The sequence below is a fragment of the Miscanthus floridulus genome, chromosome 9, assembly GCF_019320115.1.
Source record: "Miscanthus floridulus cultivar M001 chromosome 9, ASM1932011v1, whole genome shotgun sequence".
NCBI classification, from domain to species: Eukaryota; Viridiplantae; Streptophyta; class Magnoliopsida; order Poales; family Poaceae; genus Miscanthus; species Miscanthus floridulus.
Window position 1 is genome coordinate 1,168,159 of NC_089588.1, and position 72,089 is coordinate 1,240,247.

General features: G+C 44.3%; 1 protein-coding gene across 1 annotated transcript; it reads right to left on the reverse strand.

Annotated features, from left to right (window-relative positions):
- Nucleotides 1-32,592: 32,592 nt before the first annotated feature.
- On the reverse strand, nucleotides 32,593-54,264 carry LOC136484055 (MADS-box transcription factor 27-like). Its single transcript, XM_066481219.1, has 8 exons — nucleotides 54,083-54,264; nucleotides 52,287-52,362; nucleotides 38,757-38,818; nucleotides 37,946-38,045; nucleotides 37,838-37,879; nucleotides 37,670-37,753; nucleotides 37,314-37,397; nucleotides 32,593-32,991 (listed from the first exon to the last, which is right to left on the reverse strand). The coding sequence occupies exons 1-8, from the start codon at nucleotides 54,262-54,264 to the stop codon at nucleotides 32,593-32,595; spliced, it is 1,029 nt and encodes a 342-aa protein (XP_066337316.1).
- Nucleotides 54,265-72,089: the final 17,825 nt, after the last annotated feature.

Below are 72,089 nucleotides of genomic sequence, written 5' to 3' on the forward strand. Positions count from 1 at the left end.
GCCCGGCAGAGATGCTCTCGGCCTCTAGTTTCTGGGACATCACGTTTCCAAGCTCGGCCTGGAGGGAGCCGACCTTCTGCTGCGCGTCGTCGCGCTCTTGGTAGGCCTGGTCACGCTCTCAAAGGTCCTAGTTGTGCTCCTCGTGAGCCGCACCACACTCTAAGTGGAGCTTCTCCATAGTTTGGAGCAGCTAATCCCGCTCCTCGCGTAGCCGAGCGACCTCTGTGGCATCCTAGGTCGCCCTCTTCTCTAGGGCCACGAGCCTCTCCTTGGTCCCCAGCTTCAACTCCCTTTCCTTCTCAACCTCGGCCAGAAGGTCGAGGAACTTTTGGCGGGCCTTGGCGTCCGTCTAGAGCAGCTCATCTCGCTCCTTTTTGACCTTGGTGGCCTCCTCGTCGTCCCTCCATGATCTCACCGACATTACCTCGAACGCCCTCTCAGCCTCGTCAGCATGCCAACGGGCTTCGGCTACCCGCAACCGAAGACCGTCCTACTTCGTGGCAAGGGGAGTCAGCTCGGCCACCCTCTATTGGGCAGCGACAAGCTAAGCGGTCACTTCTCCATGCTGCCACACCTCCTCGACAAGGTGGTCCTAGGTTTCCCTCGTTCATGAAGGAATTGAGACTTCCCCTGGCTGCGAGCGATAAGGGACTGAAGGAAGACGATGGTAAGAATACAAAAAATATATGGAGAAAGGAAAAGGCAAGAAATAGGATCAAGCAAATACCCGACCAGAGGGAATGATGATGTCGTGCAAAGCGCCCCTGGTGTGGTCCAGGGCTTCGAGCACGGACGCAATTCCCATGTCAAGGCTCTCCCGCTCCATGCTCCCGGTGGCGTCGTTGAGGGTGAAGAGAGTAGACGCCGGATCCTACGGATTTGTACACCGGAGCAGGGGCTCACCCCACGCAGGCGAGTTAGCGCCCACCAACATCAGGGCCCGAGATGACTCCCCGCCAGCTCCAAGTGCCGCTGAGCCCTCTCGCCGCGATGTTCCCATCGGGATGCCCCCTCTGGCGATGAAAGAGGACAGCGGTACGGACGCCGACCCCTCTCCCAGCACCATGACCTTCGGGGACCCCTCGGCCATGTCCCCCTCCATCCAGCCCATGCCAAACTCCATCGCCTGGGCTGCCCATGAAGCTGGCCACTCCGGTGCCTCAGGCGCCACCACGATAGCCCCCGGCTATGGCCTGCCTACCATAGCCGCCGCCACCTCCACCTACGCCGGAGGGGTCATGGCCGGTTGTGCCACACCCGTCGCAGTTAGCGCCACAAGCACGGTCGGCAGCCCCTTCCGCCCGGTCGTCGGCAGCAGTATCACGGCCATCGCCTGCTGCTCCGCGACCTCTAGAGGCATCCCTTGAGCCCCCGCGTCTGCCCGTCCCACCAAGGGCATGGGCACCACCATGGGCAGCATCCGATTGGCCGACGACGCGGTCACACTGGCACTGCTCCCACCCGAAATGGGCGTGACACTAGCCGATGGTTGCCGCCTCAATTGGAGGGCGATGCTCTTCTTTGGTGCCAGCGCCAATGGATTGCGCTGACTGCCGACGCTTCAAGGGACAAAAAGCATAAGTCATGATGAAATCCATCCAAAATAGAGAAAAACAGGGGAACTGATAACTTACCTCAGTGCCATCGAGTAGGAGATACGTTTGGGGGGTGAACCCTCAGACCTCTACTCTGCCTCGTCGGGGCGGGGCCATTTCAAGCCCACCCCCTGCTCCTAGGTAGAGGGGTCGCTCCCCTTGACTCATGGGCACGGCAGCAGAGCCGCCCACCTCCGCCGGCATCTTGGGCCTAGCGGCAGAGCCGCTTGCCCCTGTTGACTCCTAAGGGAGGCCGACGGTACATCCCGCCTCCGCTGGCTCCCCGAACGTACCCTCCCCTCCATGGAACGGAAAGGGTCCTGACTCCTACAAGGACGAACCAATACCCGTCAGTGCTTCCTTGTTCTCTCGGATGTCCCACTTGACATCGTCGGTTACCTCGTTGTCATTGCCATCACCATCAACATCGTCACTATCGGTGTCCTCCCCCCATTCTTGCGCCTGCAGCTTCCGCTACACCTTCCTCTTCTTGTCCTCCTTCGCCTTCCTCAGCCGCTCACCCTCGGCACGACTCACCGCCCTCACAGACGAATCCCTCGGCAATAGAGCCGGGTGATCCATGAAGATGAGGTCCCTCGGCTGGTCCTACCCCTCTCAAAGTTAGTATCAAGAGGTCGAGAAATCAATTGAAAAGGAGGTATGAAGAGGGGCAGCTTACAAAGACGACGTAGCCTAGTTCCGGCCGCATCGGAAGATGCCCTGGCACCAGGAAGATGAAATCAAGGGGGAACCTGAGTCATCCCGCGAGGGCTCCATTGCATCCTTGATCCGTTGCATGATCTCGGAGTTGGGGAGCGCCCCCTCGGCGAGCGCCGTTCTGTCGAACGACACCTCGGGCGCCACCGTGTACAGTGGGACCATGCGCATCATCAATGGTGCCACCCTCCTTGCATGGTAGGTCCTAATGATGCCTGACCAATTCCAGCTGTTCTCCTTGAGGATGTGGATGGCGGCAATGTGGTCCTGGATCCTCTTCTTGTCCTTCTCCGGGACGCCCCACTTCCTCCATGACACCGGGGCCTCTTCGATCAGGCGCCCAGTGAACTCCGACAGAGGGGCTGCGGTGTCGTTCTTGAGGTAGAATCACTGCAAGTGCCACCCTTTGTTGGACGTTGATAGCCACATCGACGGGTACTCGCCGACCCGGTTGTTCCGGAGCTAGATGCTGGTGCACCCCATCGGCATGTGCAGCTCCTGCCTGCCGCTCTTCTCCCTCCTCTTCTGGAGGGTGATGGCGAAGAAGTGCCTCCACAGATCGAAGTGGGGCTGATCCCTAGGAATCCCTCGCACAGGGTGATGAACGCCGCCATGTGTTGGATCCCATTAGGGTTGAGATGCTGCAGCTCGATCTTGTAGTAGTGCAGCAGCCCTCGAAGAAATCTGTGGGCAGGGGTCATGAACCCATACTCATGGAAGTGGGCGAACGACACCACGTAGCCATCGAGCGATGACGATAGATCCTCCTTGTCGGGCAGCAGCCACTCCTCAGCCGAGGTCTGCGCGAGGAGAAGACCGCAACGGACGAGGCCCTCCATGCGCTGGAAGGTGATGTCAGAGCGGCACCACAGGTCCATTGAAGATTGGGGTGGGTGGATACGAGCTCGATAGTGGCAGGGACGCGGATGCAGGAAGCCTAAGCAATTGGCAGCGACAGTTGCAGATGCAGAGGCAAGAAGGCAAGGTATGGAATCCGGGGGGTGGACCCTTTGGTTTTATAGGGGCGACGGATGCGAGGAAACCAACTGTCCTCCTAGATCTCCGCGCCTGCCACGATCTGCCACAACATCTCGCCACAGGACGTGCACATGCAATCTCTGTCCATTCCCTTAGAAAACTCGCCGGACGTTTTGCTTCTCCGGATGGGCCATGACTCATCACAAGCACGAGGAATACGGATCTAAAAACACTTCCACGGCCCATCTGGGCCTAGGAGTTCGAAGCTTGGCCCATCAAACGGGTTGCACAACCGCTCCGGGCACCTTCAAGGTAAGGAAGTAGAAATGGATGGACCCACTAGCAACTGGCACCCAGGCGCACAAGCGCTGCGGGCATCCTGGCCCACGTTCGAGTCTCGACCGGATATGATCCATGGTTTTTCCTCAAAGAAAGGCAGAGAGCCCTCAGGACTGGTCAAACGGACCCGAGAACTATATGGATTAACCGCTGAGAATCTGGAGTCGGTCACCAGCTGACCCTAGCTCGTGAATTGGATACCGAGGCCCCAATCAAGAAAGACCTTTTCCAACCCACCAAATCTCATAGCCATACCCACGAAGGGTTCTATCTCAACGAAAGGGAACCACCGTCCCCATGTCACGCCGTGGGCGACAAAAGAAGTCCAAAGCCCTCAAAGTCCTCCTATTCGGAAAAGCCTCCGAAGGAGTATTCTACTCCTCCGAAGGCTCGGGGGCTACTGTCGGGGACCAATACTAGGGTACCTGAGGAGGAGGGGCTAATGGTCATCAAACGTTAATCCATCCAGGTAGTCAAGGGTGCGACTATAGATCCAACCGACCCCCAGGTACGTAGGCTCTGCCTCGCCCGGCCCCAAGGACGTGTGATCTGCCTCACCCGACCTCTGAGGGTTAGCTCCGCCTCGCCCGACACCGAGGCCACGGGCTCTGCCTCGCTCGACCCCTGAGGGCGAGCTCTGCCATGCCCGAACCCCCAGGGGCGGGATCCGCTTCGCCCGACACCGAGGTCGTGGGCTCTGCCTCGCCCAACCTCTGAAGGTGGACTTCGCCTCACCCGACACCGAGGCTGTGGGCTCTGCCTCGCCCGACCCCTGAGGGCGGGCTCCGTCTCGCCCGACCCCTGGGGGCAGGATTCGCTTCTCCCGACACTAAGGCCGCGGGCTCTGCCTCGCTCGACCTCTGAAGGCGGGCTCCACCTCGCCCGACACCGAGGCCGCAGGCTCCGCCTTGCCTGACATCTAGGGACTGGCTCCGCCTCGCCCAACACCAAGGCCGTGGGCTCCGCCTCACTCAACCTTTGGGGACTGGCTCTGCCTCACCCGACGGAGGCCCATACCGCCGCCAACCACTCCAGGTCTAGGCGTATGGGCCAGGATCAAAGCTCTGACGCCAGGGAAAATACTAGCACGCCTCGATGTAACCTGCGGCCCACGATGGGCCATGCCTGGGAGTTCACGTTAGGAACAACATCAGGTGTATCAGTGCTGTTCTGCCTAATCCCCGTACAAACACTGACGAACACATCAGTCCACCACGATGTCCGCTAGGACGGAGTGGAGCGCCATGACCGGCAGACGACGCCTACACGTGGCCCCAGTGATGGACAGGGCTGCGACGAGAAGCTGTCCCTGTTGACGTCTACAGGGCCGGAGGGACCCGCATGAAGGAAAAGAAGGGCTTGACGACCCGGAAGGGCTTCCTCTCCTCCTCGTTCTCCTCTCTTCCTCCGCTATAACCCCTGCTTCCCCTTGGCCTATAAAAGGGAAAGCAGGGCGTCCCATAAAGGGCATCGCACCAGAACTCATCGCAACACACCGCATCGAAACCACTAGCATCGGATCATCGGACGATCGACTCATCTGATCATCTGACCGACAAACCCATCGAACCTCCAACACATAGCCGAGTAGCGACCGAGCTCTCGGCACCCATTCGTTCTTTCCACCAGAGACTTGGGACCTATCCCTCTCTCGCCCATTTGTAGCCCCTACTACAAACTTTTAGTGCTAGTAACACGAGCAGCAGCAATGAACTAGACGTAGGGACATTCTACTCGAACCAATATAAACCTCGTGTCCTCTTAGCACACCATCCGAGCCAGACGCGCAATATTAAAAATTTACTCGTTGGTGTTTACTCGAAACACCGATAGACTCCTTATGGAATAGATGATCATTGATGGTTAATTGTTTATGCTATTCATTATTCATGTTTACCTTATCATGTGTTTATATGGACTTTGGATAAACTTGTTGTTACTCAATTGCTTAAAATTATGACTCAGTAAAAGTTAACTACAGTTAAACCAGTGTCTACTTTTTGAGCCTCATGAACCCCATGTTATAATTATTGAGTACAAGATGTACCTACGTTTGCTTTACTTTCAATAATTTTGGAAAAATCCTAGATGGGTAACAGAAGGTGAAGCTTGGTTAAGTTTCAGAGGAGTGCTAGGCATATGTTACCCCAGTCAACTGTCCCTGTGGCTCTGGAGGCTTCACTTAAAGATTAGAATGTGTATTTCTGCTACTATGATAAATATCTTTTCTCTATGTAATAATGTTCTTCGTTATATAATAAAGCATTATCTCTTGATACTATTGTAATTTGTCGCTATATGTGTGTGATTGTTTCGTGAACACATATGATTTTATATTTAATTTTGTCTTTAAAATTGGGTACGACAGCACTAGTGGTGGATTCATGGATCTGACTATCCGAGGCTAAACGCCGCCGCTCGTCACACAGGCCGACGGTGCCGTGCTAGTATAGGGTATGGTCACCGAGCAAGCCAGCGAGGAATTGGAAAGGAGGCAGTTAGGACGGCTGGACGGGCCGCTCGGGCAGACGCAAGAGAGAGGAATGCGTGAGAAGGGCAGTAGGCGTGCTTTAGCTGGCGGTGATAGATCTTCGCTGGTGGGCCAATGACTACTAGGGCCATTCCATGGTAAGATAGGATGGGCCATGGAAATTCATGAGGGGTTATAAGAGGGGATTTGGGCCACACCGAAATCCGCTCCTGGTTCGTTCTGACCACGTGTCCGGCGGATGCTCAAAAAACACCTATTAAAAAATTGGCATCTTGTTGTAAAGTTATGAAAAATTAGAAATTACTCAACAGGAATAAAAGAACAACTTGTTCATAAAAGATGTTTATGCAATGGGTAACCTGCAGACTCTATGCCGGAAGTGTGTATGAGTATGATGAATACACTTATGGATGTAAAACTTTACTAGATGAATCTTACACCTGCTGACTCAGATACTTCACAAGTTTCATCCATGCTTTGACAGGTATACCATTTTTTTACTGGACAATACATAATAGACTTTCCAACAATCATACTGAAATATTATGGTCAAATGTGTTCAAATGATACTGAGATGAGTACAATTCATGCAATTGTTTTCATGGTACTTGAACTTGAACATTTGTAGGACTGTTGATATGGCGCCTGTAGTAATGGTAAAGCCAAACTCCAGTTTCCAGCTTGTAAGTCTGCTCGTGATTCTCCCATTCAACGCAGTCAAAGCCGTCTGAAATTTCAGTGACTGGTCAACATATTATTTGATATGCACTGATATCAAACAAAAAAAAAAGGGTTGTCAGGTCAGCATGAAAACACACTTACCCCATTGTTGGTTACTCCAGTTTCTCTTTGGCTACGTGCTGTGCGGTAGGTTTAGCTCCAGACGAACTGAAGTTAAATCCTCATCTAGACCAGCAATGTTGTACTCAGTAGCAGAACTTTTATCTCCCTCATCCACTCCTTGTCTGTGTACCTAAGAAACAAAATTGGATTACATCTTGCAACAAATATTGAGAACTAATATGTGCATGGTGCTGTGGTAGGGGAGTTATTTTTGGACCTACAGGGTCACTCCTGCTACATAATAGCTGGGGTTTCATGGCCTTTTCTTAACCCTGTGGTTGAGATTTTTGTTAATGACATATCTTAGGGGAGAATTTACCCTGGTTCAAGTTTGTTTAAAAACTTTTAGAAGGATATTTCTATTTTGGGTTTTCCATAATACTTGTTATAATAAGATCCCACCTTTTTCTGCAAATTCATGTTCTCTTGGCGATTGATGTCAAAATGATGCTGTAGTTCCTCGTATTCTTGAAGCATAATGTTTTCCTGAAATTCAATTTGGGACTTGGGAGAGTCGACCATAATATTTTTAACAAAGTGGTTATGATGAAACTAGATAGATCAACTAACCTTCTTTTTCAACTCTTGAATTTGATTGATTACTAGGTTATCCTGGGAAGAGAGGTGTCAACTACATTCATCTGGTGCTTGATCTCCACATCGGGAAGCAGATATTACCTTCTTTTGCCGAATGTTATGGAGGCTCATTTCCAGCTGGTTCTCTAAATTTTTCAACTCTTCTACTTCCAGGCCAGAAAGATTTTGTCCCAGCAATTGCCTGCAGTATAGCTTATTGAGACATCGCATCATTCCAACTTTATTAAACACCAAAGTAAAATTTAAGTTTCTCTTAGATTTGGATTAGCGTGTTTCGACTTCCTGATGTATGTAACCTTCAGTATAAAAAAAATGGACAGTCAGCTTTTGGTTGCCTTTTATCTATGTTGATGCTCTCGTTTGTTATCATACAAAGCCATCTATTTCTCAAAGATAGATTTTCAACATTATCGTTGTGCAGTTGTGCACTATACGTCGGTCGTCCTTGTTTTCTATAAGGCAGGTCCTAGGATGTCTGACCCTAGAATTAGAAAAGGTTGACTCTATCTTGTCAGCATTTCTCGTGGGCAATGAATAGAATGAAGTATGGATAATGGAAGAAAGCATCTATCCGCTCAGAGTAAATTTTATAGCACTTATGGACTTAGGTTGGAATAATGCTTCACTGCTATATCCTTGTTTTTTTACTCCTATGAGGCGGATCTAGCACCGGGGCGGGGTGGGCTCGAGCCCCGCTACTGCTACTCGAAGCATGTTGTTGGGGAAAGGTAAATAGTACTTTCTTCTTCTTCTTCTTCACACTTATAATTAAAACCACATTGTCGAGTAGTGGATGCACACTGAAATATTCTTGTTAGTTCGAAAACACTGCACATCTGTATAATTCAAAGGGGAGGCGAGGTGGGGCTAGGGGGATGGGAAGGGGTCATACATATGACTTTCATGTAAGTTATGCAGTTGTTGCCTCAAGTTTCTTGCCTCAGCTTGCCAAAACTGCATGCAGTAACAGACAGCAAAGAAGCATACAGTTTATATCTTAGTTTGTAAAATAAACACCGAAAACGGAAATGTAATTGAAGAAATGTGTGTACTACTTTTGCAAAATTAACACTCCAACCGTAAAAGGCCATAATTAACCGAAAGGCAAAAAAATGAGAGCTGTTAATTGTATCGTGATTAGGGGTGTAAATGGTATGAATATTTCTAAAAAGAATATCCTGAAAGCATAAGTCTTGTGCCTATCAATCTAGGATGCTTATCTTAGGAGTAGTTGGTGCATATGTCAGCACCTTATCTTCTTATCTTACTTTAGCATCTACTTAGCATCTTTTTTTAGATAATGATCTACTTAGCATCTACTTTTAGATATGTTGTAATCCTTTCTTAAGTTGCAAGTTTACTACTCCTATATGTACCCCAATCCTGCCACGGTTTATGTGGCTAATGAAATAGAAAAATCTGCCCCAAACCTGTATCTTGTTCCAACAAATAGTATCTAGAGCCTTGTTCTTCTATGGGTTACTCTCCTTCTACCTGGCGATCGAGGTCCACCAGGACAGCTCCGGCATCTCTCTCCGCCAGATCGCCTACGCCAAGCACATCGTCAAGCTGGGCGGGCTCACTAACTGCAACCTAGCCCACACTTCCATGTAGGAGAGGCTGAAGTTGAGCCGCGACAACACGTCGGAGGAGGTTGACACCACGCAGTACCGGTGCATTGTGGGCAACCTTCGCTACCTCGTCCACATGCGGTCGGACTTGGCGTTCACCGCCGGCTACGTCAGTCGGTTCATGCAGCGACCTAAGACGGAGCATCAGCAGGCCGTCAAGAGGATCCTATGGTACATCGCGGGTACCTCCGACTAAGGCTTGCACTACTCGAGGTGTCTCGGCGCTGCGTACTTCATTGGCTATAGCAATAGCGACCATGCTGGCGACATCGACACGAGCAAGAGCACGAGCATAACTCTGTTCTTCCTTGGCAAGTGCTTGACAGCTGGCAGTCAGTCATGCAGCAGGTGGTGGCTCTATCCAGTTATGAGGCAGAGTACATCGCTGCCACTAGCAAGTCCGCTCTGGCCTTGGCAAAGAACCTCGTCTTCCATGAACTCAACAAGCACATCCAAGTCAAGTACCACTTCATCAGGTGCTACTTGGATTAGGGGAGTGTCCGAGCCAACAACATCAACACCTAGCATTAGCTTGCCAACTTCCTGACCAAGTCTCTTGGGCGGGTCAAGTTCTAGGAGCTTCGCGCCAGAATTGGGATGGCTCAAATTCCCTAGAAGGCGCCACACAAGACTTAGGGGGAGAATGAAAGCATAAGTCTTGTGCCTATCTATCTAGGATGCTTATCTTAGGAGTAGTTGGTGCATATGTCAGCACCTTATCTTATTATCTTGCTTTAGCATCTACTTAACATCTACTTCAGAATATGTTGTAATCCTTTCTTAAGTTGCAAGTTTGCTACTCCTATGTGTACCCTAATCCTGCCATGGTTTATGTGGCTAATGAAATAGAAAAATCTGCCCCAGACATGTGTCTTGTTCCAACATATCCAACCGAAGGGACTTAGATACTAAATGGATAATTTATATCTGAATCCACTCATTCAATACCCGTACTGTATCCTAACTTGTTGATTGATCAAAACTGTGAGGACAAAGACAACCAATAGAACACTCAGCTTAGGCCATACCTCAGTTTAGGCTATGACATCTCACTCTCTTATAGTGCAACCCTGCCGTTTGCAGCTCCTCATATCTTGTTCTTTTAGCAGTAGGGCTTAGAGTTTGGCTTGATGGCTCCTTAGTTTACTATTGGACTTAATATAGGACCTCCTCTTGTTCAGATTCCCCAGGACCATACATTGGACATTATACTTGTATCAATGTTCCCTCTCTTACCAAACAGCCTTTAGTTTGAACGTCTATCTTTAGGTTGTTTGACACCCTATAGCACTATCTCACCTGACTCAGATGATCTGTCAGTGACTCCTCCTTTAGGATTCCTCAACTGCTCCGATGGCTTGTGTTGCTACTTCATGTATCACTACCAAGGCCACCATTGTTCATGCTAAGCTTGTCCAGACTACATAGAAGCCTACAAACACTGAGTCTGTTTTTGTATCCACAATTCAAGAGTCCATTCAGCTAGAGCTTCTACATGCTTTTGGTAAAGAGTCTACTATTCCGAAGGATTTTGAGAAGTACATTCAGGAGACTCTAGTCTAAGCGAGAACACAAAAGATTCAAAAGATGATTATAAGGACATCTCATAATACATTGTGACTCCCCAGACTATAGATGCGCATCTTCTATCAACATTTGTCACTTAGTTTTTGGTCCTTTGATGTTAAAGAGGAGAGGTGAGAGATTTAGGGGAGTTTAGAGGGGTAGATAGGTCTTTAGCTCTTTGTTGGTTTCTCTTGGTTATATGTACTTCTTGCACATGTTGCTTGCCTAGCTAACCTATACTCTTGTGTGACTAGTTGTGCTTTATTGTTATACTATATATCATGTCAATGAGACTTGTTTTAGGGGTTCATTCTACATTTGTATTGTTGAGACAAGTGATTGTTGGAAAGCAAGGAGGCCCAAACCTTTAAATTATTATCATGTGTTGGACTTGTGTTGTCATGAATCACCAAAAAGAGGTAGATTTAACTCATCGAGGCCCAATTTTGGTTTTCAGTGATTGATGAATACAAGGGTATGTGGCTAACTTTTTTTGTAGGTAATTAACAAATGATTAGTCAAATTTGAGCTCACATAGTTTTCTTGTCCCCGGTGAATTGAACTAAATATGGATGCAAGGATATCCTTAAAGGCTATAGACTATATAGTGTCTAAGTGCATACTTGGTCTTGGGAGGCACTTGGATTTAAAATTAGGTCTTTCTTTCATCTTTGGTTGTACTATTAAGAGGGATTGACAACGAGTAGCTTAATGGAAATTTGAATTTTAGAGCAACCGTATGCAAACAAAATGAGTAACTCATACCAAATCATTTCACAAGTGGCTGTAACAGATGGAGAATTTCAGATGGATCTCAAAGAAATTAAATTGGACAATGTTCGGCTTAAGATAGAGGCAGAAAGTCCACTAGATTGTGCACCGTTTCAATCATTCAAAGGCAACAGATGATCCTATGGCACTATGCAAGACTCACTACTACAGAATGGACATGTTGTCCCGGGCGGTAACAGCCTTTAGTCCCAGTTACCGCGCCGGGACAACGATCCCGGGACTAAAGGTGGAACCTTCAGTCCCGGGTCATCGAGCCGGGATTAAAGAGGGACCTTTAGTCCCGGTTGGTAACACCAACCGGGACTAAAGGCCCTCCAGCCGAGCGAACCTGGCGCACCCTTTAGTCCCGGTTGGGGTTACCAACCGGGACTAATGGTTCACCCTTTAGTCCCGGTTGGTAACCCCAACCGGGACTAAAGGTTCCTTTTCTTTTTCTTTTTTTTTTGTTTAATTTGTTTTCAGTTCAGTTACACGTATTTGTTTAATATATAATATGTTTTTATGTACGTATTCTACGTTGCTAATATAAATACACGCATGCATATAATTACATCTAATTCTCATCTTGAGCATTATTATATTCGAATAAAGTATGAAACTATATATATTATAGATATATATATATATATGTATATATACAACACTTTCATAATCTTGTTCTCGAAAATAACGATATCAATAAACATTTAATTTACATCATTTATTCCTTAAGATCAAAGTAGAACTCGCCGTTGGGATTTAGCACTTTTTCTAGAAGATATCCTGCTATTGACTCTTGAACTGCTTTCAGATGGTCTTTTTGCATGACCCTTCGTTTCAACCATTCAGTCTTGCATTTGAAATAAAAGGAAAAGTATTAATACACATATATGTATATATATTCATTTAAAAATAAATAAAAATTGATATATACGTACTCTGAGGACATCTTCAGGAGTTCTTCTTATGTGCGCAGTGATAAATTCACAAACGTAGTATCCACACAAGTTATTACCTGGTTCCTGCCGCAAACACCACTGTACGAGAAGAAGATTATTCTCATCATCTCACACGTAAATTGAAGTACGATATAGTAATTAAACACGTGGGGAAGTGTATATAGTACAACTTACTGGTATTTCAACTACATTAAGTGGTGCCTTGCAATCCTTGCGATGTTGCCGAATAAACTCTTTCCAAACCCTGTGCGACCAATAATGTACGATCGTTAATAAATTATGGTAAAGTCTATTCAATAATAGTTGTGCGCGAGAGATCGAAATTACCCCTGGATAATGTCTATCATATCTTGGTATAGTGCCCGTTCTTTTCTCAACGAGTCAAAGATTAGTAACCGACTTGAGTTTAACTCAATGACAATGAGTATCCAGTGAAAACTGCATTGGTTTATACACACACGTACATGCATATAAGTTGTATTGATATTACATAAAATGTGTAGACTACATTATTATTAACACTTACTCAAAGTTGTACGAGAAAAGTATTGTTGTCTTGTCGTGCTGCTTCATGAAGAACATCATGATATTCTCCTGTGCTCCAGATACCCATCGCTCCTTGATAATAATACCGGTTTTGAATACGATATAAGGATCAATGAAGCCAATACTGGTGTCTTGTATTCTTTGGAGCTCTGAGGCCGGTGTTGGTGGAGACCGGCGTGGAGATGTTGGAGATCGTTGTGGAGGCGGTGGGGCCGGTGTAGGAGTTGGAGATCGTTGTGGAGGCGATGGGGCCGGTGTAGGAGTTGGCGATCGCCGTGGGGATGAAGTCGTCTCGCCCCCCGCGACGCTGTGATGAGATGGGGAATGAATGATTAGGCTAGGCTGGGGAGAGACCCTGCTATAAAAACAATTTGTGTGTCAATTATTTTTGAAGCCAATAGAAAATTAATGGAAAATAATATTTCATTCACTTTCATTCGTACCTAGGGTGAGGTAGGGGAAGCGGTGGCGCCCCAGGAATGATGATGAAGCGTTTGCGCCATTGAATAAATGTCTTCTCTGTTTCTCCTAGTGTCTTCTCCCCATCACCGCCTTCAATGTCAAGAGGAACATTGCTGTAACCTTTGAGCACTCTATCGACCGAGACGCTAGCATATCCAGGTTGAATAACTGACCCATGGATTCTTGGTGTCTTCGTTCGGTCTATTGGAGATACAACCCCGACAGCCACCATGATTGATGCATTACCATCTGGAATGTGCAGCTCACATTTTGTTAGAGGCTCGGTAATGTCATCAACAGGGAAGCGCAACCCAGCGTCGTCTTGAATAACTGGTAGCTCCGTAGAAGCACAACTGCTTTTCATCTGACCAACGGGGCTAATGGTGACTTCCGGTGTTGATTGCGATTGCATTTGACTCATTGCTAGCTGCACTTGCCTCTTGATCTCCTCCTGCATTCTTGCCTCAAGAGATTTTTCTCGTTCACGTGATTCAAGCAATGCTTGTCGTGACTCATCAACAAATTGCTCCAATGCACGAATTCGTTCTGCCTCCTCATCCTTCTTTCTCTGGCGGCTTCTGTAGGTATCCTTGTCTGCTGGGAATGCGTGTAGCCATGGAACCGCCCCATAGCCTCTTGTTCGACCACCGTGTTCGGGATTCTCTAGGGCATATGTTAATTCATCCTTCTCTCTGTTGGGCTTGAAAACACCACTATCAGCTTCTTCCCTAGCACGAGCTAGTCTCTGTGTTGCTCTCTCAATTTTTTGGCCGAAAATTAGCTTGCCAGTGTCTGGGTCTAGGCTTCCCCCATGAGCGTAGAACCAATTCTTCGCGCGTTGAGGCCGGTTCTTTTCTATTGTTTCAGGTATGATTCCCTTGGCAGTAATCTCTGCTTCTAGGTTCTGCCACTTGGGAATAGCACTCCTATAACCACCTGATCCCATGCGATGATGGTATTGCTTCTGTCGGGCATTCTGCCGATTCCTCATCACATGTTCCTCACTGTCTTGAGATGTCTTGTATTCTACGAAGGCATCCCAATGGGACTCCAACTTGACAAACGCCTTAGCATTGAAATTCGGCGTAGCATTCTTCAAGATAAACTTTTTATACAATGTCTTCTTCCAACTCTGGAACAATGTTGCCATCTTCTTCATTGTCCAATCCCTCACTAGCTCCTTCAAAGCATCATTTGCTTGTAATGTGAAATGCTGAGTGATATCTCTCCAAGCTAGGTTCTTATCACGATCAGATACAAAACTAACATTAGGAGCGGATATCTTCTGCTTCCATTCACGAGCACTAACTGGGATCCTATCCCTTACAATGAACCCACATTGATTGACATATGTCTGAGCATGTGGTCCCAATGGTTTGCCGGTGTCGGTGTCGAATTCTGATATTATGAAACGGCCCTCTAATGGCTTTTTTGGCCCTCGGACTTTCCTACTTTTGTCGGTGGTTGATGTAGATCCAGAGACCGGCTACATGAGTAGAAATACAACGATTAACAACAAATATACGTACGCATGCATCTATAAGAGATGATAGATAATCGAATATACCTCGCCAGTATTTTCTTGCGCGACAATTTGTTGATCTTCAACCACCGGCATATTCAGGATATCCTCGTAATCAGCAAAGTACTGACTCGTGTCATCTACATCCACATTGGTGCCGGCGTTGATAATATCCGCCATTATGTCATCACTCAAGTTATCATCCGGAGCAGCCATTTGTATCTTCAAGATAACACATAGATAGAATTATTATGGTACATAACATAAGTACATGTGATAACACATATAGAATTACTAAATCCAATTAAATATAATAACACATAATATTTCATAAGGATAAACATAAGAATTACATAAGGTATAGGCTTTGGAATCGAATCAAAAACACTTTCGATCCAAAAACATGGAAATAAGTACATGTATATATATACACATAGAATGATACAATATATTTTCTCTCTCTCTCAACACATAGAAATAAGTGCATATGTCTATATCTCTAGATATGCATGTGATAACACATAGAATGTCTCTCTAGATGCAATTTTCTCTCTCTCTCAACTTATGAAAATAAGTACATGTATATATACATATAGAAATAATTAAGTACATATGTATACACATATAGAATCTCTCTCTAGATATATATATATATATAGAGAGAGAGAGATAGAATATATAATTACTAAATCCAATTAAATAAAGATTCGAACCGATTATAAACCCAGCTGGGATTCCAGACCACACGACATATGCAGGTCCCCGACCTACATATACCAACCTACCCTCGGATCCTCTAAAACAAGAACGGGTCCGCGCCACCCGAGAATACAGTACTCCACCATCCAGCCCATGCCACGTGGGTACACGCTATTCCCGCCATCTCTCCACTCCCAGTGCGCGAGTAGCCATTCTCGTAATAGAATCGCCAAGTTCAGGCTTACCGGAGTATGTGGTTAGTACTACAAATTCTCACCTCATGCAATTCAACAACGGACGTGCCTTAATCGACACAGGCGGAAAGAACCCGCTCACAAGACCTCCATGTCTTGTGGCTCACACACACCGAGTCCGCCCGGTCTAGATTTATTACTCCACATTCCCATATCACATGCTAACATAATTAACCAATGTTCCATTTAAAACTTGCAGGTGGCAGGTAATCACCCGACTTTCATCGTTCTACGCATAGCTAAGCAAAACTAGGCATATACGAGTTTAAAACTGGTAATATGGTAAATATGGAATAACAAGGGTGGTAATGCACCAATTAGGCTTTACTTAACTCCTAATCACTTAATGCAGTAACGGAAAGCAAAAGCGAAATTAATTTGTAAAACACAAGGTAGGGTTGTATGCATCCGGGGCTTGCCTTCGTTGACGGAAAAGTCCGGTTCCTGCGACGTCACACAAGTATTCGATCCGACCTCAACAGACGGATTAACCTCCTCAACAGCTTGATTAACTACCACGTGTTCACCTTCGTTCACTACACGTAATAACAATGCCATGTTTAACATGATGCGGAATACGAAATGATGCTCGATGATGGATACAAAATTAACAATTTGAATACAACTTTCCTTCGCGGTACAGTTGCAAGTCAAACAAACTAAATCTTTTTCGTAACACATACATCAATGCCAAGGATCATTATCAACAAATGACCCAAGGTCATCACTCAATCCAAAATTCAAACAAAAAACCTAAATCATAAAGGTTACTATTTGCTTTTATGAATTAATTATTTAATTCAAAATTATGAAATAAATCAACTTATTCTAATTGAGCTCAAAATTTTAGTAAATGTTCATTACATGATAACTAAGTGGCAAAACAAATTTCATAATTTTTGGACAAGTAAATAAGCCTAGAAAAATCATGGAAAGTCATTTATTAATAATTGAGCAATTTTTATCATACCCCAAAAATACTGAAAATCATATTTCAATTTTTGTAATACTATACATCAGAGAATCACACAAAAATTTTCATAATTTTTGGAGCTCTAAATAAATCTACACAAAAATAACAAAAACAGACACTATTCATTCAAATCTGAAAATAGAAAAATCCATTTGAACGCTGAGTCACTGACACCCGGGTCCCACATGTCATCTTCAACCTCCGACGTTGACCACGGCAGCGACGGCTCTGACCGGCGATTTCTCGCGACGGTGAGATCACCGGCGACGACCAACGTACCAAAATGATCACCAAGTCTAGGCGCATCGATTGACGTCCCTATCAGCACTGATTACGGCCTAACTAGCTCGTCGTCGACCATGGCGGACGCGGTGGCACGGCAGCGCTACGCCGGCGTGTGCACGGTAGAGCTCAAACAGGGATCCAGGAAGCACCAGTGCTCACCCCGAACGCGTTGAAGCAAGGAGCGAGGTCGGAGAAGCAACGGAGAGGCGTGACGACGATCACGGTGATCACGGCGGAGCAAAACGTCGTCGGCGATGGTGTACCGGCGACTGCAGTGATCAAAATGAGCAACCAGCTATGGATTAAGTACTACAGCATCGAGACGAACAGAATCAGCCAAAACCAGGGACGAAGATGCACCGTGGAGCTCTGGCCGCGGCGAATCGCTCGGCGGAGGAGTTGCCGGCCGCGAGGAAGAAGACGATGCAACTCGAGTTCCTGACTTAGACTAGCTGAATTGGTGGGTTGGCTGGATGCGCAAGGATACCGGAGCTGGAGCACGCTTTGCGAGACGGCAACGGCGCTAGGTCGACGGAGAGCTCGACGGAGCTGGGCGCGGCGACGGGAAAAACAGAGAAGAAGAAAGAAGACGACGGCGTCGGTCTTATAACGCCAGAAGCTCAAGGAAGCCACGCGAGCCTTCACCGCGCCAGCGCGACGCCAACGGCCACGCGCGCGCTGGAAGCAAGCCGAAGTCGCCGGCGGTGTAGCTCGGCGGTGGACACTGTTCACAAATATTACAAGTTGCCATTCGCCAAAATTCACAAATTACTCTCAAATTTTCATAACAACTCAAAAATCTCCAAAAACAAAAGTTGTTCAAAATCAAAAGTTCTACAACTTTGCTTTATAACCATCTCCTAATTCGGTCTAGATTTTGAAATGAACTTTTGAATTTGAATAGGGAAATTTAACGAATTACGCCTTTTTGAATTACTCAAAATTTTTCTAAACAACTTGAAAAACTCCAAAAAAACTTTGCTAACTTGCCAAGCTCTACACTTTTGCTTTTGGGCAACCCCAAAATATGCTTAGATTTTGAAATGGATTTTCAGGGTAGGATTTAAATGTGAAAACGGGGTTTTCTCGAAAAAATTCAAAAATCCCAACAAACTTTGAATTTAAGTCAACCAATACAATTCAACACATACCATATGAATATAAACCTTGTTTTAGTGATGCATCTCAAAGTTTTCACCAAATGCCAAAATGCTTTGCAATGCATATGATGATAGTCAGGTTTTTAGTATTTTAACACCCGAGGTGTTACAATCCTTCCCCCTAAAGAAATCTCGCCCCGAGATCAAAGCCATAGAGTAAGTAATGGAAAAGGAAATGTGTCATATCCAAAAACATCTAGAACTTTTCCATAAAACTGCTGAGGTTCTTTTACAAACACAACTTGTAGTAACCGAGCTCAACTACATTATCTACTCTATATTGACCGCTTAGAAACTCTGGAAACTTTTCTAACAAGTAATCTTCTGATCCTAGGTAGCTTCCTCTTCTGAATGTTGATTCCATTGTATTTTATAGAACTTGATTGTCCATCTTCGAGTAACACGATCTTTCTGATCTAACACTCGGATAGGATATTCGGAATAAGTTAAATCCGGTTTCTAGTTCTACTCCTTTAACTTCAACATTCTTGTTCAGGCACTCGGAGACACTTCTTCAATTGAGAAACATGGAAACACATCATGTACAGCTGCGAGATGTTCAGGTAATTGCAAGCGATATGCCACTTTTCCATACCTTTCCAAATTTGATATGGTCCAATATATCGAGGTGCCATTTTCCTTTAACACCAAAACGGTTAACTCCCTTCATTGGTGATACTTTCAGATATACAAAATCTCCTTTGTTAAATACTAATGGTCCTCCGTTTTCTATCCGCATAACTCTTTTGACGGGATTGAGCTATCTTCAAATTATTCCTGTATTTGCCTAACCATGTCTTCTGTTTCTTTCACAAGGTCAACTCCAAAGAATCTCTTTCTCCAGGCTCGGACCAACTCATGATGTTCTGCATCTACGACCATAGAGGTGCTTCAAATGGAGCCATTCTAATGCTTTCCTGATAACTATTGTTGTATGAGAACTCGGCCAAAGGTAAGCACTCATCCCACTTATTGGAATAGTTAAGGACACAACACCTTAACATGTCTTCAAGTACTGATTGACCTCTTTCAGTCTGCCCATCAGTCTGCGGATGATAAGCTGTACTATACAGAAGTTTGGTACCCAATGAAGAATGCAATTGTTTCCAAAAGTTGGAGACAAACTGTGTACCCCTATCTGACACAATAGTCTTGGGTATTCCATGGAGACTCATGATTCTTGCTAAGTACATCTTGGCATATTGGATCGTAGGATATATTGTCTTGACTGGAAGAAAATGCGCTGACTTAGTGAGTCGATCTACAATAACCCCTACTGAGTCAAACCCCTTTGATGTCTTGGGTAGACCAACAATAAAATCCATACTGATGTCCTCCCACTTCCAAGATGGAATAGGTAATGGTTGTAATTCACCAGCAGACCTCAAATGTATAGCTTTCACCTTTTGACAAGTATCACACTTTGCTATATATCTAGCAATCTCTATTTTCATTTTAGTCCACCAGAATCTTTGCTTCAAATCATGGTACATCTTGTTGCTTCCCGGATGGATAGATAACCTAGTAGCATGTGCCTCATCTAGAATTGACTGTCGCAACTCAGGAACTTTTGGTACCACCAGGCGATCCTTGAACCACAACACATCTTCATCATCTATGTTAAAGCATTCTGCTTTTCCATCTTGACTTTTCCTTGATATGGGCTATACCCTTGTTTCCTTCTGAGCAGCAATAACTTGATCTCGAATAGTAGCTTCAACAATTATGTTGGTCAAACTTCCTTGTTGAATTACTTCTACATTCAACTTCTCCATTTCTTGACATAAATTCAGACCCATTGTTCTCACTGTCAGACAGTTGCAATAACTTTTGCGACTGAGAGCATCTGCAACTACATTGCTTTACCAGGGTGATAATGTACTTCCAATTCATAATCCTTAATCAGTTCTAACCATCTTCTTTGTCGCATGTTCAACTCTGACTGAGTAAAGATATACTTTAAGCTCTTGTGGTCTATATACATATGGCACGTATACCAAGCAGGTAATGCCGCCACAATCTTTAGGAGCATGAACCACAGCTGCTAACTCCAGATCATAGTTGGATAGTTTCTTCATGTTGCTTAAGTTGCCGAGATGCATAGGCAATGAACTCGGCCTTCTTGCATCAACACACATCCAATACCAATACCCGAAGCATCACAATAAACATCAAATGGCTTCTCGATGTCAGGTTGGGCTAATACTGGTGCAGTGGTTAACAGTCTCTTCAAAGTCTGGAAAGCCTCCTCACAATCTGATGACCAGACAAACTTAACTTGGTTCTTCAACAATTCAGTTATGGACTTTGATACTTTAGAGAATTCTGGAATAAACCGACGGTAATACCCCGCCAATCCAAGAAAACTCCGAACTTGATGAACTGTGGTTGGCGGTTTCCAATCAAGCACATCTTTCACTTTGCTAGGATTCAACTGCAACTCCTTGGCTGACAAGACATGTCCAAGAAATTGCACTTCCTTAAGCCAAAAATCACACTTGCTGAACTTGGCATATAGTTGATGTTCTCTCAAGCGGGTCAGAACAATTCTGAGGTGTTCTGCATGTTCTTTCTTAGTCTTGGAATATACTAAAATGTCATCAATAAACACCACTACAAACTTATCTAGCTCAGGCATGAATACTGAGTTCATTAGATACATGAAATGAGCTGGAGCATTTGTCAAACCAAAAGACATTACCAAGTATTCATATAATCCATATCTTGTGGGTAAATGCCGTTTTGGGAATATCTTCAGGCTTTATCTTAATTTGGTGATACCCTGACCTCAAATCTATCTTGGAGAAAACTTTGGCTCCGGCCAATTGATCAAAAAGCAAATCTATCCGAGGTAATGGATACTTATTCTTGATGGTCACTTCATTCAATGGACGATAGTCAACACATAACCTCAGGGTCTCATCTTTCTTTTTCACAAAAATTGCCGGACATCCCCAAGGTGAGGAACTAGGTTGGATAAACCCTTTCTCAATTAATTCTTGTAACTGAGTCTTCAACTCGGCCAATTCCTTAGGTGGCATTCTATAAGCTCTCCGAGAAATCGGAGCTGTTCCAGGTTGTAACTCTATATTGAACTGTACATCCCTATCAGGTGGTAGACCGGGTAAATCTTCAAGGAAACACATCCGGAAATTCACACACTACCGGAATATCTCTAATCTCTTTGACAGCAGTTGCACAAATCTTGCCCATTGATCTTCTTAGGGTTGGAAGTTGGATAAGAAGTTGAGAATTACTATCAGGCAAATTTACTCTTAAAGTCCTATCAAAGCATCTATAACAGCCTTATGCTGATACATCCAATTCATTCCCAAGATTACATCTATATCCTGATCCTTAAGGATAATCATGGTAGTGGGAAAAATATGCCCACCCAGGTTTACGGGTACCTGGTATACCATTTCCCTTAGTACACAGACGTCCCCCGGGCGACTGTATAAAGAAACTTTCCTTTGTTTGCCCCAATTGAAATTTCATACTTCATGACAAATGTTCTATTGATGAATGAATGCGATGCGCCAGAATCAAAAAGTATAACTGCAAGGGTGATTGGCGACAGGAAACATACCCATCATCACTGGTTCTCCTTCAGGAATTTCCCCGGCTTGAATATAGAAAACCCTTCCTGTCTTCCTCTCATCTTTGCCCTTCTGAGCATTCTGATTGTGGTTCTTGTTTGGTGCTTGACCCTGTGTTGATTGGCAGGAACCTTCTGATAATTTTGATTAGCCTGCCTAGGATATGGACATTCCCTGGAGAAATGACCAGTCCTTCCACAATTGTAGCACGGATAGTTGTGACCCTGGGATGTTGGAGCATTTACCACCAAGAGCATTGGTTGACTGTGAGTTCGGATAGGTTATAGCAGGACGGACATTTGACTGTTGCCCGGCTTGAAACTGCGGCGGACGATAAGGAGGACGATAATGGTTTACTGGATGATAAATCACTCTCTGCCTCTTTTGGTTTCCACCAAAAGGTCCAGACCGGCACATTCTTTTTCTTCTTGAGCTTCCTTATGCTGCCGATACTTTGCCTCTGAAGCAATTGCAATATTTACTGCCTCATGATAAGTGATATTGGTACATGCTGTCATCATGTCTGCAGTTTGGTATTCAGACCTCTCATGAACCATTTCTTTTTCTTGGCATCCGTATTGACATGTTCAGATGCATACTGCGACAGATGATTGAATCTTCCCACATACTGCATAACCGTTTGATCCCCTTGCCTCAAAGCAAGGAATTCATCCAGTTTCATAGCCATCACTCCTTCTGGGATATAATGGGCTCTGAAAGCAGTGCGAAATTCTGTCCAAGTTAACGGAACGCCTGCGGGTTGCATGGCCATCAGATTTGCATACCAAGCACCAGCTGCACCTCTAAGTTGCTGGGCAGCAAACACCGGTTTCTGAAACTCTGTGCAGTGAATAAGATCAAATTTCTGCTCCATGGTCCTAAGCCAGTCATCAGCCTCTAGTGGTTCATCTGCCTTGGTGAACACCGGGGGTTTTGTATCCGTGAAATCCACATAGGTAGCCTCATGCCTATTATGATTGCGGCCACGGTTCCCATGTATCTGATTTTGATTACTTTGAGCCATCTCATGAAGCAAACGAGAATTTTCCACAGTCACATTGACTAATGCAGCAATAGCCTCAGCCAGATTGGTCGGCATTGGTGGTGGTTGGGGATATCATCATCATCTTGTGAAGTACCAGGAATATGCGATCCCCGCGTACGACGCATCTGCTCATAACAAACCAACTTTATTCACAAGTCTTTACTCAAAGATCAAAGAGCTTACTACCCGCATTACATCGATGCCACTTATTAAACACAAGAACACATCTAACAAGACTACTATCTTAACTAGATCTTCTATTACACAACTCTACTCCTTTCCCTGAGCACTTCAAACTTCAGGCTCGGTATCCATTTCGGAAATATTAACCGCCTTCATTATCACTTTCATCTATCATTACTAATTCTTCAGGATCTTCTTCTTCTTCCTCTTCCGATTCATCATCATCGGCAAGGATGACACCCGGGTCCATGGCATCAGCTTGAGGCTCATGATTCGGATTTAGTAGATTGCTAAGCCTATGAACTTCCTCATGTAGATAGGTATTATGTTCTTCTAAATCTTCTACATAGAATTCTAGCTCATGAGTTCTAGCTCTAGCTACATTTTCCCTATGCCAAGCCTCATTTTGTCCCTCCACCGTACGAACTAACATGCTTTCGCAGTTCCTGTGTGCGGTGGTGAGACGCCTCAATTGATCCTGTAATTCTCCTACCTGTATAGCATCCAAAGCCCTATCTCTAGTAGCTTGTGCTAACTCTGCAGAAATCCTATGTATCTCTGCCTGAGGATCAGGCCTAGAACTGCTACTGCTAGCACCATCATTTCTAGGGGCAAGTTGGTGACGAGGAACTCCTTTGGGTCCAGTGGACTTACGGGGCGTCATCTTGGCACGAGCCATACTGTAGGAAACCAATTTAATCCAAGTAAGACATTTGATCAAAGTCTAAAGAGCAGCTATGATGGATTACATTCCTCAAACCAGACTCACTACTCAACTCCAGACTAAGAGGTGAAGGAAGTAACGAGTGAATTATTCATGATGCTTGAATCGTTCTTACGAACAAAAACATCAAAGTTTATAATGCACATAAACAACATTTTTTTATAGGGCATAGTAAGATTACTACTCCACCACACAAGACCCTTTTAATCAAATAAGGAATGGTGAGAAAGAAATAAGATAAGTCAGAAGCAATTTGGACTAAATTAGCAAGTTAAATTTAGTCATCCCAAATCATTTTGAAGTTTTTGTAAACAATACAACAAAAACCTTGTAACGATCGCTCCGATACCATTCTGTGGCAGAACCTCCTAAGTTATAGGGCCCCCATGCACCTGTCACTGTCCGATGACCTTTGACATTTATGCATACGTTTCCAATAACTTAAAAAGACTGTCGGGTGTCCTCGGGGAACCCCGAATCATCCACAATTTCCGAGCAGGATCACGTTACAGAGTCATTGTAGTATTACAACATTTATTCAAATATCAGCACCAGAGTAAAAACAGCGGAAGTCTTACAATAACATAATTTACAAAACAGTAGTTTCAAACCTCGCAACTAGGTTCGATGTTCATTACAAAACGAAATAGTGGAGTGGCATTATAATATAATACAAAACACACAAGGAGATTGCCCTGCCCAAGGGCCACACATTTACTTCTCATCGTCATCACAAGGTACAACTGTCATGCAGCACGATCCAAACAGATCTGCTCATGAGGCTCACCTGCAACAAGGGGTCAACGAACCCTGAGTACAAAAGTACTCAACAAGACTTAACCGAAATAAAAATTGATAGAACTCAGGAATGCAGGCTCAGGGATTCAAGGTATGGCTTTAGCAATAATCAAAGTTCTTTTGCGGTAAAAGCTCTTTAACGAAATTCTTTATATAGAAAGCTTCATAAAATCATATACAAAGCTGACATGATCCATGATGAGATCATGAAACTTCATATCCAACACCTTCACAAGCCTTATTTGAGTTCCAGTTATTAGTACTACGATGATGAACAGTGAGTTGAGTCTCCATAACCGAGGAGCAACGACGATTCGAATCGATTATAAACCCAGCTGGGACTTCCAGACCACACGACATATGTAGGTCCCTGACCTACATATACCAACCTACCCTCGGATCCTCTAAAACAAGAACGGGTCCGCGCCACCCGAGAATACAGTACTCCACCAATCTAGCCCATTGCCACGTGGGTACACGCTATTCCCACCATCTCTCCACTCCCAGTGCGCGAGTAGCCATTCTCGTAATAGAATCGCCAAGTTCAGGCTTACCGGAGTATGTGGTTAGTACTACAAATTCTCACCTCATGCAATTCAACAACGGACGTGCCTTAATAGACACAGGCGGAAAGAACCCGCTCACAAGACCTCCATGTCTTGTGGCTCACACACACCGAGTCCGCCCGATCTAGATTTATTACTCCACATTCCCATATCTCATGATAACATAAGTAACCAAGGTTCCATTTAAAACTTGCAGGTGGTAGGTAATCACCCGACTTTCATCGTTCTACGCATAGCTAAGCAAAACTAGACATATACGAGTTTAAAACTGGTAATATGGTAAATATGGAATAACAAGGGTGGTAATGCACCAATTAGGCTTTTACTTAACTCCTAATCACTTAATGCAGTAACGGAAAGCAAAAGCGAAATTAATTTGTAAAACACAAGGTAGGGTTGTATGCATCCGGGGCTTGCCTTCGTTGACGGAAAAGTCCGATTTCTGCGACGTCACACAAGTATTCGATCCGACCTCAACAGACGGATTAACCTCCTCAACAGCTTGATTAACTACCACGTGTTCACCTTCGTTCGCTACACGTAATAACAATGCCACGTTTAACATGATGCGGAATACGAATATGATGCTCGATGATGGATACAAAAATTAACAATTTGAATACAACTTTCCTTCGCGGTACAGTTGCAAGTCAAACAAACTAAATCTTTTTCGTAACACATATATCAACTGCCAAGGATCATTATCAACAAATGACCCAAGGTCATCACTCAATCCAAAATTTCAAACAAAACCTAAATCATTAAAGGTTACTATTTGCTTTTATGAATTAATTATTTAATTCAAAATTATGAAATAAATCAACTTGTTCCAATTGAGCTCAAATTTTTGTAAATGTTCATTACATGATAACTAAGTGGCAAAACAAATTTCATAATTTTTGGACAAGTAAATAAGCCTAGAAAAATTATGGAAAGTCATTTATTAATTAATTGAGCAATTTTTATCATACCCCAAAAATACTGAAAATCAATATTTCAATTTTTTGTTAAATACTATACATCTTAGAGAAGTCACACAAAACTTTTCATAATTTTTGGAGCTCTAAATAAATCTACACAAAAATAACAAAAACAGACACTATTCATTCAAATCTGATAATAGAAAAATCCATTTGAACACTGAGTCACTGACACCCGGGTCCCACATGTCATCTTCAACCTCCGACGTTGACCACGGCAGCGACGGTTCTGACCGGCGAATTCTCGTCGACGGTGAGTTCACCGGCGACGACCAACGTACCAAAATGATCACCAAGTCTAGGCGCATCGATTGACGTCCCTATCAGCACTGATTACGGTCCTATACTAGCTCGTCGTCGACTATGGCGGACGCGGTGGCACGGCAGCGCTACGCCGGCGGTGTGCGATCGGTAGAGCTCAAACAAGGGATCCAGGAAGCACCAGTGGCTCACCCCGAACGCGTTGAAGCAAGGAGCGAGGTCGGAGAAGCAACGGAGAGGCGTGACGACGATCACGGTGATCACGGCGGAGCAAAACGTCGTCGGCGATGGTGTACCGGCGACTGCAGTGATCAAAATGAGCAACCAGCTATGGATTAAGTACTACAGCATCGAGATGAAGCAAAATCAGCCAAAACCAGGGACGAAGATGCACCGTGGAGCTCTGGCCGCGGCGAATCGTGCTTGGCGGAGGAGTTGTCGGCCGCGAGGAAGAAGACGATGCAACTCGAGTTCCTGACTTAGACTAGCTGAATTGGTGGGTTGGCTGGATGCGCAAGGATACGACGGAGCTGGAGCACGCTTTGCTGAGACGGCAACGGCGCTAGGTCGACGGTGAGAGCTCGACGGAGTGGAGCAGCGGCGACGGGAAAACAGAGCAAGAAGAAAGGGCAAAGACGACGGCGTCGGAGCTTTATAGGGCGGCCAAGGAAGCAAGGAGAAGCCACGGCGACGCCTTCAGCGCGCCAACGCGACGCCAGACGGCCACGCGCGCGACTGGAAGCAAGCCGAAGCTCGCCGGCGGTGTGGCGCAAGCGGTGAACACTGTTCACAATAATTACAAGTTTGCCATTCACCAAAATTCACAAATTACTCTCAAATTTTCATAACAACTCAAAAATCTCCAAAAACAAAAGTTGTTCAAAATCAAAAGTTCTACAACTTTGCTTTTATAACCATCTCCTAATTCGGTCTAGATTTTGAAATGAACTTTTGAATTTGAAATAGGGAAATTTAACGAATTACGCCTTTTTGAATTACTCAAAATTTTTCTAAACAACTTGAAAAACTCCAAAGATAAAATTTGCTTAACTAGTCAAGCTCTACACTTTTGCTTTTGGGACCAACCCCAAAATATGCTTAAATTTTGAAATGGATTTTCAGGGTAGGGTTTAAATGTCAAAAAGCGGGGGTTTTCTCGAAAAATTCAAAAATCCAACAAACTTTGAATTTAAGTCAACCAATACAATTCAACACATACTATATGAATATAAACTTGTTTTAGTGTATGCATCTCAAAGTTTTCACCAAATGCCAAATGCTTTGCAATGCATATGATGATATGTCAGGTTTTAGTATTTTAAACACCCGAGGTGTTACAGACTGCAAGAAACCTACCCCTCCCCACACCACAAGCTTTAGCCTCTGCCTTCCCTGGAAGGATTAGGAGAGGCCCACCTATGGAATCTCCATTGAGGAGAGGTTGGTAGGTCGCCCAAGCTGATCGAACGGCTCGAGCCACCGTCGAGAGATGGGTAGGGAGAATCAGGATGCCTCATGCAGGTTATGCCAACTCCATCGCGAATGACGGACCTAGGCCCCACACGAACATGTTCGATAAGAGCTCCCCAAACCTGTCACTCGAGCTATCGAGGTAACTTTACCAACCCCACTTTTCTTTTCCGTTGCACGATCATTCATTCATCCATACTCATGCATGCATTCATACATTCGTTCATTCATTCATCCATACATTCATCCCATACATCCAAGCATTGCATATGCAATTGCTACATCATAATGCTTCGCATCGCATCATGAAGCGGTAGTCGTCTCATTCGATATGAGCGGCGGCTGACTGAGGTTTGAAGGCTGGCCCGTGAAGGGCTCGAGGCCACCTCGTGTCAACCAAAGCCAGGGGAGAAAAACTTAGATGAGCCCCAGCGGCCTTGCCCGACCCTTCTCAGAAGCAGACTGGGACATCTAGACCTTTCTCATTCGATCCTAACCTCGAGCCAAGCCCATAGAATCTCCATTGAGGAGAGGCCAGCGGGCCACCCAAGCCTATCGAATGGCTTGGGCATCTGCCGGGAGGCAGGTTAAGGAGCAGTGGAATGCCAAACGTGGGCTATGTCGACCCCATTAGCGGATGACAGACTCGGATTCCACTCGAACATGCCTGTTAGCGAGCTCACCGAGCACGACACTCGAGCCATTGAGGCAAGTGTCATTAGCTCAGACCCTCCGGTTGTGAAAACCGATGATGGGGTGACGCATGAAATTCGACCAACCCCTATCGAGCCCCACGGGGCTCAAGGGCTCGAGCCGCCTGACCCGAACTCGGGAATCCACCAGACCAAAGTTCCTAGGTTGACCCGCAAAGGGCCCGAGGCCACCTCACGTCGACCAGAGCCAGGGGAGAAGACATAGATGAGGCCCAGCGGCCTTTGCCCGACCCGCTTAGAAGCGGAAAGGGTCATCTCAACCTTCTCGTTCGATCCTAACCTCGAGCCGATCCCACAGAATCTCCATCAAGGAGAGGCCTGGGGGCCACCTAAAGTCAGTCTTTGGAGCGACACGAGCATCTATCAGGGCGGGTTAAGGAGCAGTGGAGTGCCACATAAAGGCTATGCCGACCCTGTCACAAATGATGGACCCAGATTCCACTCGAACATCCTATTAGTGAGCTCACCGAGCGTGTCACTTGAGCCATCGAGGCAAGTGGCGATAGCTCAACCCCTCCGGTTGCGGAAACCATGGATTGGGCGATGATCACAATGATGAGCCGACCCTCGACCGGGCCCCTGCTAGGCGTGGGGGCTCGAGGAAAGTTGGATTCACAAGGAGACCAAACGTGCGGTCGCAAAATGATGGCGTAGATCCTAGGGAGGGGGTATGTGCAAAAACTACGAATAGCATTTCTAAAACAAGAGATGCTTTCTCCTACTAATTTAGCTATCCTCTCCTCGATCTTCAGTGACACTCGATCCTAGCAACGGCAAGGGGTCAGATCTCACTCAGGGGCTCATAAGGGTATATATATACACCCTCTCTGAAGCAGTGACCGCGGCCGACCTCTTCCTCATGTGAAACCTAGTGGCAAGGTCTGCAGAAATAAATAACTGAGTAAGGCTAGTCGGGCTGCAAGAAACCTATGCCCCAGCGGTTACGGCACTCTTGCTTACCAGCGTGATCAGAGTTTCCCTCCTACACCTTGGGCCCTATGGCCTTAACAAACAGAAAGGTCAAAATGCATGAACCCCTTTTCACACATAAAAAAGGAGGAAAAACAAATCTGTTCACACCAAAACAAAGGAATAGACTTGATCAAACGAAACAAAATGGCAAGTTTGTTCAAGTGATACACAAAGGTTGGCACTTGTCCTCTGATTACAAGAATGATCAACCTATTGAACTAACTAACCCCTCCGGGGGAGAACTATGCTTTCGATCCTGTCCGCCAGGTCCTGTGAAAGGGGAGCCACCGCCGCTTCCATATCCTCTAGCTCGTGGACTTCATAGCCAGGCGTGAAGCTGTGGCTCATCATCTCTAGGTCGATGGTGTCCCCATAATGAGAATGAGCAATCTTGAAGGATTGGTTGACCCTGGCGTGAAGGGCATTCCTCTCGAGCTAGCACACACGAGCTATGATTTCAACGGCACGGGCTGCGAGCAAGCTGGTCCCCTCTGATCGCACCACCTCAAGGTCGTCATGTACCACTCCAAGAGTGGCGCTCAAGATACCAAGCTTGTTGCTCTCTGCCTGACGATTCCTCCTTGCCTCGACGAGGTCCACGGCTAGCCCGGCAGAGATGCTCTCGGCCTCTAGTTTCTGGGACATCACGTTTCCAAGCTCGGCCTGGAGGGAGCCGACCTTCTGCTGCGCGTCGTCGCGCTCTTGGTAGGCCTGGTCACGCTCTCAAAGGTCCTAGTTGTGCTCCTCGTGAGCCGCACCACACTCTAAGTGGAGCTTCTCCATAGTTTGGAGCAGCTAATCCCGCTCCTCGCGTAGCCGAGCGACCTCTGTGGCATCCTAGGTCGCCCTCTTCTCTAGGGCCACGAGCCTCTCCTTGGTCCCCAGCTTCAACTCCCTTTCCTTCTCAACCTCGGCCAGAAGGTCGAGGAACTTTTGGCGGGCCTTGGCGTCCGTCTAGAGCAGCTCATCTCGCTCCTTTTTGACCTTGGTGGCCTCCTCGTCGTCCCTCCATGATCTCACCGACATTACCTCGAACGCCCTCTCAGCCTCGTCAGCATGCCAACGGGCTTCGGCTACCCGCAACCGAAGACCGTCCTACTTCGTGGCAAGGGGAGTCAGCTCGGCCACCCTCTATTGGGCAGCGACAAGCTAAGCGGTCACTTCTCCATGCTGCCACACCTCCTCGACAAGGTGGTCCTAGGTTTCCCTCGTTCATGAAGGAATTGAGACTTCCCCTGGCTGCGAGCGATAAGGGACTGAAGGAAGACGATGGTAAGAATACAAAAAATATATGGAGAAAGGAAAAGGCAAGAAATAGGATCAAGCAAATACCCGACCAGAGGGAATGATGATGTCGTGCAAAGCGCCCCTGGTGTGGTCCAGGGCTTCGAGCACGGACGCAATTCCCATGTCAAGGCTCTCCCGCTCCATGCTCCCGGTGGCGTCGTTGAGGGTGAAGAGAGTAGACGCCGGATCCTACGGATTTGTACACCGGAGCAGGGGCTCACCCCACGCAGGCGAGTTAGCGCCCACCAACATCAGGGCCCGAGATGACTCCCCGCCAGCTCCAAGTGCCGCTGAGCCCTCTCGCCGCGATGTTCCCATCGGGATGCCCCCTCTGGCGATGAAAGAGGACAGCGGTACGGACGCCGACCCCTCTCCCAGCACCATGACCTTCGGGGACCCCTCGGCCATGTCCCCCTCCATCCAGCCCATGCCAAACTCCATCGCCTGGGCTGCCCATGAAGCTGGCCACTCCGGTGCCTCAGGCGCCACCACGATAGCCCCCGGCTATGGCCTGCCTACCATAGCCGCCGCCACCTCCACCTACGCCGGAGGGGTCATGGCCGGTTGTGCCACACCCGTCGCAGTTAGCGCCACAAGCACGGTCGGCAGCCCCTTCCGCCCGGTCGTCGGCAGCAGTATCACGGCCATCGCCTGCTGCTCCGCGACCTCTAGAGGCATCCCTTGAGCCCCCGCGTCTGCCCGTCCCACCAAGGGCATGGGCACCACCATGGGCAGCATCCGATTGGCCGACGACGCGGTCACACTGGCACTGCTCCCACCCGAAATGGGCGTGACACTAGCCGATGGTTGCCGCCTCAATTGGAGGGCGATGCTCTTCTTTGGTGCCAGCGCCAATGGATTGCGCTGACTGCCGACGCTTCAAGGGACAAAAAGCATAAGTCATGATGAAATCCATCCAAAATAGAGAAAAACAGGGGAACTGATAACTTACCTCAGTGCCATCGAGTAGGAGATACGTTTGGGGGGTGAACCCTCAGACCTCTACTCTGCCTCGTCGGGGCGGGGCCATTTCAAGCCCACCCCCTGCTCCTAGGTAGAGGGGTCGCTCCCCTTGACTCATGGGCACGGCAGCAGAGCCGCCCACCTCCGCCGGCATCTTGGGCCTAGCGGCAGAGCCGCTTGCCCCTGTTGACTCCTAAGGGAGGCCGACGGTACATCCCGCCTCCGCTGGCTCCCCGAACGTACCCTCCCCTCCATGGAACGGAAAGGGTCCTGACTCCTACAAGGACGAACCAATACCCGTCAGTGCTTCCTTGTTCTCTCGGATGTCCCACTTGACATCGTCGGTTACCTCGTTGTCATTGCCATCACCATCAACATCGTCACTATCGGTGTCCTCCCCCCATTCTTGCGCCTGCAGCTTCCGCTACACCTTCCTCTTCTTGTCCTCCTTCGCCTTCCTCAGCCGCTCACCCTCGGCACGACTCACCGCCCTCACAGACGAATCCCTCGGCAATAGAGCCGGGTGATCCATGAAGATGAGGTCCCTCGGCTGGTCCTACCCCTCTCAAAGTTAGTATCAAGAGGTCGAGAAATCAATTGAAAAGGAGGTATGAAGAGGGGCAGCTTACAAAGACGACGTAGCCTAGTTCCGGCCGCATCGGAAGATGCCCTGGCACCAGGAAGATGAAATCAAGGGGGAACCTGAGTCATCCCGCGAGGGCTCCATTGCATCCTTGATCCGTTGCATGATCTCGGAGTTGGGGAGCGCCCCCTCGGCGAGCGCCGTTCTGTCGAACGACACCTCGGGCGCCACCGTGTACAGTGGGACCATGCGCATCATCAATGGTGCCACCCTCCTTGCATGGTAGGTCCTAATGATGCCTGACCAATTCCAGCTGTTCTCCTTGAGGATGTGGATGGCGGCAATGTGGTCCTGGATCCTCTTCTTGTCCTTCTCCGGGACGCCCCACTTCCTCCATGACACCGGGGCCTCTTCGATCAGGCGCCCAGTGAACTCCGACAGAGGGGCTGCGGTGTCGTTCTTGAGGTAGAATCACTGCAAGTGCCACCCTTTGTTGGACGTTGATAGCCACATCGACGGGTACTCGCCGACCCGGTTGTTCCGGAGCTAGATGCTGGTGCACCCCATCGGCATGTGCAGCTCCTGCCTGCCGCTCTTCTCCCTCCTCTTCTGGAGGGTGATGGCGAAGAAGTGCCTCCACAGATCGAAGTGGGGCTGATCCCTAGGAATCCCTCGCACAGGGTGATGAACGCCGCCATGTGTTGGATCCCATTAGGGTTGAGATGCTGCAGCTCGATCTTGTAGTAGTGCAGCAGCCCTCGAAGAAATCTGTGGGCAGGGGTCATGAACCCATACTCATGGAAGTGGGCGAACGACACCACGTAGCCATCGAGCGATGACGATAGATCCTCCTTGTCGGGCAGCAGCCACTCCTCAGCCGAGGTCTGCGCGAGGAGAAGACCGCAACGGACGAGGCCCTCCATGCGCTGGAAGGTGATGTCAGAGCGGCACCACAGGTCCATTGAAGATTGGGGTGGGTGGATACGAGCTCGATAGTGGCAGGGACGCGGATGCAGGAAGCCTAAGCAATTGGCAGCGACAGTTGCAGATGCAGAGGCAAGAAGGCAAGGTATGGAATCCGGGGGGTGGACCCTTTGGTTTTATAGGGGCGACGGATGCGAGGAAACCAACTGTCCTCCTAGATCTCCGCGCCTGCCACGATCTGCCACAACATCTCGCCACAGGACGTGCACATGCAATCTCTGTCCATTCCCTTAGAAAACTCGCCGGACGTTTTGCTTCTCCGGATGGGCCATGACTCATCACAAGCACGAGGAATACGGATCTAAAAACACTTCCACGGCCCATCTGGGCCTAGGAGTTCGAAGCTTGGCCCATCAAACGGGTTGCACAACCGCTCCGGGCACCTTCAAGGTAAGGAAGTAGAAATGGATGGACCCACTAGCAACTGGCACCCAGGCGCACAAGCGCTGCGGGCATCCTGGCCCACGTTCGAGTCTCGACCGGATATGATCCATGGTTTTTCCTCAAAGAAAGGCAGAGAGCCCTCAGGACTGGTCAAACGGACCCGAGAACTATATGGATTAACCGCTGAGAATCTGGAGTCGGTCACCAGCTGACCCTAGCTCGTGAATTGGATACCGAGGCCCCAATCAAGAAAGACCTTTTCCAACCCACCAAATCTCATAGCCATACCCACGAAGGGTTCTATCTCAACGAAAGGGAACCACCGTCCCCATGTCACGCCGTGGGCGACAAAAGAAGTCCAAAGCCCTCAAAGTCCTCCTATTCGGAAAAGCCTCCGAAGGAGTATTCTACTCCTCCGAAGGCTCGGGGGCTACTGTCGGGGACCAATACTAGGGTACCTGAGGAGGAGGGGCTAATGGTCATCAAACGTTAATCCATCCAGGTAGTCAAGGGTGCGACTATAGATCCAACCGACCCCCAGGTACGTAGGCTCTGCCTCGCCCGGCCCCAAGGACGTGTGATCTGCCTCACCCGACCTCTGAGGGTTAGCTCCGCCTCGCCCGACACCGAGGCCACGGGCTCTGCCTCGCTCGACCCCTGAGGGCGAGCTCTGCCATGCCCGAACCCCCAGGGGCGGGATCCGCTTCGCCCGACACCGAGGTCGTGGGCTCTGCCTCGCCCAACCTCTGAAGGTGGACTTCGCCTCACCCGACACCGAGGCTGTGGGCTCTGCCTCGCCCGACCCCTGAGGGCGGGCTCCGTCTCGCCCGACCCCTGGGGGCAGGATTCGCTTCTCCCGACACTAAGGCCGCGGGCTCTGCCTCGCTCGACCTCTGAAGGCGGGCTCCACCTCGCCCGACACCGAGGCCGCAGGCTCCGCCTTGCCTGACATCTAGGGACTGGCTCCGCCTCGCCCAACACCAAGGCCGTGGGCTCCGCCTCACTCAACCTTTGGGGACTGGCTCTGCCTCACCCGACGGAGGCCCATACCGCCGCCAACCACTCCAGGTCTAGGCGTATGGGCCAGGATCAAAGCTCTGACGCCAGGGAAAATACTAGCACGCCTCGATGTAACCTGCGGCCCACGATGGGCCATGCCTGGGAGTTCACGTTAGGAACAACATCAGGTGTATCAGTGCTGTTCTGCCTAATCCCCGTACAAACACTGACGAACACATCAGTCCACCACGATGTCCGCTAGGACGGAGTGGAGCGCCATGACCGGCAGACGACGCCTACACGTGGCCCCAGTGATGGACAGGGCTGCGACGAGAAGCTGTCCCTGTTGACGTCTACAGGGCCGGAGGGACCCGCATGAAGGAAAAGAAGGGCTTGACGACCCGGAAGGGCTTCCTCTCCTCCTCGTTCTCCTCTCTTCCTCCGCTATAACCCCTGCTTCCCCTTGGCCTATAAAAGGGAAAGCAGGGCGTCCCATAAAGGGCATCGCACCAGAACTCATCGCAACACACCGCATCGAAACCACTAGCATCGGATCATCGGACGATCGACTCATCTGATCATCTGACCGACAAACCCATCGAACCTCCAACACATAGCCGAGTAGCGACCGAGCTCTCGGCACCCATTCGTTCTTTCCACCAGAGACTTGGGACCTATCCCTCTCTCGCCCATTTGTAGCCCCTACTACAAACTTTTAGTGCTAGTAACACGAGCAGCAGCAATGAACTAGACGTAGGGACATTCTACTCGAACCAATATAAACCTCGTGTCCTCTTAGCACACCATCCGAGCCAGACGCGCAATATTAAAAATTTACTCGTTGGTGTTTACTCGAAACACCGATAGACTCCTTATGGAATAGATGATCATTGATGGTTAATTGTTTATGCTATTCATTATTCATGTTTACCTTATCATGTGTTTATATGGACTTTGGATAAACTTGTTGTTACTCAATTGCTTAAAATTATGACTCAGTAAAAGTTAACTACAGTTAAACCAGTGTCTACTTTTTGAGCCTCATGAACCCCATGTTATAATTATTGAGTACAAGATGTACCTACGTTTGCTTTACTTTCAATAATTTTGGAAAAATCCTAGATGGGTAACAGAAGGTGAAGCTTGGTTAAGTTTCAGAGGAGTGCTAGGCATATGTTACCCCAGTCAACTGTCCCTGTGGCTCTGGAGGCTTCACTTAAAGATTAGAATGTGTATTTCTGCTACTATGATAAATATCTTTTCTCTATGTAATAATGTTCTTCGTTATATAATAAAGCATTATCTCTTGATACTATTGTAATTTGTCGCTATATGTGTGTGATTGTTTCGTGAACACATATGATTTTATATTTAATTTTGTCTTTAAAATTGGGTACGACAGCACTAGTGGTGGATTCATGGATCTGACTATCCGAGGCTAAACGCCGCCGCTCGTCACACAGGCCGACGGTGCCGTGCTAGTATAGGGTATGGTCACCGAGCAAGCCAGCGAGGAATTGGAAAGGAGGCAGTTAGGACGGCTGGACGGGCCGCTCGGGCAGACGCAAGAGAGAGGAATGCGTGAGAAGGGCAGTAGGCGTGCTTTAGCTGGCGGTGATAGATCTTCGCTGGTGGGCCAATGACTACTAGGGCCATTCCATGGTAAGATAGGATGGGCCATGGAAATTCATGAGGGGTTATAAGAGGGGATTTGGGCCACACCGAAATCCGCTCCTGGTTCGTTCTGACCACGTGTCCGGCGGATGCTCAAAAAACACCTATTAAAAAATTGGCATCTTGTTGTAAAGTTATGAAAAATTAGAAATTACTCAACAGGAATAAAAGAACAACTTGTTCATAAAAGATGTTTATGCAATGGGTAACCTGCAGACTCTATGCCGGAAGTGTGTATGAGTATGATGAATACACTTATGGATGTAAAACTTTACTAGATGAATCTTACACCTGCTGACTCAGATACTTCACAAGTTTCATCCATGCTTTGACAGGTATACCATTTTTTTACTGGACAATACATAATAGACTTTCCAACAATCATACTGAAATATTATGGTCAAATGTGTTCAAATGATACTGAGATGAGTACAATTCATGCAATTGTTTTCATGGTACTTGAACTTGAACATTTGTAGGACTGTTGATATGGCGCCTGTAGTAATGGTAAAGCCAAACTCCAGTTTCCAGCTTGTAAGTCTGCTCGTGATTCTCCCATTCAACGCAGTCAAAGCCGTCTGAAATTTCAGTGACTGGTCAACATATTATTTGATATGCACTGATATCAAACAAAAAAAAAAGGGTTGTCAGGTCAGCATGAAAACACACTTACCCCATTGTTGGTTACTCCAGTTTCTCTTTGGCTACGTGCTGTGCGGTAGGTTTAGCTCCAGACGAACTGAAGTTAAATCCTCATCTAGACCAGCAATGTTGTACTCAGTAGCAGAACTTTTATCTCCCTCATCCACTCCTTGTCTGTGTACCTAAGAAACAAAATTGGATTACATCTTGCAACAAATATTGAGAACTAATATGTGCATGGTGCTGTGGTAGGGGAGTTATTTTTGGACCTACAGGGTCACTCCTGCTACATAATAGCTGGGGTTTCATGGCCTTTTCTTAACCCTGTGGTTGAGATTTTTGTTAATGACATATCTTAGGGGAGAATTTACCCTGGTTCAAGTTTGTTTAAAAACTTTTAGAAGGATATTTCTATTTTGGGTTTTCCATAATACTTGTTATAATAAGATCCCACCTTTTTCTGCAAATTCATGTTCTCTTGGCGATTGATGTCAAAATGATGCTGTAGTTCCTCGTATTCTTGAAGCATAATGTTTTCCTGAAATTCAATTTGGGACTTGGGAGAGTCGACCATAATATTTTTAACAAAGTGGTTATGATGAAACTAGATAGATCAACTAACCTTCTTTTTCAACTCTTGAATTTGATTGATTACTAGGTTATCCTGGGAAGAGAGGTGTCAACTACATTCATCTGGTGCTTGATCTCCACATCGGGAAGCAGATATTACCTTCTTTTGCCGAATGTTATGGAGGCTCATTTCCAGCTGGTTCTCTAAATTTTTCAACTCTTCTACTTCCAGGCCAGAAAGATTTTGTCCCAGCAATTGCCTGCAGTATAGCTTATTGAGACATCGCATCATTCCAACTTTATTAAACACCAAAGTAAAATTTAAGTTTCTCTTAGATTTGGATTAGCGTGTTTCGACTTCCTGATGTATGTAACCTTCAGTATAAAAAAAATGGACAGTCAGCTTTTGGTTGCCTTTTATCTATGTTGATGCTCTCGTTTGTTATCATACAAAGCCATCTATTTCTCAAAGATAGATTTTCAACATTATCGTTGTGCAGTTGTGCACTATACGTCGGTCGTCCTTGTTTTCTATAAGGCAGGTCCTAGGATGTCTGACCCTAGAATTAGAAAAGGTTGACTCTATCTTGTCAGCATTTCTCGTGGGCAATGAATAGAATGAAGTATGGATAATGGAAGAAAGCATCTATCCGCTCAGAGTAAATTTTATAGCACTTATGGACTTAGGTTGGAATAATGCTTCACTGCTATATCCTTGTTTTTTTACTCCTATGAGGCGGATCTAGCACCGGGGCGGGGTGGGCTCGAGCCCCGCTACTGCTACTCGAAGCATGTTGTTGGGGAAAGGTAAATAGTACTTTCTTCTTCTTCTTCTTCACACTTATAATTAAAACCACATTGTCGAGTAGTGGATGCACACTGAAATATTCTTGTTAGTTCGAAAACACTGCACATCTGTATAATTCAAAGGGGAGGCGAGGTGGGGCTAGGGGGATGGGAAGGGGTCATACATATGACTTTCATGTAAGTTATGCAGTTGTTGCCTCAAGTTTCTTGCCTCAGCTTGCCAAAACTGCATGCAGTAACAGACAGCAAAGAAGCATACAGTTTATATCTTAGTTTGTAAAATAAACACCGAAAACGGAAATGTAATTGAAGAAATGTGTGTACTACTTTTGCAAAATTAACACTCCAACCGTAAAAGGCCATAATTAACCGAAAGGCAAAAAAATGAGAGCTGTTAATTGTATCGTGATTAGGGGTGTAAATGGTATGAATATTTCTAAAAAGAATATCCTGAAAGCATAAGTCTTGTGCCTATCAATCTAGGATGCTTATCTTAGGAGTAGTTGGTGCATATGTCAGCACCTTATCTTCTTATCTTACTTTAGCATCTACTTAGCATCTTTTTTTAGATAATGATCTACTTAGCATCTACTTTTAGATATGTTGTAATCCTTTCTTAAGTTGCAAGTTTACTACTCCTATATGTACCCCAATCCTGCCACGGTTTATGTGGCTAATGAAATAGAAAAATCTGCCCCAAACCTGTATCTTGTTCCAACAAATAGTATCTAGAGCCTTGTTCTTCTATGGGTTACTCTCCTTCTACCTGGCGATCGAGGTCCACCAGGACAGCTCCGGCATCTCTCTCCGCCAGATCGCCTACGCCAAGCACATCGTCAAGCTGGGCGGGCTCACTAACTGCAACCTAGCCCACACTTCCATGTAGGAGAGGCTGAAGTTGAGCCGCGACAACACGTCGGAGGAGGTTGACACCACGCAGTACCGGTGCATTGTGGGCAACCTTCGCTACCTCGTCCACATGCGGTCGGACTTGGCGTTCACCGCCGGCTACGTCAGTCGGTTCATGCAGCGACCTAAGACGGAGCATCAGCAGGCCGTCAAGAGGATCCTATGGTACATCGCGGGTACCTCCGACTAAGGCTTGCACTACTCGAGGTGTCTCGGCGCTGCGTACTTCATTGGCTATAGCAATAGCGACCATGCTGGCGACATCGACACGAGCAAGAGCACGAGCATAACTCTGTTCTTCCTTGGCAAGTGCTTGACAGCTGGCAGTCAGTCATGCAGCAGGTGGTGGCTCTATCCAGTTATGAGGCAGAGTACATCGCTGCCACTAGCAAGTCCGCTCTGGCCTTGGCAAAGAACCTCGTCTTCCATGAACTCAACAAGCACATCCAAGTCAAGTACCACTTCATCAGGTGCTACTTGGATTAGGGGAGTGTCCGAGCCAACAACATCAACACCTAGCATTAGCTTGCCAACTTCCTGACCAAGTCTCTTGGGCGGGTCAAGTTCTAGGAGCTTCGCGCCAGAATTGGGATGGCTCAAATTCCCTAGAAGGCGCCACACAAGACTTAGGGGGAGAATGAAAGCATAAGTCTTGTGCCTATCTATCTAGGATGCTTATCTTAGGAGTAGTTGGTGCATATGTCAGCACCTTATCTTATTATCTTGCTTTAGCATCTACTTAACATCTACTTCAGAATATGTTGTAATCCTTTCTTAAGTTGCAAGTTTGCTACTCCTATGTGTACCCTAATCCTGCCATGGTTTATGTGGCTAATGAAATAGAAAAATCTGCCCCAGACATGTGTCTTGTTCCAACATATCCAACCGAAGGGACTTAGATACTAAATGGATAATTTATATCTGAATCCACTCATTCAATACCCGTACTGTATCCTAACTTGTTGATTGATCAAAACTGTGAGGACAAAGACAACCAATAGAACACTCAGCTTAGGCCATACCTCAGTTTAGGCTATGACATCTCACTCTCTTATAGTGCAACCCTGCCGTTTGCAGCTCCTCATATCTTGTTCTTTTAGCAGTAGGGCTTAGAGTTTGGCTTGATGGCTCCTTAGTTTACTATTGGACTTAATATAGGACCTCCTCTTGTTCAGATTCCCCAGGACCATACATTGGACATTATACTTGTATCAATGTTCCCTCTCTTACCAAACAGCCTTTAGTTTGAACGTCTATCTTTAGGTTGTTTGACACCCTATAGCACTATCTCACCTGACTCAGATGATCTGTCAGTGACTCCTCCTTTAGGATTCCTCAACTGCTCCGATGGCTTGTGTTGCTACTTCATGTATCACTACCAAGGCCACCATTGTTCATGCTAAGCTTGTCCAGACTACATAGAAGCCTACAAACACTGAGTCTGTTTTTGTATCCACAATTCAAGAGTCCATTCAGCTAGAGCTTCTACATGCTTTTGGTAAAGAGTCTACTATTCCGAAGGATTTTGAGAAGTACATTCAGGAGACTCTAGTCTAAGCGAGAACACAAAAGATTCAAAAGATGATTATAAGGACATCTCATAATACATTGTGACTCCCCAGACTATAGATGCGCATCTTCTATCAACATTTGTCACTTAGTTTTTGGTCCTTTGATGTTAAAGAGGAGAGGTGAGAGATTTAGGGGAGTTTAGAGGGGTAGATAGGTCTTTAGCTCTTTGTTGGTTTCTCTTGGTTATATGTACTTCTTGCACATGTTGCTTGCCTAGCTAACCTATACTCTTGTGTGACTAGTTGTGCTTTATTGTTATACTATATATCATGTCAATGAGACTTGTTTTAGGGGTTCATTCTACATTTGTATTGTTGAGACAAGTGATTGTTGGAAAGCAAGGAGGCCCAAACCTTTAAATTATTATCATGTGTTGGACTTGTGTTGTCATGAATCACCAAAAAGAGGTAGATTTAACTCATCGAGGCCCAATTTTGGTTTTCAGTGATTGATGAATACAAGGGTATGTGGCTAACTTTTTTTGTAGGTAATTAACAAATGATTAGTCAAATTTGAGCTCACATAGTTTTCTTGTCCCCGGTGAATTGAACTAAATATGGATGCAAGGATATCCTTAAAGGCTATAGACTATATAGTGTCTAAGTGCATACTTGGTCTTGGGAGGCACTTGGATTTAAAATTAGGTCTTTCTTTCATCTTTGGTTGTACTATTAAGAGGGATTGACAACGAGTAGCTTAATGGAAATTTGAATTTTAGAGCAACCGTATGCAAACAAAATGAGTAACTCATACCAAATCATTTCACAAGTGGCTGTAACAGATGGAGAATTTCAGATGGATCTCAAAGAAATTAAATTGGACAATGTTCGGCTTAAGATAGAGGCAGAAAGTCCACTAGATTGTGCACCGTTTCAATCATTCAAAGGCAACAGATGATCCTATGGCACTATGCAAGACTCACTACTACAGAATGGACATGTTGTCCCGGGCGGTAACAGCCTTTAGTCCCAGTTACCGCGCCGGGACAACGATCCCGGGACTAAAGGTGGAACCTTCAGTCCCGGGTCATCGAGCCGGGATTAAAGAGGGACCTTTAGTCCCGGTTGGTAACACCAACCGGGACTAAAGGCCCTCCAGCCGAGCGAACCTGGCGCACCCTTTAGTCCCGGTTGGGGTTACCAACCGGGACTAATGGTTCACCCTTTAGTCCCGGTTGGTAACCCCAACCGGGACTAAAGGTTCCTTTTCTTTTTCTTTTTTTTTTGTTTAATTTGTTTTCAGTTCAGTTACACGTATTTGTTTAATATATAATATGTTTTTATGTACGTATTCTACGTTGCTAATATAAATACACGCATGCATATAATTACATCTAATTCTCATCTTGAGCATTATTATATTCGAATAAAGTATGAAACTATATATATTATAGATATATATATATATATGTATATATACAACACTTTCATAATCTTGTTCTCGAAAATAACGATATCAATAAACATTTAATTTACATCATTTATTCCTTAAGATCAAAGTAGAACTCGCCGTTGGGATTTAGCACTTTTTCTAGAAGATATCCTGCTATTGACTCTTGAACTGCTTTCAGATGGTCTTTTTGCATGACCCTTCGTTTCAACCATTCAGTCTTGCATTTGAAATAAAAGGAAAAGTATTAATACACATATATGTATATATATTCATTTAAAAATAAATAAAAATTGATATATACGTACTCTGAGGACATCTTCAGGAGTTCTTCTTATGTGCGCAGTGATAAATTCACAAACGTAGTATCCACACAAGTTATTACCTGGTTCCTGCCGCAAACACCACTGTACGAGAAGAAGATTATTCTCATCATCTCACACGTAAATTGAAGTACGATATAGTAATTAAACACGTGGGGAAGTGTATATAGTACAACTTACTGGTATTTCAACTACATTAAGTGGTGCCTTGCAATCCTTGCGATGTTGCCGAATAAACTCTTTCCAAACCCTGTGCGACCAATAATGTACGATCGTTAATAAATTATGGTAAAGTCTATTCAATAATAGTTGTGCGCGAGAGATCGAAATTACCCCTGGATAATGTCTATCATATCTTGGTATAGTGCCCGTTCTTTTCTCAACGAGTCAAAGATTAGTAACCGACTTGAGTTTAACTCAATGACAATGAGTATCCAGTGAAAACTGCATTGGTTTATACACACACGTACATGCATATAAGTTGTATTGATATTACATAAAATGTGTAGACTACATTATTATTAACACTTACTCAAAGTTGTACGAGAAAAGTATTGTTGTCTTGTCGTGCTGCTTCATGAAGAACATCATGATATTCTCCTGTGCTCCAGATACCCATCGCTCCTTGATAATAATACCGGTTTTGAATACGATATAAGGATCAATGAAGCCAATACTGGTGTCTTGTATTCTTTGGAGCTCTGAGGCCGGTGTTGGTGGAGACCGGCGTGGAGATGTTGGAGATCGTTGTGGAGGCGGTGGGGCCGGTGTAGGAGTTGGAGATCGTTGTGGAGGCGATGGGGCCGGTGTAGGAGTTGGCGATCGCCGTGGGGATGAAGTCGTCTCGCCCCCCGCGACGCTGTGATGAGATGGGGAATGAATGATTAGGCTAGGCTGGGGAGAGACCCTGCTATAAAAACAATTTGTGTGTCAATTATTTTTGAAGCCAATAGAAAATTAATGGAAAATAATATTTCATTCACTTTCATTCGTACCTAGGGTGAGGTAGGGGAAGCGGTGGCGCCCCAGGAATGATGATGAAGCGTTTGCGCCATTGAATAAATGTCTTCTCTGTTTCTCCTAGTGTCTTCTCCCCATCACCGCCTTCAATGTCAAGAGGAACATTGCTGTAACCTTTGAGCACTCTATCGACCGAGACGCTAGCATATCCAGGTTGAATAACTGACCCATGGATTCTTGGTGTCTTCGTTCGGTCTATTGGAGATACAACCCCGACAGCCACCATGATTGATGCATTACCATCTGGAATGTGCAGCTCACATTTTGTTAGAGGCTCGGTAATGTCATCAACAGGGAAGCGCAACCCAGCGTCGTCTTGAATAACTGGTAGCTCCGTAGAAGCACAACTGCTTTTCATCTGACCAACGGGGCTAATGGTGACTTCCGGTGTTGATTGCGATTGCATTTGACTCATTGCTAGCTGCACTTGCCTCTTGATCTCCTCCTGCATTCTTGCCTCAAGAGATTTTTCTCGTTCACGTGATTCAAGCAATGCTTGTCGTGACTCATCAACAAATTGCTCCAATGCACGAATTCGTTCTGCCTCCTCATCCTTCTTTCTCTGGCGGCTTCTGTAGGTATCCTTGTCTGCTGGGAATGCGTGTAGCCATGGAACCGCCCCATAGCCTCTTGTTCGACCACCGTGTTCGGGATTCTCTAGGGCATATGTTAATTCATCCTTCTCTCTGTTGGGCTTGAAAACACCACTATCAGCTTCTTCCCTAGCACGAGCTAGTCTCTGTGTTGCTCTCTCAATTTTTTGGCCGAAAATTAGCTTGCCAGTGTCTGGGTCTAGGCTTCCCCCATGAGCGTAGAACCAATTCTTCGCGCGTTGAGGCCGGTTCTTTTCTATTGTTTCAGGTATGATTCCCTTGGCAGTAATCTCTGCTTCTAGGTTCTGCCACTTGGGAATAGCACTCCTATAACCACCTGATCCCATGCGATGATGGTATTGCTTCTGTCGGGCATTCTGCCGATTCCTCATCACATGTTCCTCACTGTCTTGAGATGTCTTGTATTCTACGAAGGCATCCCAATGGGACTCCAACTTGACAAACGCCTTAGCATTGAAATTCGGCGTAGCATTCTTCAAGATAAACTTTTTATACAATGTCTTCTTCCAACTCTGGAACAATGTTGCCATCTTCTTCATTGTCCAATCCCTCACTAGCTCCTTCAAAGCATCATTTGCTTGTAATGTGAAATGCTGAGTGATATCTCTCCAAGCTAGGTTCTTATCACGATCAGATACAAAACTAACATTAGGAGCGGATATCTTCTGCTTCCATTCACGAGCACTAACTGGGATCCTATCCCTTACAATGAACCCACATTGATTGACATATGTCTGAGCATGTGGTCCCAATGGTTTGCCGGTGTCGGTGTCGAATTCTGATATTATGAAACGGCCCTCTAATGGCTTTTTTGGCCCTCGGACTTTCCTACTTTTGTCGGTGGTTGATGTAGATCCAGAGACCGGCTACATGAGTAGAAATACAACGATTAACAACAAATATACGTACGCATGCATCTATAAGAGATGATAGATAATCGAATATACCTCGCCAGTATTTTCTTGCGCGACAATTTGTTGATCTTCAACCACCGGCATATTCAGGATATCCTCGTAATCAGCAAAGTACTGACTCGTGTCATCTACATCCACATTGGTGCCGGCGTTGATAATATCCGCCATTATGTCATCACTCAAGTTATCATCCGGAGCAGCCATTTGTATCTTCAAGATAACACATAGATAGAATTATTATGGTACATAACATAAGTACATGTGATAACACATATAGAATTACTAAATCCAATTAAATATAATAACACATAATATTTCATAAGGATAAACATAAGAATTACATAAGGTATAGGCTTTGGAATCGAATCAAAAACACTTTCGATCCAAAAACATGGAAATAAGTACATGTATATATATACACATAGAATGATACAATATATTTTCTCTCTCTCTCAACACATAGAAATAAGTGCATATGTCTATATCTCTAGATATGCATGTGATAACACATAGAATGTCTCTCTAGATGCAATTTTCTCTCTCTCTCAACTTATGAAAATAAGTACATGTATATATACATATAGAAATAATTAAGTACATATGTATACACATATAGAATCTCTCTCTAGATATATATATATATATAGAGAGAGAGAGATAGAATATATAATTACTAAATCCAATTAAATAAATCTAACATGAAATTAGATAAACTAGTAATAGATAATACATTTTAAAAATTCTAACTAACTAAAAAATTATCTAAAAAACTAACATATATCAACTAACAATCTAACTAACATATATCAATTATCTAATAAATCTAACTAACTAAAAAATCTAAGTAACATATATCAATTATCTAATAAATCTAACTAACTAAAAAATCTAACTAACATATATCAAAAACTATCTAAAAAACTAACTAAACTACTAAATATTATTTATTAGTATTATCTAAAAAACAATTAAAAATCCAACATTATAATCGACGACGGCAGCGAGCTAGGTCGGGCGGGCGGGCGAGTTCGACGACGAGGCCGGGCGGGCGGGGCTCGACGACGGCAGACGAGGCTGGGCGGGCGGGGCTCGACGACGGCAGCTGAGATCACGAGGCCGGGCGGGCGGGCGAGAGCTCGACGGAGGCGGGGCGGGCGGGGCTCGACGACACGGCAGACGAGGCCGGGCGTGCGGGCGAGCTCGACGGCCGCCGGGCGGGGCTCGACGACGGCAGACGAGGCCGGGATCGACGACGAGGCGGGCCCGGGGCTCGACGACGACGAGGACGAGCTCGGGTGCGGCGGCGGAGATGGGATCGGAGAGACGACGCGCGAGATCGAAGATGAACAGAACAAGTCGATATATATAGGCCGGTACCCTTTAGTCCCGGCTGGTAACACCAGCCGGGACTAAAGGTCATTTAGTACCGGCTGGTAATCTCAACCGGGACTAAAGGCCCAACCCTTTAGTCCCGGCTCGCCTTACAAGCCGGGACTAAAGGGTTTTTAGTCCCGGTTGGTGTTACTAGCCGGGACTAAAAGTATTTTGGGCGGGCACCGAAATTGCCGCCCACCCTTTAGTCCCGGTTCTTGGTCTGGGCCGGGACTGAAGGCCTGAAAATTTTGCCAACCCGCCAGCGTACTTGGAAAGACCTGGGATTTTGATTTTGTTTAATACTAGGTTAATCAATTAATTCCATAGCAACTTCAATACTTTGCAATATTTATTTTAAAAAATTCTATTGATTAACTAATTATTTATTGTAAATAGGAAAATTTTGTAACCTAAAGTTTTTAATTTCTTTTATGAATATAGAATATAAATGTGACTAATACAAAGTATTTTGTTAATGCAAAAATATATTTGTAACTTAAAATTAATAAAACTAATATTATTCGATAGGAAATTTATTATCACATTATTGTAACGTCAATGTTTCAATTTTTTCTCGGTTTTTGACCAAAATTGACAGGAAATTTTTGTTGAACCTATAAAAATAAAGAAAATGTAGTATTTTTTGTTCTACAACTTTTTCAAATGAAAAAATGGTCTATATAAGGATTGTAGATATTGATGATATGAACAAACTTGGTATTCAAAACTTTTAAATTTTAGATAATCTAGGGTTCCGAAAACTAGTTTGTAGGCGTCGAAATTTAAAAATCACAAATTTGAACCGTCCAAACTTTCTCAAATGGAAAGTTGACCAAAACAACAATTGTAGATCTTTTTGAGTTTAACAAACTTTGTATTCAAAACTTTTCAATTCGAAGTCATTTAGAGTCCATAATACTAGAGTCAAAGTGTTGTTTTTTCATTTGACCAAATTTGACTTGGTCAAACTTGCTCAAATGAGACACTAAATGACCTCAGATGAAAAAACTCTGAATACCAAGTTTGATCATCTCAGCAAGATCTACAATTGTTACATAGCTCATTTTCCCATTTGAGAAATTTTTATCAAACACTAGTCACAACTTCTTGAATCTCATATAGACTATCTAAAACTATGTCACACACTTGTGAAAATTGAACTACATTTTGTTCAAGCTTTCTCAAATGAAAAAATGACCTATATAAGGATTGTAGATATTGATGATATGAACAAACTTGGTATTCAAAACTTTTAAATTTTAGACAATCTAGGGTTCCGAAAACTAGTTTGTAGGCGTCGAAATTTAAAAATCACAAATTTGAACCGTCCAAACTTTCTCAAATGGAAAGTTGACCAAAACAACAATTGTAGATCTTTTTGAGTTTAACAAACTTGGTATTCAAAACTTTTCAATTCGAAGTCATTTAGAGTCCATAATACTAGAGTCAAAGTGTTGTTTTTTCATTTGACCAAATTTGACTTGGTCAAACTTGCTCAAATGAGACACTAAATGACCTCAGATGAAAAAACTCTGAATACCAAGTTTGATCATCTCAGCAAGATCTACAATTGTTACATAGCTCATTTTCCCATTTGAGAAATTTTTATCAAACACTAGTCACAACTTCTTGAATCTCATATAGACTTTCTAAAACTGTCACACACTTGTGAAAATTGAACTACATTTTGTTCAAGCTTTCTCAAATGAAAAAATGGCCTATATAAGGATTGTATATATTGATGATATGAACAAACTTGGTATTCAAAACTTTTCAATTTTAGACAATCTAGGGTTCCGAAAACTAGTTTGTAGGCGTCGAAATTTAAAAATCACAAATTTGAACCGTCCAAACTTTCTCAAATGGAAAGTTGACCAAAACAACAATTGTAGATCTCAAATGAAAAAATGGCCTATATAAGGATTGTGAAGTCATAACATATTACATAATATCCGTCTCTAAAACATAATATATTAAACATGCATCGTTGTATCATGCAGGCACAACAGTGAATTTCTTCTTGACGTATGACCCTTGGTTATGATCTTGTCGTAACCATGGAGTGTCTTCATCATTTAACATGATGCTTGGATCTTTCTTCACTATGAAGGGTGGAATTCGGACATTTCTTTCGTAATCTTCTGACATGTCTGACTTGTCTTCAATTCCTACTATATTTATTTTCCCAGAAAGAATTATGTGGCCAAGTGCTATGACTAGTGCTCTGCTGTCCAAAAGGATTCATACTATCTGTACTTAAGGCGAACCTTAAGTTTCTAGCCTCATTTGCAAACTCTGAAAATTCTCTGTCTATCGCTCTCCACTGGGACCCATCAGCTGGGTGTCTCAGCATATTGTCTACCTTACGGTCTTCTTTATACCACCGCAACAACTTTGCGTGGTCTTTATTTCTGAACAAACGTTTTAAGCATGGTATTATAGGAGCATACCACATAACCTTGGCAGGGATTTTCTTTCTAGGACGTTGTTCACCCTCGACGTCACCGGGATCATCGTGCCTGATCTTATACCGCGATGCTTTACATACCGGGCATTCATCCAAATTCTCGTATTCATTGCCATGGTAGAGGATACAGTCATTAGGACATGCATGTATCTTCTGGATTTTTAATCCCAAAGGGCAGACAACCTTTTTGCTTCGTACGTAGTGGTGGGCAATTCATTTGGCTTCGGAAGCATCTTCTTTATAAGGTTTAATAAATTCCCAAATGCCTTATCGGATACACCATTCTTTGCATTCCACTGTAGCAATTCCAGTGTTGTACCCAGCTTTTTTTGCCCCTCTTCGGCCGTCGGGTATAGCAACTTCCTATGATCCTCAAGCATGCGCTCCAACTTAACTTTCTCTTTTTCACTTTCCCATTCTTGTTGTGCATCACGAATGGCATCGCCAAGAGCATCACCGAGATCATCTTCTACCGCTACCTCTTCTTCATCTTCCCCTATTGTAGTATCATCAAAGGCACCATACTGAGCAATAATGTCATCAATGTCTAAATCTTCTCCTTAACCTTCTCCATCATGACCCCGCTTTCTCCATGCTTAGTCCAACATATATAGTTTGACATGAAACCTGACTTAAGCAAATGTGAATGAAGACTCATTGAGCTTGAATATTCCTTTAAATTCTTACATAGGGCACATGGACAGCATATGAAACCATCCCGCTTATTTGCCTCGGCCACACCTAAGAAATAGTGCAAACCCTCTATAAAGTCTTGGGAGCGGCGATCGGCATTGTACATCCAATGGCGTGACATAATCTGTATTACACGACAAATTATGAAAACCTTGAACATAATTAAGTATTTTATTACACAACATAAATGACACACACACGGTTGATTAATTAACTAAGCCTGGCTACAACGTAAGCAATCCCAATTATCACTAAACAAACTAAAACTACAATGCACTTCAGTAACATAATTATTTTGTGATCGTACGCAACTAAAACAGACAAATCATTCTTCTGTTGAATATCAATAAGCTTCTCCTGCTGGCTCACTGCCGCATCAGCAGCAGCCGCTACCTCAAGCGCACCCAAATTCTGCACGTATGTAGCATAATCTTCCTCCCAGTACCAACCATCGCATCCATTGCCCTCCCACTGAAATTAAAGCCAAAAAATATTTAGTCAAAAATATTCAAGAAAAGCAGGTCAATTAGCCATAATTATAAAATGCGTAAGAAACTCACATCGCGATCCGGGCACTTGTAGAAAACACGACCCTTGTTGGGTCCCTGTCTCTTGACTCGGTACTCCATCACAATCTTCTGCTTACACTTGCCGCAGATAATGAGAGGGAGTTCTGGCCTCAGTCGTTTCGCAACCGAACGAGAGGCCGAGGATCCAGTAACAGTTGTCATCTACTTTCTATACTTATTTTTGCAAACTAGTGTAAATTTCATATTTTCAAATATCCATCAAATTATAGCTCAAAAACATGTTTCAATAAATAACCATCCGTACTAGTTGACCTTGCTTACGTGATCATCTCGGCGAGCATTTCTTCACCGGACGGCACCGTACTTGGCCAAGGAAGAGCTCCGATTCTACGAGAAAGGGAACACGGTCTTCCACGACCGTTGCCGCTCTCCCTCGTAGAATCAAAGCTCCTCCTTGACGTCCGTTACCGCTCGGCAGAGAACATGCTCGCCGAGATGAACACGGTCCGCAAGTTCAACTAGTACGGATTTTCTACAATTTTCTAACAATTTTCTAAGTTTTTCATTTCATGGAAAAATTAATTCTAAGACCACGTAAGCCACCGGGGACGAGAATGGCGCGTGCTCCAGCGAGGACGAGCGAGGCGTGATTTTGATGAACTAATTTAACTTTTGTTTATCCAAACATATATGCAAATCATCATGTGATTTTGAGCTAAAAATGACATATAAAATCATAATAAAGTCCAACATATAAAGTTACACATGCATCTACATCGTAAAATGAGATAAGCTACTGATAAAACATAAGAGGATTAAGTTTGTTACCTCCTAAATCGAAGAGCAACACCAATGAAGGGGGAGAGTGCAAGAACAACAGCAAGCTGAAGAACAGAGGCAGTGAGTTTGAATAATGGAATGGCTCGGGCTCGGGGAGGAAGAATTGAGCAGAATTATAGGCCGGGATAATTAGTCCCGGTTAGGGGTCCAAACCGGGACTAAAGATTAATCTTTATTCCCGGGGCATAACCCAAACCGGGACTAAAGATCCCTGCCCCGCGGACGACCGTTGGGCAGGGACCTTTAGTCCCGGTTGGTATTACCAACCGGGACTAAAGGGTCCTTTAGTCCCGGGGGCAAAAAATGCCGAGGCTAATGCTAAATTGGGACATCGTTCTAAAGTCTGTTCTCTAGTAGTGACTGGAACTCATAGCCTGGCTAAGTTTCTAGTCTTCACCATATGATCCAGTGGTGTATTTGTGACCTCCGGTAGATCATTTGGTGGAACTATGTAGCAACTAGTTCAAGGTGGCCATGTGTACTGGTCACCACCATATGATCCTATGGCACCTTTGGGAGCCTAGCAGATCATCTAGTGGAACTATGGAAAACCTAAGTTCGGCTGGCCATGCTTACTAGAGTTCATCGTATGCTCTGATGGCATGTCATAGTGATAGAGGTGGATCATCTAGTGAGGAATATTTTGACATATTCTTTTCTAACATAGAAAAATTAGGCAATGTCGTATCACCATATGATTTGTCGCAGGGTTTTGGTAGTGAATTTTCTTTAAGGATAACAATAATAATATAAAAGTCTACGGTGGAAAAAAGGTTTACTAAGTTGCCACATACATATGATTGCTCCGGCTACCTTGATTTTAGCAATTCTGAGCTTTGTGGACTCTTAAACATAGATGCTGCTTAAGATCAATTATTAAGCACGTGGCTTAACAAATCAATAGGTGAAAAGAACCACATGCATAATGTGGATTCAAAGAAGTTAGGGATAATTTTGCCTACTACTATATACTAACATAAAAGTAATGTCTCAATATGAACCTAATAATGCATGAGAATAACTTAAAAGTTGATAGCATTGCACATGACCTTAGTTTCAGTGCTCGTGCTCATGAGTCGATTGCCATCTTTTATATCCTGGTATCTTTCAACAATAGATCTCGTGCTGGTCAAACACAACGAGCAAGCAAGTCACTTGATCAAATAAACAATTGTTAGTTGAAAATAATAGAAGGAAGTTAACATTACAATGAGTAAATTTGTTGCAATGTTACGAATTTATGTAAGTTTCTAATATGACCTTCATTACCTCAAATACTGACGGTAAGCTAATGAGATGATGTTTTGTATTACAAACAAAGTGACGAGTTGATAAAAAAAGTGGACTTTCTATTGGCAACAGTAAAGTGATTACTTTGTCTAATGACTACGGCTCGGTTTTGAGACACGTAGATAGTTATAATGAATTATATATAGTTTTGCTTTCTCTATAATTTCAGTCTTTTATTTAGTTCTCAAATCTTAAGTAGGGGCTTCGATTTGAGGGTCAATGCTAGAGTTGCTATCTGAACAGATAATTTAATATGAGAGAACAAAATGAGAACTTGTCAACTGCACTGGTAAATGGAGAGAAATTAAAGGAAGATATTATATCCCTAGAATTGGCATATTATTTTATGTGAAATAAAATTTATTTTCTAATCAGGGAGTATTAAAGAACTATATATTTGATTTTTTTATCCTTGACCATCTTTGTTCCAGAATATATACATATCCCTGCAATGATATTGCGGACATTATATTCAAGTACAAGATTAAGCAGTTTTCCTATCAATAAAAGCTTGTAGTTCATTATATACGTTCATACATATGCTAAGTGTTATCAGCTGGATGAATCATATTACTTATTAGGCCTTGTTTGGATGTTATTGTTTTCACATCAATCCACATGTGTTGGGGTGGATTGAAGTGAAACTTGAACTAAATTCCACACTAATCCACCTCAATACATGTGGATTGAGGTGGATTCGATAACATCCAAATAAGGCTTAAGATAGGAAAAACTATGTTGTTACTGCTTCAACTCACTAGTAATATGTTTTCAAGTGATAATTTGCCCTTGCATTAGTTAGCTAATGTTGCGTGCATCTAGGTACGACAAAAACTGTATTGCCCGTGGCTATTTGTTTTATACTTGATCAAATATATATACAGAAAAATATAATTTTTATGATGCGTAATAAATATCATTAGGTTTTCTATTTTTATAATAAACATATTTGGTGATACGAATGTTGATAATATTTTTTTTAAAAATCTAGTCAAATGAACTTGAAAAAAGTTTGACTATTCGAAAAGCGAGATATGCATTACTTTTATGATAGATGGAGGGAGAGCACATACATCATACGTGTAGTCTGAAATACATAAAAAAAAACTCGACCCGCGGAGGGTATGATAGCCCCCAGGCATTGTGCTTAAGAACAAGACCTTCTCATGTCGGTCGAGAAAATCTTCGAACCCCTGCCCCCTACACAGCGGCATCGCAGCTTTCGTGAGACTGGACTGGCCTTAGACTTGTGCTTTGGCGTGGGACAGACAAGGAGATTTTTTTTACAATAAGCAAAACTGGTGGGGAGTTGAACTCCCAATCTGGAGACGCTACCACCCGAGCTACCGCTCGTCCGCTGTCCGAAATACATAAGAGAGCTTCTGATAAAAAAAAGTACATAAGAGAATTGAACAGTTTATCAGAATGTTTTGATTAGTGGAACGATGTTTCATCGTATGAATACTTGGTGGGTGTGTGTGGGGTGGGGTGGGGGGGGGGGGGGGGGGGGCGGTGTTGAAACAGGAACAGGATGTCAAGAACAATCAAATATCACCTTGTGTTGGAGTACTCGTAGAGGCGACCTGTGCTAGAGAAGACGAGCACGCCGATCTGCACATCGCAGAGGACGGCCAGCTCCCTAGCCTTCTTGAACAGCCCACTCCTCCGTTTAGAGAAGGTCACCTGCCGTCTCGTCTTGTCCTCGATCCGCTTGATAACTGTCTTTCCCCTAACCATGACGGCACACGGAGCTCGCTCGGAGATTAATCTGCTGAGCTAATCCGATCGATCAGGAAGCAGCTGGATCTGGAGACTAGCTAGTAGAGAGAGAATAAGAGGAAGAAAGAGGGGGAGAAGGAGAGAGAAATGCCTTGTTATTGGTATCTGCACCTTACTCTAGGCCGTGTTTAGATCACCTTCAAATTCTAAGTTTTTTCACTCTCTTTCCATCACATCAATTTTTAGCCGCTTGCATGGAGTATTAAATGTAGGTAAAAAATAACTAATTGCACAGTTTAGTTCGAAATCACGAGATGAATCTTTTGAGATTAGTTGGTTCACGATTGGACAATATTTACCAAATAAGACGAAAGTGCTACTATTTATCGGGTTGAAATTTTTTGCAATCTAAACATGACCCTAGTAGGTTTGGAAATTAGGACTACCTGCGACCTTTTTAAAGCTGGTACGCGGTATCTCTTCTGTCTTCGGTTTACTCTCCTTCCTTCCCATTGGTGACCGACACGTGCACATGCTCCTCGAACTTGAAAAGTTTGACATAATTCTTTTTTTTTTAAAGGTATGAAGATTAGCTAAGTAACTGCTCAACTTTGTTGCTTAATTGATGGATGTTGCCTTCTCCAAAAATTTGTTTTGGGTGCTGTACAATATGGATTATATAATATAGCTCTCACACGCCACACATTTAATTTTCTTATTACATTGAGGATAAAAGGATAGGAAAAAAAGAGAAGAGGAAGTTTTGCAAGAGCCCGACTCGGCAGACGTGTTGATGAAAATCTGGTCCTATATCTAAAGAGGTAGCATAACTGTATCAGAATACAGCTCCGATCCAACTTGATTTTAGGCGACCAAAACCAGCATAGCTGGTTTCCCATGGGCATGGATCTTCCCAAAACCGTAATTATCTCATCCAGATTTTAAACCGAATGTTATATATGTGCATTTCGATTGTCTAGATGACAGGAATGTAATGGTAAAGTTCAATTTGTAGTTTGACAAATTTGCAAAAACGGAAAATTGGCTAGGCCGTGTTTTCCCTGAACAGTTGGGACTTGCCAATTTTGGGTGCAAACAACATGCTTGGAGAATGGGAAAGAAAATGGGACCAATCTGCTTTAAGAGATTGTTTTAAATAAATCACTGTAATATGCAGGATGCTTATAATTAATGCCATGCTTTATAATTGACCATCCCATCATATGATGCCTAGGTACACTGGTTTATTTTCTTTTGTAGCTAAATTAGATTGTATGCACTACCCCAGGCAATTTTTTTCCTGACGGCCAAAACCGTCAGGGAAAGCGGCTAATACCATCAGGGAAAGTGATCTGTGACGGCAACTGTCAGGGATAAGCCGTCAGAGATAAACTGACAGGGAAAGTCCACCTTCCCTGACGGAAAACCGTCAGTGATGGTTAAAGATGTATTTATAAAGTGGAAGAAATGACATGTCATGGATGTCTAAGAAAATCTCAATGACTTGATTAGGGCTTTTTTCTTGCCCCTATGTCTGGACGACATTGGTAGGCCTTCTACCTTGGACTCCAATAAATCCCCTAAATCCGTGCCATGGGCTTCATACATATTCCGCCGGAACACAAACTTTTTAAGGCTCATCCTTAATGGTAATGATATCCTTGGACACCAAAATATTGGTTGTTTCCATATCTATTGCTTTCACTCAACCTTGTGGGCAACCACCTTCCAATTTTTTACGCTCTTCAGGACGTACTGCTTGTTCCTATGGTTGAGCAGCATGTTACATGATAAAGGCCTAAGTGGGAATCATCATTTTCTCTTCTTTCTCGTAACCCTTTTCTTCTTGCCACGTTGATAAAGTACTTGTGGTTTTGTGGGGGACACACTTTGAAGCCAGGGGCTGAGGACGCGGTATGACACTCACCATACCTTGATTTTCACTGTGAATCCCACTATGTAGAAAAAGGTTTGTAGGGGCGGCTGGTAACCCTCTGTAGGGGCGTTTTTGTCAGCCGCCCCTATGAAAGGGTGGCTAAAAATCACTGATTTGTAGAGACGGTTCCCAGGCCGCCCCTATAAATCGATTTGTAGGAGCGGCTGGTGTTATCAGCCGCCCCTACAAATCCGATTTGTAGGGGCGGCTAGATATTGAGCCGCCCCTACAAATCAATTTTCAAAAACCACAAAAAAAGAGGCAAAAAAATAGCAAATTTTTTTTAACCGAGGAGGTCCCCACCAACAGCCACACAAACCCTCACTCTATGGTTGAGCCATTTTTTCACGATTTTTGCACACTTTGCGCCGGTCAGGATTCGAACCAACGACCTCTCTCTCGCATGACATCTCCTCTACCACTACACCTCACATTCACATGTGTCCACAATCCATTTTGATTCCCCATGTATTATACAAAGCTGAGCATAAATTGATTGTTTGAGGCCCTAAACTAATTCAAATGAAAAAGTTGTCAACTACAAAGTTTTATAACTTTTTGAGATCTACAACTTTCATTTTGGTAGTTTCTTATAAAATTTGAATTTTAAATTTGAGAAATTCGAACGTAGTTTTCTATGACAAGATGGTTTCAAATGAGAAAGTTATCAACTATAAAGTTTCATAACTTTTCAAGATCTACAACTTTCATTTTTACTGTTTGTCCATTCGAGGTCGTTTAAAAAATTCAAATTTCAAATTTTTGGAAATTCAAACTTAGTTTTTCTTGACAAGATGATTTCAAATCAAAAAGTTGTCAACTACAAAGTTTCTTAACTTTTCGAGATCTACAACTTATATTTTGGTTGTTTCTCCATCCGAGGTCGTTTACAAAATTTAAATTTAAAATTTTGAAATTCAAACATAATTTTGCTTGACAAGATGATTTCAAATTAAAAAGTTGTCAACTATAGAGTTTCATAACTTTCCGAGATCTACAACTTCTATTTTGATCATTTATTCATCCGACATAGTGGTAGTAACATTGTTCATAAATGTTACATATCCCTCTTATTGTTTATGAAACTATAAGAGAGATATGTAAATTTTGTGAACAATGTTATTACCACTTTATCGGATGAAGAAATGACCAAAATAAAACTTGTAGATCTTGATAAGTTCTGCAACTTCTATGTTCATGATTTTTTTCATCTGAAATCAATTAGTGTTCCAAAATAACGTTTGCCCTCTAGATATTGTTCCTCTTTTGCCCCTCTCTTTTTTTTCTATTTTTTAGGTTGTCGTTGTTTTTTTGGGAAATTTCGACTTTTTCTTTTTATTTTTTTGATATTTTTTCTTCACTTAGGAGCACAAAAGAAGTAACCACAGAAAATATGAGCTCAAACAAGTGAAAGACGTGGCCTGTGGAAATTTCAGAAGACGTGCTCAAAATCGATAAAACGCTTGTGACCACGAAAAGATGATCTTGTGACCAGTTTTTGATCAATTTAAAATTCTCCGACCCCGACAAGTCGGGGGATGGACGGATCCAAAATTTTTTTCTGATCGATTTTGATATATGGAACGTCGAAATCAGAGTTCGTATGCGAAAACTAGACTAGTTTTAAGAATTGGCTCCGAATTAGAGGACAAAACGGGAACAATAATTTTAAACAGTATTTTCAAGTAGTAAATGATCTCAACTGAAAAAGTTATCTACTACAAAGTTTCATAACTTTTTGAGATCTACAACTTTCATTTTGATTGTTTCTTCATCCGATGTCGTTTACAAAATTTGAATTTTAATGCTTACTTTTTAATATTCGATGTCCATTTGTAGAGACACTTCGGTATTGAGCCGCCCCTACAAATCAATTTGTAGGGGCGGCTGAATATTGAGCCGCCCCTACAAATCAGGCCATTTGTAGGGACGGCTGATAACACCGACTGCCTCTACAAATTCATTTGTAGGGCGACTCATTTGACAACTATTTGTAGGGGCGGCTCAATCACCAGCCGCCCCTACAAAAAAAAATTCATCACGTTACTAAAAAAACGTTTTTTACGTAGTGTCGCCACCCCTAGAATTGTCATTCGACCACCCCTCTGCTAACTGCCATGGACGCCGAGCTTTGAGGGGCCTCGTATCTATTCAATCCTAAGTAGTACCATATTTTGATAGAATAAATGGCTTTCACTCTTAAATATGGGATCCAATCATGAAATAAATTGTATGGCCGTATTTAATTCAACATATTCAATTCCTTTTTTACTAGAAATTACTTGAATTCAATTCTGCTTTTTATTTATTCATTCAACTGGTTCAACTAGTTAATTCAACATAGGAGTATTCAACTAAATGCTCACGAAGTCTGCAGTCAACTTTATTTGGCACTTAGTGTTAATTAAAGTCCGATGACGGCCCCCTATATTATAATTGCTGGCACATGGCACATAATATTGTTTACAGCCACGCCAGGACACATCTTCACTGGTATAACATACTATAGCTAGCTCGATCTGCTTATCTTCTCAGCAACCACTAGATGCTTTCACATATAATCGATCTTATCAACTACTTATACCAACTACGGGATGTACGGCAGTACGCACAGACCGAAAGATGCCCCCTCTCAAAACAAGTACGCGTTTTTTTTTATTATCTATAGATTGGAGTATGTAAACTATGGCCTGTTTAGATTCTAAAAATTTTCACCTTAAAGTGTCATATCGAATCTTGCATCACATGCATGGAGTACTAAACGTAGACGAAAAACAAAACTAATTGTACGGTTGGGTGAGAAATCGCGAGACGAAACTTTCGAACCTAATTAGTCCATAATTAGACACTAATTGTCAAATACAAACGAAAGTACTACCGTAGCCAAAACTAAAAAAAATTTGCCAACTGAACGCGCCTTAGGATCGCAACAGAACCGTTTTCAATGTGTTTGCACGGAAACAAATGCACAGGTACCTGACATCAGACGCGAAGACAAAATCCAGCAGTGCAGGATCATAGCCTCGAAATCTATGGTCAAAGGTTTGGCACATGGCATGTGGCTACATCATGTCGACATGTCTTTTCTGAATGACATCCACTACATTAGATAGTCCATCTCTCTATTTGCCGCCGTTGGTTTGCTTCTCAGTAGTTTAACTAGATTTATATAAAATATTAGTAATATTTATATCTCTAAATAAATTTATTATGAAAATAGATTCAATGATCTATCTTATGATATTAATTATATATTATAAATATTAATATTTTTTATATAAATTTAGTTAAAGTTATTTCTCAGGAAGCGAGAACGATCCTTAAAAAGGGAAGACGAGAGTACATAATTTGACGAAATAGATTCTTACATCACCTTATCACTGTAGTGGGAGGAGCGTCGCCTTGCTTCTTTTACTAGATGAGTATGTTTTGTCACTCGAGAGTAGGTTGGTTTGGCTACTACCGGTGGCGGAGCTGGGCTGGCCCAACGGCTAGAGCCACTCCATGGCTCATTTTGGTAGATTAATTGGATATCTTTGAAATATAGTGCTACAGTGTTTATAAAATGAGTTGTGGCTATAGTGGCCCTAGGCTTTCCTCCGCCCCCTCGCTACTACTCTAAAAAATAAATCCTAAGTTTTAGTAATTTAATTTCTAGTGAAAAATAGTACTCTGTCCATCTGGAAAAGCATGCAATTCTAAGGTGAAAAGTGTTCTAAAAAAATATACCTTAAGGACGGGTGGGGCCCACTGAGCAAAAAATATCAACTCCATCTGTTCTCCCTCCTGCGCTCTCCACTTTTCTTCTCTACTGCACTACTCCCCATCCTTGTGCGTGAAAAAAAAAATCTGTGATTGGAGACTTCCACTGTGCGTGGTGGATAGGAATCTTAGGGGCACATGCTTAATTTTCTGCCTCCACTAATTTTTCCTCGGGGCGTGTTGAGTGGTGGGTTTAGCCGTTTAGGTAACCCAGGTTTTAGATACTCGTCACCAGATATTTCTAATTATTGTTATAATTTCTATAATTTGTCTTATTTCTAGAGTATCTGGTGAGAATTAACATCAAGACTCCGTTGGTGCCTCTAAGATCCGGTTGGCATAGCTTGTTTAACAGCTTCAGGAGTTGTTTAAAGCTTTTTTTTTTTGCCAAATGGGTTAAAATGAAATAGTTCCTCAAGTGGAGCTCCTTAAAATCCATTCTCATAAGGGGTGAATGCCAGATGGAGCTTAAAAATGCTAGCTTCGTCCAACTACCTCTCTCAAATCTACTATGAAAAGTTGTTTTACCATACGTTTTTCCAAATTTGCTTCCTCTCCAACAATGGAGCTGCCCACGGAGTCAGAAGCTAAAAAAAATACTCAACTGGTAAAGCAGAGCTGTACCAAATGAGGCCTAAGAGCATCTCCAGCAACACCCTCTACTAGACCCATATCCCCAATTTGGATAGTGGAGGAAAAAAAAAGCTCCAGCAGACCCCTACTAGACCCCCCAGATTTGTTGGCCTCCAATTTTTCCCTGCCACTACCCATTCCTCTTAGCCCCCTACCCGGCCACCCAAATCCTAGACCACGCTTCTTCCTCCCCCACGTGACTCCATGCATGACCTGCAATGCTTGACTCGTCCACCGCTCGACGCGTTCGCCTGGTGGGGAGCTTTCCCACGACCACCGGCAGGCCGTCGGCGTCCACCCAGCCACCAGCAGCGCATCCACCCCGACCGGCACAGATCCTGCCCCTGCCTGGCGTGGCAGGCCACAGGCGTGGTGGCCCTCCTCGACGAGGCCACGACGCTGCCAGGCGAGGCTCCCCGGTGGCACAGCCCTACCCGACGCGACCTGCCTCGGCGGCACTGCCCTGCCAGGCGCGACCTGCCCTGGCGTGGCTTGCCATGCCGACGTCCCGCTAGTCCTGCTCCATCTATCCATGGGAAGAACCTAATAGAGGTTGACATGTGGGTCCCACATGCCATTATCTACTAGGATGGGTTTGGGAGATCTACTTTAGGTAGTGTTGCTGGAGAAAACAACGTAAAATAAGTAGTATCCAAATGGGTGGCTATCCAAACAAACAAGATGATGGTCTGATTTTGGTAGCATTGCTGGAGATGCTCTAATTAGTAATTGTAAGACAAGATGGCATCAACTATTCTAAATGTCAAAATAAGCTAAAATAAGAGCATCTCTAAGAATCTTTCTAAAATTTACTCTCTAAATCATCATTTGAAGAGTTATTTGAGTAAAAATCGCTTTTTTATATCTTTGTATCATCCAATAGCTTATGTATATCTTATGTGTACTCTAGAGAGACATCCTTGCTCTCCAGCTTTGGCTAGCGAGAAATCCGAAATAGAGGATGTCTATATTTACAGATCTATTTAAAGAAACTGTTGGAGCTTATTTTTTCACTAAAATCTCTATTCCTACAAATTAGGAAGGATATAAAGAGTCTCTTAGAGTTGCTCTAAGTTGGAAGCTTTATTTTGGCATCTAGAGTGGACATAGCTCATTTTAGTTTATTTTCATATATAGGAGCATCTCCAAGAATCTTTCTTAAAGTCACTCTGTAAATCATCATTCACAGAACCATTTAAATAAAAATCGCTCTCTATATCCACCCTCCAACGGCTTCTTTATTTTGTATCTTGTCTAGCGAGAAATTCAGAATAAATTTTCTCGATAACGGAATAAAGTTCCACCCTCTACCATCCAGGGATGGTACACAACTGAGCGTCAACCACAAATCCAAGCCATAAGGCCCAAGTGCTTACAACCAAGTGGAGAATAAAAAAGCAACAAAGCTTAAGCCCGTCTAAGGCGAGTGACCAAACGACTGGAAAGGAATTAATAGCTACGCTTCAATTCTATTCTAGAAGCACCAACCAAACTTTGCAAAGGCCGCCATTATCATTGTCTCCATGTCTCTGCAACCACGCTTGAACAACGGACACTTCTCCTTCTTATGCAGCATGGACCGCTGTCAGATCCAATAAGTCTCCTTGAAGACTACCTGTAAATATGTACTAGATTTAACCTTGTTAAAAACCACATCATTTCTATTCAGCCATAAAGCCCAACAGAGTGCCGCAACCCCCAACAAAATCTGGTTTTGAAGCTTAGGATCAATGCCATTCAGCCAAGAACCAGACATATTAGAGAAACTAGTGGGTGGTTGAATTCCAAAGGTAGTGTGCACCGCATTCCAAACAAATCTCGCAAAATAGTAATAAAAAAAGGATAGTCTCAACAGCACTATAGAAACAACATTTGATGTCTGCTTACCAATTTCTTTTTGCTGAATTGTCTTTAGTAATTGTAACTCTCTTTATTAAGTACCACTGGAAAAATCTTGATTTTCAACGGTACACTTAATTTCCAAAGTGAGTTTTTTTCTAGTAGAACTCCTTGCTTAATCATAGACCTATACCTAGACCGGACCGTGAAAAAGCCATTCTTTGTCAGATTCCACCGAAACAAGTCTGTACCCGATGTGAGATTGACCAGGACAACTTTGGACACCAAGTCATACCAAGAGTTCAGATTAGTGTTTCCAAACCTCTCCTAATTGATACATTAAGTGGTACAGTCCGTAGGACATTTGCCACCGTATCATCTATTTTCCTTACAATTCTAAAAATATTAGGATATGCCTCTATAGGAGGTTTGTCTCCTAACCAAATGTCCTTTTAAAATCTAACTTATTCCCCACTTTGCACTTTAAAACACCCGCCGGCTAGAAAATCATCTTTAACTTTCAAAAGGCCAGACCAAAAGTGGGAGTCACCTGGCCGATGTTGCACTTGTGTTAGAGTTTTCTTAGACAAATACTCCATCCGTCCCAAAATAAGTGCACTTCTAGCTCTTTGGTGGGAAGATCAATGCTAGTGAGAAATTATATTTATACCCCTATAAAGATGTAATCATTGCACCTCAAGATGAGAGAAAGTAGAAAAAGACAACTAGACTTAGGTTATCTCATATATAGAGGTGCACTTATTTTGAGACAAAATTTGAACTATAGAAGTGCATTTATTATGAGATGGAAGGGAGTATTTCTTTCTTAGAACCCTTTGCCATACTCCATCTTCATTTATGAGCCCTAAACAACCATTAGCTCAGTAGGCATCTGTTTTGAATGTCTAGGTTTTGTATGCGTAGTCCACCAAAATCCTTGGGTTTACAGAGAACACTCTATCTAGCGAGACCATATTTCTTTTTATGCTCAACACATTTCCAGAAAAAATGTGATCGATAGTAATCTAGTTTCTAAAGGATTCCTCTAGGGACCTAAAAAAAGATAGCATGAACATAGCTAAACTAGTTAGCACCGAATTAATCAATACCAACCTCCCTCCAACCGATAGTAACTTTCCTTTCCAACCGACAAAATAGATGATAGCAATATTTGGAAATCTAATTAAAGAAACTGTTGGGAGGCATTTTTTCCACCAAAATCTTTATTCCTATCAATAAGAAAGGATATAGAGAGGCTCTTAAAGTTGCTCGATCTACGGTGGTCAGAGATGTTGTTTCACATAAAACTGAAAGCTAGCGTTGGAGGGCGTGGATAAAATGTCATCGATAACCCTAGTCATGCAGGATGACAACTTGGACATAATAACCTTCATCAACCAGGATGAGATTATTGCTATGAGCTTGGCGAGCCTGGTTCTCCGGAGGCTATCACGGGAACCTGGATTACATACGGAAGTATAGTGAACCGACCCTAGAGGCCAAGAGCAAGTCGAGAATATACTATGCTTCTAGAAGCTTGGCGTGACGTTCGCGGTGCACGCGGTGCGGACATGCTTTCACGCTACCCACGTTTGTGTGACAATGACACAACCCCTTCCAGGCATTGCTGGGACGGATGGTCGTGGTCTGCAATTTAGCGAGGATGGAACTTGTCCACGAAGCCATAGCATGTGGCTGGGACAACGGGCCGGCCGGCATGGCAGCACTCACTGAGCAACCAAAGAATTACAGACGAAATTGGCCGGCTCTAGCAAGTAATATCAGGAGTTCTGCTATACTGGAGGGATTGCGGCTACAGAGGATGGCCTAAAAACGGTTCATTGGAGTCGATGCGAATCACAAGCCCAAGAGATGCACTAATGGAGGGTCCCCAAAACCACGTGGGTTTAAGCCCCAAGTGGAATTATCCACTACACCTGCCACCCCCAGGAGACGGAATTCCCTTGGGGGAAAAATTACCAGCTGCCGTTTGGGAACACAGGGATACAAATCCCGGCCAGGCAAAAAAATATTCACAAAATCCAGAAAAAAAAAATGAAGATTTCAAAAATGCGATTGCAAAATTGAAAATCAGTACCATGAATAATCTTTCAGTAGTATGATACACGAATTGGATAAAAGAAAAATCCATTACTTTACTAATTCAAAGCACACATTATTCATCTCATAAGGTAAGCAAACAAATGAACTTTGATCTTACACAAGAGTCCACATGTTCATCTCACTGCTGGCCATCACCATTGGCTTTAGATGAGTGTGTTAAGCAACCCAAGAAAACATACAAGAGTCCACAGGTTTATGACAAAAGTACATATTACATTAATCTTACTGCATAACCAGAGAGAATTAACAACTCTCTCGGCATAACAGCACTACAATCTATCCCTCACAACCAGCATCAGCAAGCTAGAGCATATAGAATCAGCCCTGCAATTGGATGGAGAAAAATCACTATTAGTAGATGCAATGTAAACTTTATAAAATAGTGCAATGTAAACCCAGACCGAAGCTGATTCAGATGCTTGTTTTTATTGGCAAGTTTCATGTCTCGAGAACAAGGATTTGCAAAGGATAACTTTTATTATCATATAGCCAAAAGCATCATTCTTCTACATGCACGCTAGATTAGAAACATTGCTTGTACAACCAAATTAATGAAAAGCTTCCTGCTTTACAGAGAAGTATAAAATGAGGCATCTGGGTTTTCAGTTTCAGTCAAAGGCATTATAAAACTCACAGAAACTCCAACAGTCAATTGCAGCACTAGGCATGGCAGAAGGTCAGATTTCATAAATAGATTCTACAAGGCCATGTACTTCTCATAGTACCGTAAAATTATCACACAAGGGGTAGTACTAGCAAGGTAGGTAGTCACAAGAACAGTAAACTTACCTTTGGAGCAATATCACCCTTGATCCACAATAGGCGAACTCTTGGGTTCATCAAACCTACATCAACAAACAATTTGTCACATAACATTTCTGAAGAAAAGTGGTCACATAACATATCTGAAGAAAAGTGGTCACATAACATTTCTGAAGAAAAGTGGTCACATAATACAAAAACATTGTCACAGTACTAAATTGTAATCTCCTTAGTCCTTTGGTTTCTTGGATTTATTGTGTATAAAAAATTGTTTCATCTACAGAATATGGCTACCTGAACAAAGCATGTTCCCACAGGATGCACTAATGTCATCGTTGTAGTAAAAGCTACCTGAACAAATTGTTTCATCAACAGAAAAAATATTGGATTTATGCAAATCAAAATTTGGTTCACTAACTGAAAAGATTTCTCAGTTTCTCAACACTATCATAGAAAAAATCTGGTCCACTATCAAAGAAAATTAATATATGCGACACACATGCAAGTTTTCACAGTTTCTCAACACATGTACAGAAAGTCAACAGGTTTACAATTATAGATCTCTAACTAAAATTAACAGCACTTACATCCCTAGAACCAGCCAACATTGAACTTTTTAAAGAAATTCTGAAGCAAGAAAATTACCTTAGGGCCAATCTCACCCTTAATCCACAACAGGCGAACTCTTGGGTTTGTGAAGTTGATAAAAATTTCTCTGTTCACCTCACACTTCATGATGCTTGTTGCTTGCACCTTCTCTTCATCTGAGAGCTCTTCAATGGATTCCAGAAGATCCATACACTTCTTGATAGAATAGTCACCTTTACTTGTTTCATTCAGTGCATCCACAAAAGTCTTGTTTTGCTTCATCGTGTAGTCCACATAGCCTTGTAGAACTCAGATTGCACATCATTTTGATGATTATCATCTCCTTGTGGCAGATCAACATGATCAGATTCTGTATGAATTTCCTAATTCTATCCTTACTAGAGCCCATTATCTAAAAGTTGCAAACAGAAACAAGCTGAAATATTGGCCCACTTAATAATACTTATGTATCTATAATTTTAAAAATTAAGCTAGCTGACATAACCAGCTACAACCTGCAACACAAACTGAACTGTAGACGGGTAAAGTTAGACTCCAGCTGTGCAACCAGCAAGAACTAAATTAGATCCTATTCAGAAAACTAAATCAGACAAATGCACAAGAAACATTTCAGCTAAATGCATAAGAAATCAGACAACTAGATCACAGGTAGCAGTACTAATTTCAGCAGTACTAATTTCTCCATCTCAAGTAGCAGTACTAAATCAGAAACTATTTCTTTTGATCACAGGCAGAGGTATTAATTTATTGAGATCACAGGAAGCAGTATTAATTTCTCTACCTGAAAAATAAAGCATCTCTGAACCGAGAACTAGAACTAGATCACAGGTAGCAGTACTAATTTTGCAAGCATGGGCGAACTAATAGTAGTATTTCCGGGATTCCATCATCCAAATCTTTTTTTTTCACAACAGTTTATTTTCATCATAAGGAAAAAGGGGGGATCCCACATCCCAAAAGGGCCTTATGGCTACCGCAAATCAGACTACACACCAGATCCAAACTCACAAATACACGCTAGGGCTAAGACCATCAGGCAAGCAAAGAAAACACTACCAGGCCCTTTAATTTGAATGGGGAAAATAGATGAGTAGCTCATAAACAAGAATACGCAATACAAGGATTGTGCTTTTACCTCGAATAGGGTTGGAGGATGGTGAGGGGAGGGGAGCGGCATTTCTTTTGAGCGTATGGAGTGCGCGGCGCTGCTTCCCGGCGGATGGAGAAGCGGCGTTGCTGGTACGAAGGGAGTTGGGGAGGTGAGTGGAGGGGCGCCGATGTTTCTTCTGGGAGGATGGAGTGCGCGCCGCTACTAGTACGAAGGGAGTCGGGGCCGGAGGGAGATGGGGACAAGTGGTGACGAGACTGGAAGTGGCGGCGCTCAAACCCTACCCGCCATGCCTCTCCATCCTTTGCGAGTCACGAGTCACCGAAACGAGCATGAGAGGCGACGAGAGAGAGAAACACGACTCAGGAGATGATTTTTTATTCCCCCGCGGATCGATGGGGAACGGGCTGACAAGGCACGGGTCTTTTTTAGCGCAAGGGGTATCCAAACGGCAACGCGGAATGGAGGGGGTGCCGCTCCTACGGGCCTTGCCCCCCCCCCACGGGCTCGTTTGGATGTAGGGTCCCCAAAACCACGTGGGTTTGAGCCCTCAGGGGGAATTCTCCACTACACCTGCCATCCCTGTCCCCTTAGGAAATGGGATTCCCTTAGGGGAAAAATTACCTGCCACCATTTGAGAACCACCGGGATACAAATCCTGGTCAGACAAAAAATATTAAAAACAATCAGAAAAAAATCAAGATTTCAAAAATGCGATCGCAAAATTGAAAATCAGTGCCATGAATAATCTTTCAATAGTATGATACACAAATTGGATAAAAGAAGATCAATTACACTAATTCAAAGCACACATTATTCATCTCATAGGGTAAACAAACAGATGAACTTCGATCTTACACAAGAGTCCACAGGTTCATCTCACAGCTGGTCATCACCATTGGCTTTAGTTGAGTGTGCTAAGCAACCTAAGAAAACAAACAAGAGTTCATAGGTTTACGACAAAAGTACATATTACATTAATCTTACTGCATAACCAGAGAGAATTAACAACTGTCTCGTCATAACTGCACGTCTGCACTACAATCTATCCTCACAACCAGCATCAGCAAGCTAGAGCATATAGAATCTGCCCTGCAATTGGATGGAGAAAAATCACTATTAGTCGATGCAATGTAATATTTATAAAATAGTGCAATGTAAAGCCAAACTGAAGCTAATTCAGATGCTCGTTTTTATTGGTATCGGTGCGAAAAGTGGCCAACAAGTAAATATTTGTAGTCTTGCCGTGCGTTGTGATCGGATGTGGCCTAGCACTCAATGACACAGAATTTATACTGGTTCAGGCAACGGGCCCTACATCCAGTTGAGGTTGGTTGGTGACTTTATTCCTGAGCCTAGGTGCTCAAAGTTTGATGTGGGGTTACAAACGAGTAAGGAATGAGAAGGGGGTGTTAGAGGTTCGATCGAACTCTGAACCGAGTGGTCGAGAGTGACAGGGGCTCTAACGTATGCTAAGTATTGGAGCGTATGCTCTGTATGTCTCTAAAGCTTGATGAGCTGTTGTGTTCTCGAGTCATCGAGAGAGTCGTCGAGAGAGAAAGAGCGAGCGTTGTTTTTTAGGAGAGAGCGCATCCCCTTTTATAGTTGAAAGTAATGGCCTTACTAGTCAGAGAGAAAGTGTATACATGTGCTGCCTAGTCTTGTTGCTCACGCCATCGGGTACGGAATGGCTGCCAGCGCCCACAATACTGCTTATGCCCAAATGCATCTGGCAGGCTCTACCGTGTTCGCCTGGTACAACAAACGTTGGCGCCCACAATAATGTTTGTGGTCTGACGCGTTTGGAAGGTTGTATGGTGTCCGTCTATCATGACCTAGAGGCACTATCTTGCAAGTGCGCAGGGTATGGCAGGGTATGGTCCTCGGTATTACATTTGACTTGAGTGCCTTACCTTATCTGCTCCACCTACTCCCCAGGCCCACACCGAGCGAGCGCCCTCGGCTAGTCGTTCCTAGTCGTCCCCGATCGTGTCGGTCGGGAAAGAGTAGCGAGCAAAGGTCCGGTGTATCCTTAGTCGGAGAAAGGGGTCCGGCGAGGCAGAGCTCATGACCCAGAGGTCGTGCAAGGCGAAGCCCGCGACCTAGAGGTCGGGCGAGTGTGGGGCCTGCCCTAGAGGTCGAGCGAGGCGGAGCCTGTGACCCAGAGGTCGGGCGAGGCAGAGATGGTGATCGGGGACTGAATCAAGGTCTTGGCCTCTTATTGTGTATTTGGGCCGACCCAGACATGTGTTGTCATTGCGCCGTCTGTTGGGCCGAGTTTTGTAGGGAAGCGGGTCCATTGGGGACCCCGGATTTATGAACCCAATAGGAGCCCCCAAGCCGCTTTGGGACTTCTATGAAGTCGTGAATGGGCTGTTATTGGAACTTTGGTGTTTTCCCTCTTGGTTTGTTGTACCGCGTAGGGTAACCGAGTAGGATTTAGGCACCCAGCGTCTATGTGGAGGACTGGCAAAGGCCGTGGAGGTGCGCAAAGTGGATACCGACGCCTAGCCTCCATGGGGAGGACTGGCGAAGGCCGTGGAGGCACGCTAGAGGGATATTGGCACCCAGCCCCTGAGGAAGGGACTAGCGAAGGCCACGGAGGCGCGCCGTGCAGACATAGGCGCCCAGCCCCTGAGGAGGAGACTCATTGGTAATCCATTTTCCACCGGGTATGCACGAGCGAGCTCGGTGGGTGTAGCCCCTGAGCCTGCAGCTGACTGGGGAGTCGGTCGGAGGATGAGCACCTTGGTACTCTTTTTTGGGGCTGTGGACTCTTGTGTCTCTTCCGATCGGTGTGTTTGCCCGTGTCCGCTCCGACCGCAACTTGTGCAGTCGGCTGGACTCCCGAGTCAGGGTCGGGTGGCCTGAGCCCCCGAGCCTAGTTGGGCTTGGTAGGGGTTGGTCGAGTTTCGTGGGTGACCCCATCCGCGGTTTCCGCAACTGGAGGGGTTGAGCTAACGTCGCTTGCCTCGATGGCTCGAGTGACATGCTCGGTGAGCTTACTAATGGTCATGTTCGAGTGGAATCTGGGTCCATCATTCGTAATGGGGTTGGCATAGCCCTCATGTGGCATTCCTCTGCTCCTTAACCCGTCTCCCTGCAGATGCCCGAGCCGTTCCGAAGACTGACTCAGGTGGCCCGCTGGCCTCCCCTCGATGGAGATTCTATGGGTATGGCTCGAGGTTAGGATCGAACAAAAAGGTCAAGATGACCCTGTCCGCTTCTGAGCTGATTGGGCAAAGGTCGCTGGGGCTCATCTGCGTTTTCTCCCCTGGCTCTGTTTGCCGCGAGGCGGCCTTAAGCCCTTCATGGGCCGACCTTCGAACCCCGATCGGTCGCCGCTCATATCGAATGAGACGACTACCGCTTCATGATACAAGGCGAAGCGTTGTGATGCAACAATTGCATATGCAATGCTTGGATGTATGGGATGAATGTATGGTTGAATGCATGCATGAGAATGGATGAATGTATGAATGCATGCATGAGAATGGATGAATGAATGATCATGCACGGGAAAAGTAGAATGGGGGTTGGTAAAGTTACCTCGATGGCTTGAGTGACGGGTTCGGGGAGCTCCTATCGGATATGTCCGTGTGGGATCCGAGTCTGTTGTTCATGACGGAGTCGGCATAACCCGCATTGGGCATCCCACTGCTCCTTACCTGTCTCTTAGCAGCCGCCCGAGCCGTCCGATTGACTCGGGTGACCAGTTGGTGTAACAGAACCGCCCAATTTATACAAGATCAAGTACGGCTGTCCCCGCTAACACGTTGACATGCGCATACTTTCACTCATATAAACCCGGTAGTCCGCCGAGTGTCCCGAAAGACCTCGGTAAATCAACATCACAACCAAGATCACGGGATTAAGCAAATACACATCACATACACAGGGTTGCAGTGGAAAATAATATTACAAGTGGTTTCACAAATAATAGTACAAGTTTGGGTTTCAAAACCGATTAGTGAAAACAACATAGCTTTCAAAAGATTACATTAATATATGTTCCAAATACATTGCTAGCATAAGTGACATCATCCGACAAAAGCATATAGATGAGAAGTAACTATAGAATCACCGAGCCACCGGCGGTTAGCCACCATCTTCACAGGCCGAGAACTTCACCTGCAACATGGTGGGATAAACCCTAAGTACGAGAAGGTACTCAGCTAGACTTACCCGTCAAAACCAGAAATAACGGACACCAAGGGTCATGCAAGGCTTATGAGGTGGGCTAGCTTGACACAGTTGCATAAAAGAGCTTATGAATATAGTGACCAAATTAAACTTAGCATCAAGTTTATCATCATTTACCTGTCCACTAGATTAGCACTTGTACTAGAGCACTCACTTATTAGGAGCAATCAATATTAACCATAGCAGGTATAATAAGGCTGTCATCATCATATCATCATTCCTGAACCACTGTGTTATTTAGTGTATCTACTTTGGAGATAAGCCCGTCAAGTTCTCACTAACCGGGAGAGACGGCGACTCGAATCGAATTACAACTCAGCTGAGGGGGTATTCCTAACTCTCACCCTGACATACTTTGCAAGGGTAGCCATGGGTCACCTTTGGGACAACTCAGGAACCAAATTCGTGGGTTCGATCAGCGCCAGCACTCTCAGGGATTACCCTTCTGCCAGGATGATCAGGACTTTTAAATCACCTGCCCTTGGACTCACGCCTACGGCTCCCTTCCGAGGCGCACTTTATACTTATCGACTCCCGGCCTGAGGTGAGCTACTCGGCTTCGTGGTCGGTCTCCAGACCCGGCCAACTAAGAGAGAGGCATGCGTTCAACATGAACAGGAAAGGCTCTAAGATTCAGTCCTTAAGCGACACAGACGGAGTCACTGCAAACCGGCAAGCCTCCGCCCGGTCTTCATTTCAAATTAAGACAGGTCCTTTTCCACGATAGAAAATATAGCCAACCATGCCATATGTTTCTTCCTATACAGCAATACACCTACAAGTTGTAATTTCTTGGCATTAATTACAAACACAACCATCTAATGCAAAGGATGATCGTAGTCACAACGAAATTGCAGATTCTGTACC

Coding starts and splice junctions, on each gene's coding strand:
- LOC136484055 (XM_066481219.1), bottom strand. CDS start 54,264: ATGGTTAGGGGAAAGACAGTTATCAAGCGGATCGAGGACAAGACGAGA. Junction 37,754..37,837: donor TTCAAGAGTTGAAAAAGAAG/GTTAGTTGATCT, acceptor ATTGAATTTCAG/GAAAACATTATGCTTCAAGA. Junction 37,398..37,669: donor ACATGAATTTGCAGAAAAAG/GTGGGATCTTAT, acceptor TTTGTTTCTTAG/GTACACAGACAAGGAGTGGA.